The 72,089-nt window shown below is 34.6% G+C and overlaps 1 long non-coding RNA gene across 4 annotated transcripts; it reads left to right on the forward strand.

Annotated features, from left to right (window-relative positions):
* Positions 1-222: 222 nt before the first annotated feature.
* Positions 223-31,137, forward strand: LOC110743997. 4 transcript variants are annotated; one of them, XR_002523932.2, is made up of 6 exons: positions 223-1,271; positions 2,085-2,138; positions 16,741-16,854; positions 17,608-17,676; positions 27,036-27,093; positions 30,546-31,137. It is a non-coding gene; the product is annotated as an uncharacterized LOC110743997 (long non-coding RNA). The 4 variants fall into 4 exon arrangements; XR_002523933.2 differs by having other exon boundaries at positions 223-1,286; positions 16,741-17,676; XR_002523931.2 differs by having other exon boundaries at positions 16,741-17,676.
* Positions 31,138-72,089: the final 40,952 nt, after the last annotated feature.

Raw genomic sequence — 72,089 nt, forward strand, 5'->3', positions numbered from 1 at the left:
AACCAAAATTTAGAAGACTGACATTAAACAATTTAATACTCATTAAAAACATCTATATTAATTTTTATATCCACTCTTCAAAATCTCAGACATTTCTGAAGTCCTAAGAATACAAAGAAACAAAACATACATTGCCATGCTGGCTTTCTTTCTCTAAAAAAAAATTCTGTATATTAGTTTCATCACTGAACTTTTGTATTACTGTTACTTGATGTAGTTATTTTAAAAATTAAAAGTTACAATCTGTTTTTCCATTATATTTTAATTGGTATGTCAGTTTACTCTCCTATAATTATGCATTATGTGTACTTCTGAAGCAATTCCAAGTACATTTTACTGCATTGAAAGATTACTGTATCAAAAGATTCAAAATATTACCAAGAATAAGATATTTACTTACCTTATTTTACAAAAATTACAAAATTACATAATTTTACACCATGAAATTAATGATAAAACCATTTTGTTAACATTCTCAATCTTTTTGATGGAAGGACTTCTCAGCCTCTTATTTTTAACACAGATTTCATGTGTGCATAAAGCTGTGATTTTTTAAATTCTTTTTTTTTATTATTGTACTTTAAGTTCTAGGGTACATGTGCACAACATGCAGGTTTGCTACATATGTATACATGTGCCACATTGGTGTGTTGCACACATTAACTTGTCATTTACATTAGGTACATCTCCTAATGCTATCCCTCCCCACCCCTGTACCACAAGACAGGCTCCAGTGTGGGATGTTCCCCTTCCTGTGTCCAAGTGTCTCATTGTTCAATTCCCACCTATGAGTGAGAACATGTGGTGTTTGGTTTTTTGCCCTTGCGACTGGTAATGGGGTGGCTTTGTGCATCACAGAGTCCATGGCAGGGACCAACATACAACTTCATGGAACACAAGTTGGTCAGACATTTTCCCCACCACTACCCTATGTGTGAAAGAGTTAGTTGCTACTAGATACCCATGCCCTTGTGCACTCAATCCTTCGCCCCCAACCTCTGTATTGTGCCATTATGCAACAGTAGAAAGGTATAGAATACTTCCCCATCCTGTTGCCTTCAGACCTTGTTATTTGATTGAGACTGTCTTAAGCCAAGATATGATAAATAATTCTTAGCTTTTACTTCCCCTCTTGCACTCTTGGATTCACATGAGAAGGCAGCCGACATCTTCTGATTCAAGGAGAATGCAGAGACATGTGGAGTAGAATTAATTCACCCTTAGACCTGGAAAGTCCAGCCATTCTTCAACTTGAAGCAGACCTTTCCCCAGTAAGCTGCAGACCTGTGAGCAAGAAAAATAATTCATGATTGTAACTGAGATTCTGGGATGGTTTGTTACACAGCAAAAATTGACTAGTACAGACCACAATATCCTGTCTAAAAATGTCTCCTTCTCCCTTCATTTTACAAATCAAATGTGCATTTTCCTTCCACTGAAACTTTCTAACATTCCTACTGCATTCATACATTAGGCCCTCCTAGCAAGATTCCCCATTGTTATTTTAAAGTTATTCTCTGGAATATTCTTGCCTCTCTCATTACTTTATAAGTACTAACTTATGAAGTATTTGCAACATACACCTTCACTCTACTGGCTAGGTTAGTAGGCAAGTGCCTGAAGAGCATGAAGATGAAATGAATACAAGTATAGATTCTAGAAAGAAAGATGTGGTTATGCTGTTCCATTCGCCTCTAGCCTGTGAAACCATATCTGTGGACCTAACTCTGAACACTATCTCCAAAAGAGTTTCAATTAACCAGATAAAATACGCCATAACTTTAAGCAGAAACAAAATTCAAAGATTAAATCTACTAAATAAACAAGGTCTGTGCTGGGGTGTGTGTGTGTGTGTGTGTGTGTGTGTGTGTGTGTGAGAGAGAGAGAGAGACAGAGACAGAGACAGAGAGACAGAGAAACAGAGAGAGAGAGAGGAGAGTTTTCTTAAGAGAAGGAAACAGATACAACATTTTGTCTTTAAATATTTGAAGAATACTTCTGCGGATGGAAAATAAACTTGCTCTGTGGAATATAAGTAGTGAGAACAAGATCTAATACCCAGAAACTTCTTCTCTGATTTGCAGAGATGCTGCTGCCATTCGGAGTCACTGGATATGGAATGGGCCACCTCAAGAAATGTAAGTGTGCTTTCACTGGAGACTGTCTGCAAAGATTATACCCACCTTTCATAAACATAATGTAAGAGATTCGTGCCTCACATAAATGATAACAATATCAATGAATGTTAATGGAGTGTTTAATTGCCACCACAACCAACCTTCAAACCTTCCTTCCTTCCTTCCCTCCTTCCTTCCTTCCCTCCTTCCTTCCTTCCTTCTTTCTTTCCATCCTTCCCTCCTTCCTTCTCTCCTTTCTTCCTTCCCTCCTTCCTTCCCTCCTTCCTTCCCTCCTTCCTTCCTTCTCTTCTTCCTTCCTTCCTTCCTTCTCTCCTTCCTTCCTTCCTTCCTTCCTTCCTTCCTTCCTTCCTTCCTTCCTTCCTTCCTTCCTTCCTTCCTTCTCTCCTTTCTTCCTTCCCTCCTTCATTCCTCTCCTTCTTCCACCACCCTTCCTTCCTTCCTTCCTTCTTTCCTTCATATTTCCTCTCCCTCCCTCCTTCTAAGCTATTTCCTCCCTCCTCCTGCTTAAGCTACTGATCATCAAGCTGTAGCCTTATATTATTCCAACCACGGGGGTTGCAGTAGCCAGCAGTGTGTTTTCCTGCACCTGACCTCATGGAGCATTCCTTTGAGTGGTAGAGACTGATAATAAAAGTAAACTAATAATTAAGTATATATTGTAATAAATGCAAAATATGAATAGAGAGCACATAGAGGGCATAGTTGATATATTTGAAAATTTGCCAGGGTTTTCCTATCTCTATGCTATTGTATATTTTTTCACCAGTCTGGTCTTGAGGCCTGTCTCATGATAGTGGCCATAAGCTCTAGCCTTGCCTGAACAGAAATTCAGGGGATTTAGTCTTGGATGACTACAGTATGCCTTTTATCAGATATTTCTTTATTCTGGCAGACTACCTAATGCCTAAGTGTCCAACCTGTGACAATGTATCCCTCTAGAAACTTATTTATACTAAGACACCATTGTGACTTTTGTTTGACCTGTGTTCGGTTTATTCCTACCAAGATATCGACTCTGTAGGAGGTCCTAACTGGGAAAGAAGTTAAGTTTGGGTGGTTTATTCAGGTAAAAGACAGAGTAGGCAACTCAAAACAACATTAAATAGCAGAAACAATTTATTATTTACAGGTCCCAGAAAGAGAGGGCAGCATACCCTCGAGGACCAATGGGAAAAGGCTATTAGTCCAGGACATGCATGCCCAACCAGTGGGTGGGGAATGAATGAGAGTGAGCCAGAGATCTGTGTGCTAAAGTCTTTATTATAATCCATGGCATTACTTAGGTGGGTTTCCTGCAGCAAGTTCTGATGGTGGGTTTAGAGCAAGCGGGAATGAGTTCCATGGAGTCCACTGTGACTGAGAGGCAGTCACTGTGGTGTATATGAGCAGTGCATGAGGTGTGTGGAGTCAATAAGTTATATCAAGCTTTTCCATAGGAAGATGATCACCGGGAGTTGGTTGTATAAAGTAGATATCTGGATTGGACACATTAAGAAACTAGATGGAGGTGGAAAACTGTAAGCAAGGGTGACTATGCCCTGCTCCTGATATGAAAAAATTAAACACATTCAAAATGGATGCCAAGGCAACATAAAATTATAATTTTCTATAAATCCTAATTACAGATAAATACACTGAGCTTCAGACAGGTTAACATCCAACAGCTAATATGTGCCAGAGCTAGATTTCAAATTGAGGTCTATCCAATCTCAATGTTTGCATTTCCATTGCACTTCAGTGGGCGGTGAAAGTAAGTCCCTAATAAGGCACTTTCAAACCCCAAGATGCTGAGATTCATATGACATATGCTGTGTTCACAGATATCAGTGATTCAACAGTAAAGCTGCTTTCATAGCAACCATTTAATTATTTTTAGTAGCATTAGAAATATTTTTCTTTTTTTTTTTTTTTTTTTTTTGAGATGGAGTCTTGCTCTGTCGTCCAGGCTGGAGTGCCATGGCGCCATCTCCACTCACTGCAAGCTCCGCTTCCCGGGTTCACACCATTCTCCTGCCTCAGCCTCCCGTGTAGCTGGGACTACAGGCGCCCGCCACCACGCCCAGCTCATTTTTTAAAATGTATTTTTAGTAGAGACGGGTTTTCACCGTGTTAGCCAGGATGGTCTCGATCTCCTGACCTCGTGATCCGCCCGTCTCGGCCTCTCAAAGTGCTGGGATTACAGGCGTGAGCCACCGTGCCCGACCTAGAAATATTTTTCAAATTAAATACTGGTATGAAATTAAAATAAGAAGAAATATGGTAAAGTATAGGCTATAAAGAAGGATGGGACCATTAGTCTAAACATAGTAACCTGCATTTGTTTAAATACATAATGCTGTAAGATTTCCTGTGAACCCATTGAGAAGCTATGTTTTGTTTGTATTCAAAATCCTGCCTCAAAACTTGGTATTTTCCCATAAAAGTGAATAAACTGGTAAGGAGGAGTTATTTTCTGAGATACTTGCTGCAAAATCATGTAGACTGTAAATCTGTCTGAAGAATAGACCTGAATATTCTTTGTTATGTTCTTCCTAGGTATGGCATTCAGTTAAATAATTACCAGGGATTTAACTGCAAGGCACCAAAAAGAGACAGTTGTGTATATGAAACACATGCTGAGATTGCACTCAAATAACCTGAGTTCAAGTCCCAGCTCTAAGCCTCAATGTTCTTTGTTCTATCTGTAAAGTAGGCATAACATTGCTGATTTCACAGGGTTGAATGCTGAGGGTTGAAAAGAAGTGTTGTGCTATCCATAGAGAAACATGTCTTTATGGCTGAAGCTGGAAGCCATTATCCTCAGCACACTAACACAGGAACAGAAAACCAACACTGCATGTTCTTACTTATAAGCGGGAGTTGAACAATGAGAACACATGGACAAAGAGAGAGGAACAACACACACTGAGGCCTGTTGGGGGAGTGAGGGGAGTATGGAGAGCATCAGGAAAAATAGCTGATGCATGCTGGGCTTAATACCTAGGTGATAGGTTGATAGCAAACTACCATGGCACATGTTTACCGGTGTAACAAAACTGCACATCCTGCACATGTAACTGAACTGGAACTTCAAGTAAGGTAAAATTTTTAAAAAGATAACATAAAAAGGAAACATGCCCTGTTATAAAACCAAGCCCTAAGATATGCTGCATTTGTCTAGAATAATTTCAATAGTTTCTAAATGTTCAATTTTCTATATACAGTGAATTTAAGCTTGTATGTCTCCCATTACACATAATGTTGAATCTCCCTTACCTCAACAGTTAAGAATTGTCCATTTATGGCTTATGGAATTGTTTCTGTCCTAATCTCTCTTGGAAATTTTTCTTTTGCTACCCTACTAATCTTCTGTGCCCCACGCTGTTTCTATCTCATATCCGTTGAATTAAAATGGATGTATCTTTGTTCCAGGGTTGAAACTATGTTTAGGGAGCCCTCCTTTTTCTATCTGCATTTTCTTAAATGGCATCTCCCACATTCATGGATTTGTATTGCTCTGATTCTCACTGTTTCTAATTTGGTTCTGATTAAAATTTTCAATCTGCTGTAACGTTAAGAATGTGTGCTCTCTTTTAATATGTGCTGTGTGAAGTGCCTACCTGTAAAGCCAGAAGTAGCAGCCTTTTCTAGTAGGGAAGGGACACCTGGGTTGTTCTGGATGTTGGTTGTAAGTGAATAACATTCAGTTGGTCACAACCTGAGACAGCCCTCCCTGCTGTGTAGATGTCAATGACTTTAGGACGTGCGCTGTGCTGCGCTGCACACATTTCTCTAGTATGCTTCAGCCTCCGATGTGTTGTTTAATTGTTTCATGTCCAGTATGTGAAGGCTATGAAAGTGTTTTAAAATCTTTAAAATTCTCCTTATGGAAATTTTGTAATTTTGTGTTATTACTATCATTGGCATCACCGTTGTGAGCTCTTGTGCTTTTCCTATATCACAGAGCAGGCAACTGTCTATAGGAAAGGCTCTTCCCTCTCAAGTTGCTGCCTAATCTTGAAATTACCGGTACAAACATATTATATATTTATTATTTTGGATTAGATTCATTTAATAAATATTATCAAACACCTTTTATGTGCTAGGCACTCACTCATGTTCTGAAAGGTATAGTCATTGGTATTATACTATGTACATTTACAAAATACGTTTAAAGGGATCATAGGGTATTATCATTGCTCTTTAATGGATAAATATTAATGAGTGTTTAAATACCTTGTAGGTTACAGTTCTCAAAATTGTCCCTAGACCAGCATCATTAGTATCACCTAGGAACTTCCTGGAAATACCCTGCTAAATCAGCATCACTTGGGAAGTTCCTGGAAATATCCTTCTAAATCAGAAACTCTGGGGGTGGCTCCCAGCAATGTGTGTTTTAATAAACCCTCCAGGTGATTCTGATGATCCTTGAGTTTGGAACCCAGTGTTTTACAGGATGCCAGTTATAGAGATGGTGGCAACGGTGATGGGAGTGGGGAGGTAGGAGAGTTGAATTTGGATCATCTTAGGAGAAAATAAGTAAATGGTATGCACTTCCGCTATGTAAGGAAAGGCCTTGGCTGGAACAATTCAGTAAAGGGATGTGGAAAGACTGAATTTTACCACTTAAATAGAGGGTGTCCAGATGAACAGAGATATGAACAGCGAAAAGTATGAACTAAAAAGCTACTGAAAACTTACATCAGGTATGTCATTATTATACTCAGAGATGATTGACTCAGTAGTGAACATTGTTGACATTTGAGCCCCAGTCTGTCCTTGCAGGCAGTATTGCAGTGTCTGTGCTTATGGATCCTTACAGCAGCACACGTTCTATAAATGCTTTGGTGTCATACTGTCTTTTATTCTGCTGTAACTGGCGTATCTTTCCAGTTGGCTTTATTCCTGAAATTTCTTATGTTGATAACTTGTCCCACTGAAGGTGTCATCTGCAGTAATTCACATACCACAACTATAAGAAGGATGGGATAACATAACCACCAAGGAGAACTTTAGCTTTGTTGATATAATTACTCTTTGTAGGTCTTCTGAAAGACATTCTGGTTTACTCATGTATGTGTGTATATGTGTTTTAGTGTAATATACATAACTATGTGCATGTGAGTGTATGTTTCCAGAGACCTGCTTAGCGAGAAAAAGGCAATATAAATTTTATTTCATTACCTGCGATGAAAATGTTTGACTATAAAAGGTTTCTTTATTCAAGTTGCTAAGAATGTTCCTGCTTTTAGTCAGTTCACAGCACTTGCATTGTCAGCATACACTTTATAGAATTTCTCCTGTGAACTTCTCGTTAACTTATATTAGTGTCCAAGCCATTAAGTTTGGATTTAGACTATAAAGGGAAAATAAACCAGTCCTTCGCTTCATTATTGATTATATGTGTCATCCAAATCTCTCCTTCCCAGTGGCAAAGGCCCTCATGGTCATTAATATACTCATTCTTCTTTAATTAGTGATTGTAGGAGCTTCCAACTACACTTTCAGATTGCATTGTGTCATGTTGCTATTAAAAACAAATCATTCTTCATTTAGTTAATGAATACACCTTAGGGACTCTCAATAAATATTAATTAAATTGTATTTCATGTAGTTAGGATTCTATTTGAATAACACAATCTGTGTCCAGATAGAACAAATGGCTAGGAATATTGGCAGGTATGTTTTATTTGGAAGAGCGTAGAGTATGTGCTTGGCTATAGAAAAAACAGAGCAGTGTAGACACAGCAGTGGTCAAGGGAAGCATTATAAATCTCCAAATCCCAAATATGAGTTTGGTCAAAAGATGGCAAACTTTATAAATTTCCCTCAATTAGTTAGAGGCCATAGAACATAAACTGTAATTAAACTGAACATATTTTCTTCCTTCCCTCTACTCTTTCACTTTTCCTTCTTTCCTTGAACATTTACTTCATTCCTTGTATTAATTTATAATACACACACATCAATTGTGAAAATGCAGTGTAGTGAGGAGTACTCTATGAAACTAGAATGGTAAAAAGTGGAGCTCTGGTTTTACTTGCTGGCTTGTATTTTCAGACAAGTTACTTTATATCTAGGATTTTAAGTTTTCCCTTCAGTAAAATTTCTGTGAAATTTACTTGTAGAAAGGCAGTGTTTTATCTGTGCATTTCTCACTCAGTAACACTTATTGATTATCTACTATGTTGCAGAGACTGTGCTGTGTGCCCTAGTGGATGCCTGTGATTCCCTGACATGTGCAAGATACATTGCTAGACTCAAAGAGGAAAATATATTAGAAGAGAAACGGGGATAATATTTAAGATTTTAAATATCCAAGTGCTCTGTAGGCACTCATTTAATTCTCACTATGATGTTGTGATGTGAGAATAATTATAAACCAATGCTAAAAGAGTAAGGAACTGAGGCTGAGCTCAAAGATTATTTAGTGAATTTTCCTAGGTAATACAATTTTGAGATGGTAGAAATGGACTATAAACCCACAAAATCTTACCATAGAGCTTGAGATCTTAAAAATATTGCCTCTTGGCCGGGCACAGTGGCTCACGCCTATGATCCCAGCACTTTGGGAGGCTGAGGCTGGTGGATCATGAGGTCAGGCGTTCTAGACCAGCCTGGCCAGTATGGTGAAACCCCATCTCTACTAAAGATACAAAACTTAGCTGAGCATGGTGATGCATGCCTGTATTCCCTGCTACTCAGGAGGCTGAGATAGGAGAATCTCTTGAACCCAGAAGCAGAGGGTCCAGTGAGCCAGGAACGCACCACTGCACTCTAGCCCGGGTGACAGAGTGAGACTCCATCTCAAAAAAAAAAAAAAAAAAATGGCTTCTTTCACTCTAAATACATAATATAATATGCTATATATATATATGTTATATATAATCATATACAGAAAATTGTACATAGGATAGGTAGCTATATTTATATCCCATTTTGTTCTAAGATTTTTTTTAAAGACAATACAAACATAATATTTATATTCCACTTTGTTCTAAGGTTTTTAAAGGTGATCATATATAAATAAGTCAGCCCACGAGTATCTTCCGGTCCCCTAGGAAACACAAATAAAATATAATATTAGAGACATGTATGAAGTCCTATCAAAATGCTAAATAAGGTAAAATCAACTACCTAGATAACCTAAACAAGCTGTTTCAGAGGAATAAATATTTAACCTATGCATGGGAAAACAATAGACATTTACCAAGAACCGAAGGAGGTGAGGTGAGGGAAAAGTATTCCAGGCAGAGGGTAACATGAGCAAGGACATGACTTTGGAGTTGCAGTACCATAGGATAAAATATTTACTGAGATGTAAGAATCCCGTGGATTAAAGAAGGAACAACACTGAGCTGGAGAGAGGTCTTCTAAGGTCAATGTAAGTGCCCAAGCAAGAAACTGTGTTATCTCCAATTTACAGATGAAGAAATTGGCATAGAGAGACATTATAATTCAATGTCTTGTCATTCATGAAAATCAACAAAGAGGACTTCACTTACATCTAAATCTTTAGGCTTATAACTCTCTAAAATCATACTCAATTATGAAAAATCAAATTTATCAATGTGTGAGAACAGTAGAGGGCACATCAAAGAAAGCCAGAAATGACAGGAGAGTAGTGAAAAGCTTATCAACGAGAAAAGTCATAAGAAAACAATACTCTTCAACTGGGAAGTTGTTGTGAAAGCCTAAGAGGTAGAGAAGATTTTAGAATTGCTGACATTAATAACATTACAGTGAATCATTTAGAGATACTCAAACAATTCTGAGGATTAAGGAGAGATTAGATAGCATATGTTTTAGTAGAATAAAAAGGTAAGTGATTGTAGAGTAGCATAGAAATTATCATTGAATGGCTAATACTCATGTTCAGGTTGATCTGGAAGGTAAATGGAGTTAGGAGACCTAGGAGTTATATACCCAGTAACAGAAATATGATGTATATGAAATCTAGTGAGGCATTTGACGTTATGTTTCTTGTTTACTCTGCTCACAAAAGGAAATATTTTAGCTAGAAGATAGTGTGATTATATGAATAAGTGACTACATGCCTGATTATATTCAAGAAGTGCTGAATAATTGGTTGATTCATTCTTGGTGTTACTCTGATTCAGCCATACTGGCTTTTTTTGTTGTTCCTTGAATAGACCAAGAATAATTATACCCCAAAGCTTTGCTGTTTTTCCTCACCTAGATATTGTAATAGCTTTTTTTTTTCCACTTCATTTAAATCTTTGCTCAAATATCACCTTAGGAAGGTCTTCCCTGATCACTTGTTTAGAATACACATACTTATGCTCAATTTGCATTACCATAGATTTTTTATTTCTACATAGCACTAAACAGTATCTACCATTATGAACTTATTTGTCTCTACCACAAACGTCAGGATTTGTTTTTAATGTAGTAACTTTGACTCTACACCTACTGGCATACAGTAGGTGTTTGTTAAATATTTACTGAATCAAGGAATGTCTGATCATCATTGGGATGGGATTCCTTGCAGAACTGTGCAGAAATGTCCTGTTTTACTCAGTAATTATATAAAGACATAGATGGCTTTTCAAAATGATGGAAACTCCAGGGAAGATGGCAGAAGGAGTAGATATGTTAGAAAAAGCTCTATGCATTTTTAATACAATGCTTGGAATAGAGATGTTATGGTCAATCTCTGTTTACCATATGCTCTAAATAGGTTATTTGAATCAAACAGATGAATGACCCAAAGCTAGCAAAGAATCCCTAATGTGATGCACTATAGCATTGTGACTCAGAAAGATTTCAAATAAAATGATGAAATAGGCTACATCTAAGAAAGTGAAATGTAACAGGAAAACTGTGAAAACTACACTTGGATTTAACAAACAAAACTGCATTGAATTCAAGGGAGGTGATGGCACAATTAAAACTAATTCATAATGAAATAAATTCAACCTAGTCAAGACATGGAAATTGTAGTAAACCATAAATTGTATTATTATGTAACAAGGCTATTACAAAAATTGAGTCAATATGTGGCTTTGTAAGCTAAAGCAGTGTCTAAAGTACTAATAATTCCATTATAGTGTATGTTAAATATAGCACATCTGAAGTATACCCTTCAAATTATGCATTCATTCATTTGATTAGTAAATATATATGGAGTATCTACTATGTGTTAGGCATTGTTCTCAGTACGAGGATGGGGTAAGCATATCTCCACACCTGATGTCTTTGTGATAGTATGTTTTTTGTTTGTTTGTTTGTTTTTTGGTTTTTGTTTTGTTTTGTTTTGTTTTTTGAGACAGAGTCTTGCTCTGTCGCCCAGGCTGGAGTGCAGTGTGCAATTTCGGCTCACTGCAACCTCCGCCTCTGGGGTTCAAGCAATTCTCCTGCCTCAACCTCCTGAGTAGTTGGGATTACAGGCGCCCGCCACCACGCCCAGCTAATTTTTGTATTTTCAGTAGAGACGGGGTTTTACCATGTTGATCAGGCTTTTCTCGAACCCCTGACCTCGTGATCCACCCACCTCGGCCTCCCAAAGTGCTGGGATTGCAGGCGTGAGCCACTGCTCCCAGCCCGATAGTATGTATTTTTGAACCAGCGGAAGGCTACTTCCCTCTCTGCACCCCAAGTTTATGGACTTATTGACAAAGCATTGGCGTGCATTTAGCAATAATATATATGATGAGGAAAAAAGATGAAATCAGTAAAAACAAGAAGGTTTATCTGAAGTATTTGTATCTTAGGTATTTATGATTTTTTAGAGAGTAAAAAATGTATTGTGTATTGCTCTGAAGTTGAGAACTAACGCCTACAGATGAATTTAAACATTAAATAGGACTTACGTCTGCACAAGTCCAAATTAACTACCTCTTGACATCACTCTCCTCAAAGTACTAATCTCTCCATCTGTAAATTTCTTAAACACAGAAGAGAATTTCGCCTTCAAGAGTAGTTTAGGCATTCTTTATTAGAGTTCGGAACAGGTCATTTCCAATTCTAGATTTCTGTAAAAATGAATTACAATCTCTGAAGCAGATTCCAGAAGGACAACCGAAATGTGGTAAGTGGGTGGTGATCAGAGTGTGTTTAGAAAAAGAAATTTTACAGTTTGTGATCTCAGAGTTTAAAACATTCTGAATGATTTACAAGAGCTCTGGTAGGACTGTGCTTATTTTGTGAAGCTGAGGGGAAGTGAAGCACAGTCCCGAAGTCGAAGATAGTGGTAGGAAATTTGTGAGTAGACTAAAAAAGAGAGGAGGGATTAGAATAGGGAGGAAAATTGTGACTCAGTTACTAAAGCCATTAAACTTTGTCTGAAATGAAGGCAAGTAAAAAGGTGTTTGTATGACTAATGTGGAAATTTTAAAAAGCTGAAAGTTGTAGCAGAATATTCCAATCCCCTTTATAAACTTACTTTTCTTTGTGGAAGGTGGGAGATGGTACAGTGGAACTGGTGAAGGTTTGTGGAAAAGGATGATATCAGGACGAATACAGGTTTCTTGGAAGTAAAGAAATGGGAAGAACTTTTGTGAAGGTCAATGCCACAAGATGATTTTATTGAAATCAAGTAGAAATATCAAAGAAATATAAGATTAAAGATGGAAAAAACTTTTAGAATATTAACTTGAGCTATATAGCCAACAAATCATAGAAATTGCTAGAGGGAGAGATTTGCACCCAGGTGAGTAATTAGGGATAGTGGGACGATAGAAGCAGAGATCTAATGGGAAGACTGGGGGAACTATTAGGAAGGTATCTCTTAAAGGTTGATGTGGAAATGGCTGAGCAGGGTAATTTTTGCTATTGAAGATAATTCCTTCTCAAATTTTATTGGTTATGCCAATGTTGATTTGAGAAAATATGTTTTTGGGTAAGTGGAAAATACATTCCTTTCTTTGACTAATAAGAGGAGATAACAGATAGTGATTGGGGCAGAAGTAAAGATTAACTGGTAAAAGAGGTATAATGACTCCAAAAAATTAACTATAACTGTTAACTTAAGAAGACATATTAAGGCTGCCCGAGAAAGAGTAAAATTATGTCTTCAAAGTCAAGTTAATTGAGTAAAGGAACTTTATATATTGTAACTTGCCAATTGTGTGCACTGCTTTATTTCAAGATCCCTTGCACTGTGGCAGAACATAGACAGAAAAATATTGTGATGAAAGGCACAGAATGTGGAGTGGTAATTCCTGGGTTTGAATCCAAGATCTGTAACTTACTCACTACCATCTAACTTTGAGCAAGATATATAACATTCCTGTGACATAGTTGTTGTTGTTTTTTTTAATTTATAAAGTTGATATACTAAAATGCACTTCAGATAGTTATTGTGAGGATTAAAATTAGTTGATAAGTGGAAAAAGGAAAAATATAAATGTTTCTGATATATAATGAATGTACTGTATAGGATAGGATAGCTATTAAAATTCTGAATAAATGGCCAAGTGGACTGGTGCACCTTTTTATAAGATTATCCATTGTTGTTGAATCTTATTACTATAGGTCTTGTCAAGAGGCAAGGAAAACAAATGCAGAACCTCTTGATTAAGGATTTCTCTGGGGTCTTTGTTTATCACTGCTATTTTCTTTAAGGCACAAGTAAGTGGAAGAGTTATCTTTCATTTCTTTGCTCTGATAAGATTGGCAGAATGAATAATAATTTTAAAAAAGTGATTTATCTATATCCCTTTATGGAAATGTCTGTGTACCTTTTGTTATCAGAGATTTGGAGCTGCCTGTTTTCTTACATTATTAATGTTCTCCATGGCATCTAAAATGCCCTTTTACTCTAATTTGATCATTCTCAGTATCAGTCCCCAGTAACTTAGGAATCCATATTTCCATAAATGCAATCAAATCATCTTCTCCTTTAGAATTCACCGACCTTAGAGTCTAGTAATACACAATCAACTTCGGTTTTTTAACCACTCAATCTTGTTTAGCAATACTTGATTAGATTCTATCATCCTACTCATTAAAGATTCCATCTGTTTAAAACTTCTTTTCTGTTTATAACAAAATTTCTTTCTTGATCTCTGCGTTCTTTATGGCTTATTCACTTTTTGAATTTTGTAATCCAAAAGGAGTATTTGTGACATGTTTTTATTTTCTTTTTGCTTTAAAAAATATGACTTTTTAAAAGAAATTACATAATTTTAAATCAACAAATTAAGAATTCCAGAGAGGCTATCCCACTTGGCACAACAGAAGGATAGACTGAAATGAAATATAAGGAATGCACAGCATCAAGGGACAAGTTCAGCTAAAAAACACAAAAGAACACAAGGAAATTTTTGAAGATGATGGATATGTGTAATACCTTGATTGTGGTGAAGGTGTTTTAATTAAGGAAAAAAAAAAAAATCAGAAGAATGGGAGGATTTTGACAATAGGTACCAAAAAGTTAGTCAAGGGATACTTCAAAACTTAAGTGAAACATTTGTCTGTAGGAAAGATGTTTAGAGGATGTATTGCATAGAAGTCCTTAAAAGGATCCAAGATCAAGAACTGGGAAACAGCCCAAGCATGGTGGCTCACGCTTGTAATCCCAGCACTTTGGTAGGCTGAGGTCAGTGGATCATGAAGTCAGGAGTTTGAGACCAGCCTGACCAACATGGTGAAACCCCATCTCTACTAAAAATACAAAAATTAGCCTGGCGTGGTGGCACACACCTGTAATCCCAGCTACTTGGGAGGCTGGGGCAGGAGAATTGCTTGAACCCAGAAGCTGGAGGTTGAAGTGAGCTGAGATTGTGCTATTGCACTCCAGCCTGGGTGACAGAGCGAGACTCCATCTCAAAAAAACAAAAAAACAAAAAACAAAAAACAAACCCTGGGAAATACAGTCAAAGTAGGCTAGTATAGTGAGATGAGTATGGGCTCTGTAAAGAAAATTTCTTGGTTTCAAACACCAACTCTACCAGTTATCTCTTTGGTAAAATTACACAAAGTCTTTGAATGGCAAATTATCTTTCTATGCAATAGGAAGAACATAATTACTACTGAATGTTGGATTAGATGATATGAAATTCCTAATTCATTGGTATAGACTTTACTTTTTAGATGTTTTCACATTTTTCTGGCTCATATATATATATCTTTGAATGTGATCTACTGCAACATATTTTAGAGAATTAGATTTCAGCCACACTGCATTTTGTCCTGCATTTTGGAAACATTTTCCATTTTTTTTTTACCTGGAATGTTTCAACTGTCACATTGCTGACCTTGTCAGTAAATTCTAAGCTTACTCTCATTTACTCAGAGTCCTTCCCTGTACAGTGTATGGTGTCAACACATTTCTATTTTTCTCATAGTGTATACTATTTTGTGAAATTATTTTGCTCATTTATTGATACATTTACTGTTTGTCTCTCTCACTAGAATGAAAGTTCATTGAGAGTTTAGCTGTCTTACCTCTGTTCTGTAGACACTTAAATTCTATAGCAGTTTTTCTTTCACAAAGTAGGCAGCAAATAATTATTTTTTAAACAGATGATTAAATACTTACTAAATATGTGTAAGTACATAAGGCAGAACTTATTCAGGACTTAACTATTACTTGAGTAATAGAATAACCAGCTACCCAAGAAGAGTTGCAAGTAGCTTAAATAGTAGGAAAGAACTTATATTTCTTCTTTCAGGCTGTTTTACTTGGATAACCCAAATTTGCAGCAGAAATTCCTTCTCTGTGAAATAGTACACACTATATTTGAGAGGGATGTGTTTGGATAAATAAATCAGTAAATTTATATTGATTACCAATTATATACAAGGCATATAGATTATAAAGATGAACAAGAAATTGTAACTGTCTGTTAACCGTTTACAATCTGGGAGAGAAACAAACATTAGAAAATATCAAAAATTAAAGATTTAAGAACATATATTAAATAATAAAACAGGTCATTTATGCTTTTCCTTGATATTTTAATTATGAGAAAGTCCAATTGCTTAACATGCAACAGTGACAGAGAGATGGACAGTTATAGACTTCTTCAGGACTTATTGGCCACCCAAGAAAGTGGGCATTGAAAGAAATGTTGAATTCTGATACCCAACTGAAAAAATGAAGTCTGCTTTTGGGAGCAAATGGATTAGAGTATACCCCCTAGCTCACTAAAATCTCCTGACAAGTTCTAGAGTTTTCTGTCTCATTAAACTAATATTAAAGTATTTTACTACAACATCTAGTGCCAAGTCAGCTTTTAATAAACATGGATTAAATTAATTAATGAATAAAAATAAACAATAAAAAGCCTAACTTTCCATGATTATATTTTGGGATATGGATCTCAAAATCAGAATGTTAAAAATAGGATAGTGACTCATGGATATATGCCATTATTATCACATTTCATACTCAAAGCTGAGGCACAAGATGATGAAATGACTTGTCCAAGTTAGTTGCAGAGCTGAAAATCCAGATATTTTGCATCACCTTCTAACATTTTTTCTTTTTATGTAGCAGTACTAAAAAAAAAAAAAAAAAAAAAAAAAAAAGTCACTGATAAAGCAGCATATCATATCATGTAGGCTAGAAGTTTCTAATATAAAGAACATATGATAGCCCAGGTATTACAACTAAAGTGTGTGTGTGTGTGTGTGTGTGTGTGTGTTTTATCAACAGATACCATTGCATTCAACAGATCCTCAAGATGGCCTATGTTACGTAGGAAATATTACCAATGATTAGGCCTTGAAGAATTTGGAGAGGCAGAGGTAAAATGGGCATTCTAGTAAGGTAAGAACGTTTGTGGCTAGTTCAGGGAGTATTGAGTTGTTTCAAATCTGACTTGAACATAGGATTCATTTAAGGTATAAATTGGAGAAAGAACAGGTAAATTGAAAACAGACTTTGTAAAATTTTGAACCTAGATGTTATTGACTGAGCTATGAGTATCAATTAAAGGATATAAGCAACTGTGGAAGATACTAATTTATTCTTCTTTTATTCTATTTTTTTCGATGCAGTATGCATATGAGGCCTCGTAATGAAGTAACCATAAGAGAGGTGCATTCTATTTTAATCAGAAGAATAGACGTAAGGGTTACAATGTAATTTTGGAAAATAAACTAATTTTTCAAGACCACTGCAGCTACGTTTATGGACTATAAAAAAGAAATTATATAATTTTTATGTAAATGTTAAAAATTATTTATTTTAACTAATTAAAAATTCCTGTACTGTTTATTAAGAATTCCTTGTTCAATTAGTACATTCTTTTAATTTTAATAAAATTATGTTTAAATCATTGAATAATTTAATGTAAGTTTTGTAGAGCTAATATCCTTCAAAATTTATTTAAAAATTGAGATTGGACCCTCCGGACAGAACAGGTAAACTGTGATTTCTTTGATAATGTTGATGCTTTCCCATGGTAAATATAGCTTTCCCATTTTTTTATCTTATAAAGTTCAATGTATCTTGGGAAGAGGAATCCATGATATTATCAATAGTGTTACATTTTTCTCTACATTGCAACTCTTTTTACAGATGGATTTAAGACAGTATAAAAACACCTGTGAAATAAGGATGTTCCACATTGAAGTTGCATTTCAGAAGGTAATACAAGTGGTTCAACTTCTTGATTTTGCCTGGGACCAGCATTGCTATCAATGCACATTTAGGAAAAAGTTGAAGGTTATGCTTTTGCAGAAATGTTGATGAATTTTTACATCTTTCTGTACCTGGTCCCTTGGCCAATTGTGAGATAATTGGACCCAAATCTCTAGTCTAAAATCGTAAAGAACATTATTAAATAAACTGACTTCCAGAGGGAGAAGGAATACTATGATTATCAAGGGTTTGCATAAAACGTACACACACACACACACACACACACACACACATTATACATATATAATATATAATTTTTTCTTAAATAAAACCATTTAGTCATTGTGTAAAGCTTATTTTAAAGAATCTCAATTAGGAATCAGCCCAAATAGAAAGAAAAACAATATTTCCTCTTCTCTGAAATATGGTAAGCCAGATGATATGTGACAGAAAAAAAGTGTAATTATATTAAGTGGAGTAGACCAAATGGGGATGAGAACTGGAGCTTGACTTCAGGATCTAGAAGGATATGAGGCCAAACCCTGGTAAAGAACAGGTGATAGATTTTATTGAGATAGAACAAAATTAAGATTACGGTGGCAAGCAATAGGTGCTAAACCTGGAAATAATTTGCATAAGATAATTAAGCAATAACTAAAGATAAATCCGAGCGCAGAAGAAACAGAGCAAGAAAAGAAGCTCAATATTTGTAAATTAGAGTAGGCAAACTATTGCTATTAGAGTTAAATCATTCTGTGATTTACGTAAAACATTTCTCCTGGAGTTGGGATGGAAAATAGAGTCATAACCTATAGGTATCAAAGTACTGTGTTGGTTATTAAGGCTTAAATTTGAAGAAGGATGGTAGAACTTCATTGACAGCCTAAGGTACACAGAACACTTACCCTTAGGAAGTGCAGTAGTCCCACTGGAACCTGAGATCAAAGTGAAATGTACAAGTATCATTTGAAAGAAAAATAAATTCACCCTAAAATTAAATACTTATATACCTAAAGCTAAGGGTGTTTCCTTAGCTGGGTTGTTTTATTAGCTAGGGTGCTCCTTTAGCTAGAGCCACAGGAATACTGAATTCTGCAGATGAGAGTCAGATAATCTTAGTTGTGGGAAGAGAACAGCCAAGGGAGGCTGCCAGAAAGGGTGGGGATATGTAAGCCATTGCTCTGGGGTGTGTAAAGAAACAATAGACTCACTTTTTATTTGTATTTTACTTTTTGAAGTTCTTTATTTGAAATTTGTTTCAAAAATATACATGATGTATTAGTAGTACAAGCACGAAATCTATATATATTTATGCAAACACATATTTGTAGTGTAGGATCAAATATTTTCTTATTGATATAGGTGCTAGATCACAAATTTGGATACACAGAAGTAATGGGAAAGGCTGATAATATTTATGTTGGGAAGTCTTTAATTTACATTTTGTACCAGTTGAGAGAACTTGGAAATGTGTTATTTCTCTGTGAGTTAGTTTTCTTATCTGAAAAATAGGAATATCAAAACTTCCTCATAGTATAAATTAGCGTGCACTTGTCACACAATGGGCATTAAATTTATGACAATCATTAGTATTTTAAATAATTAATATTTCAATCATCTTTAAAAATCAAGTTATTTGTTTTCTTTTATTGAGTGGAGTTTTTTATGTGGTATTATGGTTATTAACCATTTATCAGATGTCCAGTTTGGAAATTTTTTTCCTATTCTGTAGGTTGTTTTTTCACTCTGTTGATTGTTTCACTCTGTTGATTGATTTTAGTTTGAGGTAACTCCGTTTGTCAATTTTTGCTTTTGTTGTCTGTGCTTTTGGGGTCTTATCCAAAATATCGTTGCCTAGACCCCTAGGCTTTTCCCCTATGTATTCTTCTAGCAGTTTCATAGTTTATGATCTAATACTTCAGTCTTTAATCAATTTTAGTTGATTTTTGTGTATGTTGTGAGAAAATGCCAAAAATTTCATTCTTCGTCATGTAGATATCCAGTTTTGCTAAATCAATTTCTCAAAGATACTGTCTTTCCCCATTTTGTTGAAGGAATAATTTCAAATGATTTATTGTACAGCATGGTGACTCTAGTTAATAAAATTATTATTATTATTATTATTATTATTATTATTTTTAAGATGGAGTCTCTGTCGCCCAGGCTGGAGTGCAGTGGTGCGGTCTCGGCTCACTGCAAGCTCCGCCTCCCAGGTTCACGCCATTCTCCTGCCTCAGTCTCCCAAGTAGCTGGGACTACAGGCGCCTGCCACAACACCCGGTTAATTTTTTGTATTTTTAGTAGAGACGGGGTTTCACCGTGTTAGCCAGGGTGGTCTCGATCTCCTGACCTCGCGATCCGCCCGCCTCGGCCTCCCAAAATGCTGGGATTACAGGCGTGAGCCACCGTGCCCGCAAAATTATTGTATTCTTAAAAAAATGCTAAGAGAGTAGATGTTAAGTTTTCTTATTACAGAAATGATAACCATGTTAGGTAAGGTTCATGTTAATTAGCTAGATGTAGTCAAACCACAATAGGTATATACTTCTAAATATCACCTTATATATGATAAATACATGCAATGCTACCTGTCAGGTTTTTAAAACGTAAAATAAAATAATAAGAATATTTAAAGCCTAGTTTAAAAACAGTATTATGAGAAAAATGATCAATATTCAGAATTGTATGCACTGTGAGGAAACATATCATAATCTAATAAGTTCTATAACAGAGATTTTTACAAAGTATTGTATACACAATTTTGTTAAAAATTATCTTTTCCCATAAAATTCTCCTAAGCTTTAGGCTATTGAATCTACCTAGAATTTATTTTATGCAACTAATTTAAAGAGGGAGAAAATATATGCACAGTAATGTTCATTGTTAGGTTAATTATTATAATGAAAATGTGAAGCAATTTAAGAAGTCATCACAAGAGGACAGTTCAAGTACTTCTGAAAATGAACACATAAGGCTGGCATGGTGACTCACGCCTGTAGTTCCAGCACTTTGGGAGGCCGAGGGGGACAGATCACTTGAGGTTAGGAGTTTGGGGCCAACCTGGCCAACATGATGAAAACCCATCTCTACTAAAAAGTTTTTAAAAAATTAGCTGGGCATGGTGGCGTGCACCTGTAACCCAGCCTCAGAAGGCAGGAGCAGAGTGCTTGAACCCAGGGTGGAGGTTGCAGTGAGATGGTGCCACTGCAATCCAGCCTGGGCAACAGAGTGAGACTCCGTCTCAAAAACCAAAAAAAGAAGAAAAGAAAAACTAACACATGAAAAAACTCTATGTCCTAGTGTTAAGAAAAAAGTATTGTTATTTGTATGCAGGATTAAGCCAGTAAAGTCTGCTATCTATCTATCTATCTATCTATCTATCTATCTATCTATCTATCTATCTATCTATCCATCATCTGTCTATATGTATCTAAAAAGAGAATAAATGAAAATGGCAACAGTTATATTAGGGTGGTGGACATATATTCAACTAATTTTCTTTATTGTTTCTCAAATATTTTACAATTTAATTATGTTATCTTTAAAGAAATATTTTGAAAGTAAGATATAGGAGACAATTGCCAATTTTCTTTTCTTGCCTAGTGATTCTTTCTTTGGAAAATAACCCTTATTCTACTCCATGTGATTCTGTGGACTTTTTAAATTATCAGATGATCTTTTTCTTTCACAGGTGTCTAACATAATCTGGGTTGGCCAATCAAAATACTCCACGTCCCTGGAAATAATGAATAACACTGGAGCAATCTTAGCTAAGAATAATCAGTATCCATTTAGGAATTTATGTGAGTTACGTTGCTAAGGTCACTCTTTTTGCAGCAGGTTGATCAGTTAATAGAATGAGTCTTGGGCCATCATTTTTACCATTAAGAGAGCAGCAATAAGAGACAGTGGGAAAGAAACAGACCCTTTATTATAAAACTTGAATTCATCCATATCTGAAGTTTTTAGCTCTAGAGTTTTTCCTTACTTGAGTTAGTAGATTTCCATGTTTCTTAAGTTTATGTTTGGTTTATCTTCAAGACACAAAATTTTGAGGAGATCAAAGAAAAAAAAAATCAACTAATGAATTAACAGTTCTCAACATCTGAAATTCCAAAGACTGGGTCTTTAGTACCTTGGTTTCACCTCAGAAATATGAATTATATGAACAATAAATAAAATGTTCTATTTCTTGCACTGCTTAAAAGCAATATTATTAATTAAACTTATGTATTATTCTGAACTCAGTTATTTGTGTTCATGGAGCACATTAGTTACAATCTCTCCTCAGCACAACTACTAGTTTATTTTCATTTTCCAAGAATTACAAAATTTCCTGTTTTCTACTTCAACTTCTCGAGACAGAATGCAAAGAGAACACCATAATCATTGAAGCCAGCTGCTGTTAATCTATTTTAGGTGACAGATTCTGGGACATTGTGACAAGAGTACGTAAATGACACCTTTAGATAATCCTAGAAGAACAAACTGCAAAACTATCACATAACTTTATTGAGCCAAGCGAAAAGAAAAGAAAAGAAAAAGATCAAACAGAACAAGAATGTTTGGAAAAATGTGAACAAAAGAAAGGGATTTGTGGAAGTTATTTTTACAATGTTTCTGTATGGATCCTGACACAGCAAAAAAAGACGCTGGAGTGCATACCACTTTTTTCAAGCTTTGTTGGCAGGCACTTCTCACTTGGGGGAGCTTTATTTTATTAAATGGCTGTCAGGAAAGAAAAGGGTCTGCATTATCACATTTTTCAGGAAGGGTAATCTAGTGCAACAGCTGTTTGCCTTTGTACATTATTTGTCATTCTTTCTCTTCAAAGGTATGTTTGGAGGCTTGATTTTGATTTGCAGCATGTTATTGTAAGTGTAAAATAGATAATGGGCAATGTGCACAAAGAAAGTCTAGATTTCATACAATAACCAAGTTATTTAGAAGACTACATGGAATTTGGAATTGTAACACTTTTCTATAGTTATGATTTTTGGATGTAAAGCTTATATTAGCGACTTTTCATAAACAATGCATGACTTTGAATTATGTGCTTCCTTTTTGATGAAATCTACAATGTAGATTGTATTATCTCTTTAAATGTCTCCCCTCTTCCCACCTGCCAAATACTAGATTGTAGGTTCCTTGGGTGCAAGGATTATGGTGTATTTCTCTTATTCATATTTGGAAACCAAGCATCTCACATCATGTCTGACATGTATTATTTCATAACTATTTTCTGAATGACTGACAGTAAATGGAGAAAAATTTATTCTTTCAATGGTTGTCACTTGTTACCTGTGACAGATATTTTGTCTGCAATTGCACATGATGTTATTTTAAATTCTGACTACTATATTTTCTGGTAGATAGTATTAAAACAAACAAATAAACTGGAATTGGATTTAGACAAGCCAGAACTTGATTATATCCATATGCCTTTATGGAAGAGTGGCTTAAAGAATGGCTCTATTTCATACCCATTTTCTGTAACTCATTCAGCATTTCGTAAGTTATATTCCACATAACTTTAAACCCAGGTTGTGGTAGACGACAAATGAACTCTATATCCAAGTACATTTGTAAATGCTACTTGAGTTCTATATCACCTTCCTGGAAATTCATATAGAAATCATAAAATCTCATCAAATGCCTTGAGAATATTTATTTTGTTTCACTGCATATAGTTTAACATGTCAAAACCATTGCTTGCCATTTTTTTGTACATAGAAATCTTTTTTTCCTCTAAAGTCTATTACCATCCCATGTTAATTATGAAGAAAACATATCAGGTTATGATATCCAATATATTTTAAGGTTATACCAGCGTTGTTTTTTTGTTGTTGTTTTTTTTTTTTTTGAGACGAAGTCTTGCTCTGTCTCCCAGGCTGGAGTGCAGTGGCACAATCTCAGCTCGCAGCAAGTTCCACCCCCCAGGTTCATGCCATTCCCCTGCCTCAGCCTCCTGAGTAGCTGGGACTACAGGCGCCCGCCACCACATCTGGCAAATTTTTTGTGTTTTTAGTAGAGATGAGGTTTCACCGTGTTAGCCAGGATGGTCTGGATCTCTTGACCTCATGATCCGCCCTACTCGGCCTCCTAAAGTGCTGGGATTACAGGCAGGAGCCACCGCGCCTGGCCTATACCAGCGTTTTTACGTTTGAATTTGCTCTAGGTTTTTGCTTGTTCCTATTGCCCCAACAATCCATTACGTAAATACCAAAGTCTCTTGTTTAGGCAAAAAGTAAAGAGCTTTTTCACTTTCCTATATTCTACTGTATAAGATATGCAGTATTCATGTTGATCTGACTGCTCCTTTTTACTTCTCCAGTAGAAAACTCACTGAGCGAAGAGTTCATATAAGGAAGCCAGTCTGTGCTTCAACATGGTCTAAATATCATCAAGAAAGCAAAAAGTTCTCTTTTTTGTTTGTTTTTTGTTTGTTTGTTTTGAGACAGAGTGCTGCTGTGTCGCCCAGGCTGGAGTGTAGTGGAAAGATCTCGGCTCACTGCAACCTTTGACTCCTGGGTTCAAGCAATTCTCCTGCCTCAGCCTCCTGGGTAGTTGGGGTTACAGGCACCCGCAACCATACCTGGCTATTTTTTGTATTTTTAGTAGAGACAGGTTTTTACCATGTTGGCTAAGCTGGTCTCGAACTTCTGACCTCAAATAATCCACCCACCTATGCCTCCCATTGTGCTGGGATTACAGGCATGAGCCACTGCGCCCAGCCCCATCTTTATATTTTCATCTTATACTCTCTGGCAAAATTACCTAAAAGATATTTGAAAAAAATCAAAATTTTAATTACATTAGGTAGTCTCCCATGAGTTCTAAATCTGTTAGAATGGTTCTGGCATGTATCCAGTAAAGGTGTTGATATTTGTTGATTATTTAATGTGGCATCCATTATCCTTAATCATTTTTCCTTGATTTCGTGGGTTCTCCTGTATTTTTGGAATTTGTTTGGATAAAAATGAACCCCAATTTTGGCACCACTGCAAGTCATTTCATTATGAATTTCATAATGCTTTTTCTTGACAGAAATGAGGAACAGAGGACCATTTAGAGCAGAGTAAGGTGCTTTAAGTGAGAAACTAATTGGCAGGTAGAATAGATATTTTATTTTGCCTTTGAGTGTACTGTCAGCAAAGAGTTGTTGAGATCACAATCTTTCCTAGACATATAGAGGCATATTTCAAAGAACACTGTGAGAACATTGAGTTTCTGTCTGGGAAGTGGTAACATTTCTCTGTCTCATAACCTATGCTCACTGTTAGTGTCATCTTCTGCAAAATATTCTACAATGAGATGAGCAAAATTTTAGGGACAAAGCTTTGAACAACTGTGTCAGCTAGTTAGAGAACTCTACTATTAAATTAGAAATCACAACTCACTGAGTTTAAAAAAAATAAGTCAGGGGTGAACATGCATGCTTTCATAACTTCTAAACTTTGGTATGGGGTATGAAAATAAAGCAAGATTAATTTTACCACAGAGTATCCTAGTACTTGAGTCCCTTTATTAATATAATTGATTTTGTACCAATTTTCTGAGTTAAATTATCTGATTTTTATTAGCCAATATATAGAACTTATTCTAAAATTATACAAAATTATTCTAAAATTATATATAATTGTAGTGATGTTATAACTCAACCCAGCAACTCACTGATCTGCAATTGAATATTACATGCAGTTAGCATTCAGGACCATTATTGTCTCACTAGCTCAGTTTGCACATTCACTTGTTGGAAAAGTATTGGAAATATAATTTTTATTATTATTTCCTTTATTGTATTTCATGAGATTTAATTAAGAATACCAAATGAAATTTCATGGTATTTTGCTAAATGTGCTCTTTGCATTCATAATGAAATCCAAGTAATACAAACTATGTATTTATAATAGTTTCACATGCAATTCCTATTTCTTTTTCCTACTAACTTATCAGGAGTGTTCAGGTCTCACAGAAGTAAATAAAGTGACATTTATTTGAGCTCTTTAAAGGTTTGCTCAAACAAAAAAGAAATAATCTCAACAACACTTGAAACTATTTTATTTATTTCCATTTTACTCTCTGGTCTTACTAAGTCTCATAATAGAAGGGCTTTTTATACTTTTCCTTTAAACAGAACTTTTATGGAAACATTTTTAATAATTGAAACAAGGTCTTGCTCTGTCACCCATCTTAGAGTGCAGTGGCACAATCATGTCTCACTGAAGCTTCTACTGCCTGTGCTCAAGCAATCCTCCCACCTCATCCTCCTGAATAGCTGGGGCTACCGGTGCAAGCCACCACACCTGCCTAATGTATTTTATTTTATTTTTTGTAGAGATGGGATGTCACTATGTTGCCTAGACTGGTCTCGAAATCCTGGACTCAGTGATCCTCTTTCCTTGGCCTCCCACAATGCCAGGATTACAGGGATGAGCCAACATGCCCAGCCTGGAAACATTCTTTTCTTTTCCTTTTCAATTTTCCATTCTGAAAATAGTCTTAAGTCTTTAAGAAAATTACAACTTTAGAATATATCCTGTAATTCTTTGGTAGTTTGTACTTTCATTTCTTTATTTTAGTTTTGGTTTTGAAACTCCTCAGACAATTCCACAAATGTCAATCTTATTTAGTGTCCATGCTTTATTAATTACACAGATAACCCAGGATCTTTATAAAGTTTGGCTTATTGATTACACTGAGTGAAATAGTGTCTGTGTTCCTGGGTGTTGATTTGGGTATGTATGCCACTGCTAAATAAGAGTAATATTTAGGATTACTTCAATCCTCCAAGGACCTTAATTATGACAGTTTATAAGACACCGGAGACTACTACAACTTGAAAGGGTACCGAGAACTGAATTGAGGGATCTCAAATCTATGTCTAGGCTCTAAGTAAAGAAATCAAAAGGTATGTGAAGACCACTACATTTTCACTGCCTCACATGCTTAATTTCTTAATGCACAGTGGCTTTTTATTTTTGTTTCTAAAAGGAACTTGAAACGTGTTTTGAAAGATGTAGGCAACAAAGGAGGTCTCATCTGATAACTTAAATGTCAGCTGCTATCTAGAAGTTATATCAAGAAAATAACAAAGCCAAATCACTTGTTACGGATGTATAAAACCTTAAGATAGTTGGAAGGATGCCAGCCTGATTCCAGCACATTAGTTAATGAGAAATAATGATGAGAAAATTTACTGGAAGCAATTGTTGAGTCAGTCACTCTGAGAAATAGATGCTGTGCTGGGGATACTGTATTGCCTGGATACATACTTTCCAGGGTAGGACAATGTCAAGCTTACTGCTGAAAATCTCTCTATCTCTCAAAGCTTCTCAAAATCTATTGAAAATATCCCCTTTTAGGTGCTCCCACATCATCATTATCGGAGCAGCACTGTCATATTGACTATCACACTGTCATGTAAGTTACCTCTTTATATAACGTATCAAACAGTACTCTATGGTAAGGCATGAATTGTATCTGTTCTCTTCCCAATGTTACTACAGTGCTGGATATATGAAGAAATCAGTAAATATTTTGTCTGTGAAGGAGTGAATAAATGCAAGCACGATCGGATATAATAGCTGAATAAGAGACATTGCCTTATTCATTTCTTTATCATTTCTTTAGCTATTCTTAAACATCATTCCAAAAAAGTCATTCAATGGAAAGTTTTCTGGGCTTCTGCACCAGGAATTCTGTTTCAATAATTATGAGATGAAGCCTAGAAAGTGTGACTTTAAAAATTTCCAGTTTATGACCTATTAAGTCAAATATTAATTGAATCAGCAGATAATAGATGAGGGTAACATCTTGAAATCTGCTCTTCCATCTCCCTCTATGCTTCTTGCAGCCATTCCTGCATTCCTGTCTGGGATCGTGGTCTCACTCCAGGCCCTCACTCTCTGACAAAGACAGGACTTACGTCTCATTTTATTGATACCTATGACTTTTGTTTCTCCCAAAGGGAAATATAAGTTTAGTTTGGCAGAAAATAATTACTTGTGTCCTTCAGGCTGTTTTACATTGTACTCCAGACCTTCCTTACTTTTTAACAGTGGAGTTACACCTGCTTCTTTCCTGCAGGTGTAGGGGTGTGTGTGTGTGTGTGTGTGTGTGTGTGTGTGTGTGTGTGTATGGGTATTTTGGAGAGCTAAGAGTAGAAAATACAGAAAGGAAAAATTAATGTCTCAAAATATTTGGACTGTGTGAACTGCGTACTTGATTAGGTTTATCTTTTTCAAGCTGGCTGCTAGAAAGCTTAAAATTATGATTCACCTGCAAATAATAATATTGATGAAATAATAAAGGATAATTGTAGTATTAATAATAAAAATGAATAGCATTCATTAAGCTCTTGTTTTGTTCACGTTACATTCAAAGTATTCTATGTACAATTCAATTGAGGCAATTGAGGCAATGAAAATTGCCTAAAACTGTCCCCAGGCCTGCAGCACAGCTTGACTTTCCCTCTTCCCTCTCCTACTTTCTCATTTGTCTTTATAATAGCACCAGGAGGTAAATACTACCATTATCCCCATTTTTATAAAATAGCATGTGCAGAACTTAAGCCATATAAATCCTGTATCCATTTAGTCACTCAAATATTAAAACCTGGCATTTCACATCCAATTATTGAGAAAAGAGAAAAATACAAATCAAGGGTAAAAAAGGAGACATAATTACAATATAAATAGAGATAAAACATTATAATATAATTAATGATTATATTATCTTCATTGGACAACTAAGATGAAATTAATATGTAAATTGCCAAAATTGGTCGTGTATGTATATGTAGACTCTAAAAGTGTGAAACACCTAAATGTAAAGGTAATAAAATAAAACAAGAAAATAAAGCAACATTTTTATGACTTTGAGGTAGAAAAAGCTGTAAAATTACAATTCGCATAGTCAGATGTTGATGAACTAGTCTATACTAAAATTAAATATTTCTAAAGATCATAAACCAACTGAAGAAATAAGTGACAAGTTGAGAAAAAATATTTGCAACATCTGAAAATGACAAGAGATTAATTTCTAAAAAGAAAAAGAAAGAAGACATAAAACTGAATAGAAAAGCAGCTAATGGAGGTGAACGGGCAACTCACAGAGGGGAACCTCCAAAGGCTGACAGCTGCATAGATATTAAATTCACTAGTGATAAAAGTAATAAAAATTGCCCTTTGCCCAATGGAAGAACTATAATCAGAAAGGTAGGTTATTACCTAACCTCACTTAAAGGTTGATGTGGTGAGGAGTTGGAACTCTCCCAGATGCCTCTACAAATATAAATATTTGAGACCGTCTGAAAGAAATCTAATAGTATTTACCAAAATTAAAGCATATGCCCAGCAATTGTACTCTTGAGTAATATAGAATTGAAAGTAACTTTCATAACTATAAATGTGGTAAACACAGTGATTTGCCTAATAGATGATCTTTCAATGAAATATGTATTGTACTAGGTACGGGGGATGCTGTCAGTGGACAGCCTTTAGTCTGAGCCCCTTCAGGGCACTCCAAAAGAAGTTTCAGCTGAAAAGAAGCTACCTAGCCCAAGCCCTTCTATGGATATCCCACATCCAATGGCTGATACAGATATATGAAGCTCTGGTGATCTGTGTCTAGTTCAGAAAATCTCTGGAGGCCATTCTAGCTCTGGTGTTTCCCATGGAGTTGCTAAAATGTGATTAGGTCTGCATCGCAGCTTGACTTTCCCTCTGCTGCCTCCTGCTTCCTTCCTCATTCTATAATAAACCACTAGCATGCTAAACTCCATGTTAGAGCGTACTTCTAGGGAAGCCCAAGCTGTCTAAGAAAGCTAGTGCTAAAGAGGAAGCTCTAAAGCTGGATCACTTACTACCAAGCTGACAATGAGGATTTCATCATTGGTGTTAGGTGGAGCTGTTAATCTTAGCACCAGGTAGCAAATTGGAATGTTATACTGGTGGAATTAGATGTATTAGCTTGTATGATATAGCTATCATATTTGAGAAATCGTGAGTAATTAGAAACATAAAGAAAAGGGCAAATAAATGATCATTGCTAAGCTCTACTCATGTTATGAAAAAAAAAAAAAGATAACAAAAGGTTGACTCACTTGCATAAGTTTTACTTCCAATCCTTTCACTCATGGGCACTGCTAGTTTAGAAAACTTCATTTCTAAAATAGGGGATCCTTCTGTCAGGGGCATAAGAAACCCATTGCATTATAAGTTGCAACTACTGCTTAAAAACTACAGGCTCTTTGTACTAAGGCACCAGAAGGAAAAAGGAGGAGTCAATATCCAGTTGGGATAACTGATTTTTTTTTTTTTTTTTTTTTTTTTTTTTTGAGACGGAGTCTCACTCTGTCACCCAGGCTGGAGTGCAGTGGCGCAATCTTGGCTCACTGCAACCTCCACATCCTGGGTTCAAGTGATTCTCCTGCCTCAGCCTCCCGAGTAGCAGGGATTACAGGCATCCACCACCACACCCTGCTAATTTTTGTATTTTTAGTAGAGAAGAAGTTTCACCATGTTTTCCAGGCTAATTTGGAACTCCTAACCTCAGGTGATCTACCTGTCTCGGTCTCCCAAAGTGCTGGGCTTACAGCTGTGCCCAGCTAGGATAACTGATCTTAAGTAGAAAGAGATAAGGCTCCAGTTAAACAAAATGGAGGAATATGTTCATCAGCCAAATAATTTGTTCTCTTTTGAGAATTAATTAGATTAGATTAAAGGACTATAATCCTCAAACATGAGAGCCTCTGTCATAACATTTATATGTAAGCTAGCAAGATAGTAGATATGCTAGATGAGTTGATGAAGACAATGAGATCCACTATAGCTGTACAGACACTACCTCTTTTTTTTCTATATTCCTCATAGGAAAAAAAATACAAGAACTCTGGAGGAGCTACTTCTAGAAATGTCTTCGAAGAAGCAAGTCCACATAACTAAAAGGATGAACTGTACTGGACACTGTGATATGACACTCAATCTTTCTCAAGGAAGGACTTGAATCCACTGTTGGGAGTGCTCTCTGCCAGCAGTCATCAGCTGTCAGCCTCTTCAGGGATTGTCCAGTTCACACCCCTTCCTGTGACGGCCCACCTTTAATGAATTATAGATATGAAAGTATCAAACTCTGATCATGCTGTGTCAAGGAAAGATGGTTTACTTCAATATAGGAGAGACCTGAACATGTTTAAATATTTGTAAAAGGAAGCCAGTAGATGTGGAAATTTCTTCAAGAAAAAAAGAAAAAAGCAAGAGAAAGCAAGGGGCTGTGAATTCAGAACATAGGTGATATTATGAAAAAGGGTCATGTCTGACTAATACTATATAAGAAGACTCAAATATACTATTTTCTTAAATAGTATTACCAGGGCCAGGAGCAGTGGCTCACACCTGTAATCCCAGCACTTTGGGAGGCCAAGACGGGAGCAGTGCTTGAGGCCAGGAGTTGGAGGCAGCAGTTGGAGACTGCACTTCAGCCTAGGCAACAGAGTGAGACTCTCTCTAAAGAAAAAAAAAAAAAAAAGAAAAAGAAAAAAAGAAGCATTACCATCATCTTTATTAAATTTCTAAAATCAGATCTGCAATCCACAATATGTTATAATGATTACATTTGAATCCTTTAATGTTGTCTTTATTTGAATTTTCTACACATCATAGCAATTTGATATTGTCATTACATTGTCAGTATGATAAGTATTATCCTGAAATTCAAGTATTTGCAACATAATACATAACTGAAACTGTGCTTGTGTTTTTCTTTTAAAAAATTTTTCCCTGTGAATTTTGACTGAATTGGGCCATGCTTGCTGGCAAAAACTTTGCATTGGCACTGGGCTTCATACCAAATACTGTGTCTTTATGTAGAAATAAAACAAAACTTTTTATATCTGGATCACTGGGGAATGAGGCTGATTTGGATATATGGGAATCCTGAATGCCTGGCTCTCTTCTCAGCCATGTGGCCACTTGTTCTCCTCCCTTCTGGTTAGCCTCGTCTCTGCTTTGGGAACTGATCCCACCACTGTTTCATGCCAGTTCCTCCTTGGATCCAGCTGGCCGTAACTCTGCTACTGGCTCTGGCTGTTCAATGCTTTCATGCCAGACCAAGTATTCTCTTTCCAACATGCCTGGCCCCATCTTTGTTTCTGATTTCACGCCAGATGCAAATTCAGGCAGATAGACTGGAAATTTGGGTGTGGATTAATGGGGTGGGCATAGACACTTGGGAGTTGACCTATAATCTGTCAACTTTTGTAACACATTGATCATAAAACAGGGAATATTCTATGACACAGAAATTCTTTCCTGTCATTCTTCTCTCTTCACTATACTTCCATTTCCCACTGCCTGGAAAATCTGAGTGGGAGTAGTCGTGGGCATTTTTTGAGCTAGTCTGGTGCCATAGAACATCCCCACTACTCTAACATATTTTGTTGAAATTTAAATGTATCACAATGTGTCAGTCACTAGCCATTTTTGAGAGTAGCTACAGTACACTGAGAGTTCTCTGAATCCTAAGGCATTCCCAAGCCAAGTAAGAATGTTGATAAGCAATGCAGAAGGAGTCTCTGTATCATCTGTTCTTTGGGGAGTCTTAGTCTCTAACATCCAGCAGATAATTAGGCAACTTGTTTGAAATATAAAGCAAAGTAGCAACTGCAATAACTCCCAAATGCACCTCTTTTTATTCTGCCAGTGTTGAAAGTATTTAATAAAAATAAGTTTAGGGATAACTAGAGTAGGACTTTAATAGAATATAATGACCATGCTAATATAGTTGTTATTTTAGTTTAGTATTTACATATATAAATATGTTCTTCCTCTTTATTACATAGATCTAACTTAAGAAACATAATGTGTATGTAAATTAAATCAAATGATTCTATTTAAAGATAACATAATGATTTATAAAAGCAGTTGTTTCAGATCCTATGGAGACTAAAATAGGTTAAATGGAGCTGAATATAACAATTTGTGAAATGAGAGTATTTTTCGCCTTCCTTAAAGCCAGGTTAAAAAAAAAAAAAGGACAGAATTTTTACCATCTGTTTCTAAATTGCACAGATGGTTGCAAATTTAAGTCTGTTGTAAAAGTGCATTGCTTACTGGCTGTTCACAGCGTTCTTTGATAAGTGTCAAATAAATCAATTGACAGTTAATAGTAGCAGTAACTTCAGCTACCTAGAAGTCGTATTGGAGCCCACTGGCCCATGAAATATTTTTGTTTTTTTTCTGAGATAGCTCCCTAACATTTCTTTCTCAACTAGTGTTCTTTTTTTTTTTTTTTTTTTTTTTTCCTAGATTAATTCGGAAATTTTTCTAGATTTTCTAGAAAATTTGGAGTCAAATTTCCATGTCACATACTCAAATTAAGTGTGTGCAATATGAAAATGGTGATAGCATATGATTTAATGGTGTGACATGGAATTTAAATATATATGAGTAACTACAATTGTTTGCTGTGAAAAATAATACTTTTTATAATTGTTATGAAATTAAAAATATGAATTAGTCTATCCCAATTTGGCAATACACAGCTGTTTTGGTGAGTCTGTTGGTTTGGTTTTGTTTGGCAGTGGTAGTTGGAGGAGAAAATTACCTGTCCTGCAACTAGGTTGTAAAGAAAAATGTCAGAAACCAAATTCTTGCTGTCTCCCTTCTCTCTCTGTGTTTCTCTTGTCCTTGGAAACCTTGGAAAACATTTTGTTTCAAAGTTTTACCTGAGGAAAATTTAACAGCATTTCAGTTTGGGGGCTTAGTTTAACTTCTGTCTGAGTCAGGAGACCTTGGATTTTTAAAAATCGGCAGAGGACATGTAATCATTTATGGTTTAAGTATAGATCACTGTCCCTAAATATAGAGGCTATTGGGCTTAACAGACTCATATTCATTTGTGCAAAGAGTAGTCTTCTGATAGTTTATCCCGACCACATTTCTTGACTATTACTCATTATTTCACCAATAACACAATTTGAATATATGAATGAACAGACATTAATTTTAGCCATACAAATCTATTTCTAGCATTCATTCTGATTATAGCAGAGCCTCTGGCAGAAGTAGCCAGTTGGAGAGTTTCCTTTCTCTTTCTAATGCTACTTCACTACCCCTGGAGTGTAATTCTGATTAAAGTAACTCACTGCAGCAGGAGTGTAGCAGAAACCACACATGTATACACCCCAGGTTCTGGTGAGCTCCAGGCATAGCTAGAGGAATTTATTTCTGTTTGGGTTTGAGGGTGGGAATACCCTCAAATAATCCTTTACTGGAATCTTAATTTTCCTCAATTTCTCTTTTATTTCTCCTTGCTTGTATAAAATATGATGGAAAAAATGAATTATTTATTTGTTCATTCATTTATTTTTCATTGTCATTTTTTAAAATTTTTTTCGGGTACATAGTAGATATATATATATATATACACACACACACACACACACACGAGATGTTTTGATACAGGCCAGGCATGCAATGCGTAATAATAATAATGACATCATAGAAAATGGAGTATCTATTCCCTCAAGCCTTTATCCTTTGTGTTACACACAATCCAATTATACTCTTGTAGTTATTTTAGAATGTACACTTAAAATATTATTGACTGTAGTCACCCTGTTGTGCTATCAAAAACCAGGTCTTATTCATTCTTACTAACTTTTTTGCAACCATGAACCATCTCCATCTCTCCCCCAACCTCCTCACTACCCACCTTCCTTCCACTCTGTAGCTCCCTAAGTTCATTTTGTTTTATTTTTACATTTCACAAATGAAGGAGAGCTTCTAATGTTTGTCTTTCTGTGCTTGCCTCATTTCACTTAACATAATGACCTATAGTTCCGTCCAAGTTGTTGCAAATGACAGGATTGAATTCTTTTTTATGGCTGAATAGTGCTCTATTGTGTGTAAATATCGCTCATTTCCTTTACCCAATAACTTTTATTTTGAGTTCAGTGGTACATGTGCAGGTTTGTTGCACAGGTAAACTTGTGTCATGGTGGTTTGTTGTACAGATTTCGTCAATCAGGTATTAATCCTAGTACCCATTAGTTATTTTTCCTGATCTTCTCCCTCCTCCTGCTGTCCACACTACACTAAAGAGCTCCTACACATCAAAAGAAACTATCAATAAACAGAAAACCTACAGAGTGGGAGAAAGTTTTTGCAAACTATGTGTCCTACAAAGATCTAATATCCAGCTTCTATAAGGAGCTTAAACAAATTTACAAGAGATAAAAGAATCCCATTAAAAAGTGGGCAAAGGACATGAGCAAGACACTTTACAAAAGAAGCCATACATGCAGCCAATAATCATGTTTTAAAAAGTTCAACATCACTGATCATTAGAGAAATGCAAATCAAAACCACAATGAGATACCATCTCATACCAATCAGAATGGCGATTATTAAAAAGTCTGGAAAAAAAAATATGCTGGCAAGTTTGTGGAGAAAAAATAACGCTTATACACTGTTGCTGGGAGTGTAAACTAATTCAACCATTGTGGAAGACAGTGTGGAGATTCCTCAAAGACCTAAAGACAGAAATACTATTCAACTTGGCAATCCTATTACTGGGTATATACCCAAAAGAATATAAATCGTTCTAACACATGCATGTGTATGTTCATTGCAAATAGCAAAGATATGGATCAACCTAAATGCCCATCAATGATAGGTTGGATAAAGAAAATATGGTACATATATACCATCGAATACTTTGCAGTCATAAAAAATAATGAGATCATGTCTTTTGCAGAGGCATAGATGGAACTGGAGGTCATTAACCTTATCAAATTAACACAGGAACAGAAAACCAAATACCCCATGTTCTCACTTATAAGTGGGGCTAAATGATGAGAACACATGGGCACATAGAATAATTGGAAATTTTCAACTGACCCTTGCAAAATTTTAGCCCCAAAATTGGTCCATTCCTTTTCCTAATTGCAAATCAATTAATAACTGTATAAGTGTTGGTATCCCACAACATGCCTTTTGAATAACACATTCTCTGTTTCCCCATGCCTTCTGAGAATTTGAACAGGGAACAGTTCTTGAAATAAAAGTGAACTTTAATCTTCCTCTATCTCTGCCATAAAATCCTGAATCATCTTGCTCTTTATTAGAACACACATCTTTATTTCCTCTTTGTGAAATTATTAATAAATGATTGCGATAATAGTTTATTTATTTTCCTATTGCTGAACATTTTCTGGATTTTTAGTGACCACTGGACAAATTACTATATTTAAGTGTAAAGAAACAGATATGCTGCTTTTGAATACATGATAATTCATTCATTAATGAAGACTTACCTAGTACTTACTATATGTTGATGACTGTTCTAAGATTCTTACAATTAGTAACTAATGTAATTTTGATAATCATCCTATGAGATAGATATTATTTTTATTTCCAATATGAGTAAACTGAAGCAGAGATAAACTAGGGATTTCGGTCAAGACTACACAGCTAGTAAGCAGCAGAGCTGCAGTTCAAAGCAGAATAATATGATTTCAGTGAATGCACTCTTCATGAATATATTATATTACTTCCACCATATCCAGTTGGGCATAAACAGCAAGATTGGAGTGCTGTTGAAAATAAACTTATTTTTTAAAAATTACCAGTCAGTTACAGGTTACATTTTTAAAGGCTTTTTGTTGTGAAAATGAAGGTTAAATAGAAATGGATCTTACAGGCCATTTTACAGAATCTAATTAAATCTTATTTTTCAAGGATCAAAGACAAATTAATTTCCTCTCTAAGTGATCACTAAAAAATGCATGCACATTGCAATTTGTACTGAAGTACTGGGAAAGCTAAGATAATCAAAGTTCACTTAAGAATAAATGAAGTGACTTCTGTAGAGAACAAAGTTGTGGAGTTTTAAATGAACCTAAACAAAGGCATTTTTAAAAAATCTTCTGAACTAAATAGACCTGAGTATTTTTTCATGATTTGAGGCCAAAGAGTGATTGGTAATAAGGGCTGATATTTGGATAATTCCTAAATCAGGCCAGTGAAGGCTTGGGACATAGAATTCTACTACATTTGATTACAAAATCAAAAAACATTTCTATAATATGTTTATGTATTTTTATATGTGTGTATGAAAATTTTAAAACAAATAAATGTGGCCATAATATGCATATTATTTTATAACCTGATATTTACCAGATCATCTCTTTCATTAATACTTCTTCAAAAACATAATTTTGATGCCTTGGTGGTGATCATTTCTGAGACAGCGTTGTTCATCAACAAAACCTCTTGTTAGGTATTAAGTATTTCATAACTTTCCATTATTCATAATGTGGCAATGACTATCATAAAAGCTAAAGATTTTTTAATAAGTATTTTTATCTTTAAGATAATTTGTCAAATCTATTTTTAAGAAATTCTGTTGCTGATTGGTAGGGATGACTAATCTTTAAAAAAATTATTTATTTATTTATTTATTTATTTATTTATTTATTTATTTATTTTTGAGATGAGTCTGGCTCTGTCACCCAGGCTGGAGTGCAGTGGTGCGATCTCTGCTTATCATGACTTCCACCTCCTGGGTTCAAGTGATTCTCCTGCCTCAGCAAGTTACAGTATACCAACACTCATACTCCTATTAATTGATTTGGGATTAGGAAGATGAATAGACCAATTTGGGGAATAAAATTTTGCAAGAGTCAGTTGAAAATTTTCAATTCTTCTATATATCCTTGTGTTCTCATCATTTAGCTCCCACTTCTAAGTGAGGACATGTGGTATTTAGTTTTCTCTTCCTATGTTTGTTTGAGAAGGATAATGACTTCCAGCCATTACTCCTGAATAGCTGGGATTCCAGGTGCCCGCCACCATGCCCAGCTAATTTTTGTATTTTTTTAGTACAACTGGGGTTTCACCATGTTGGCCAGGCTGATCTTGAACTCCTGGCCTCAAGTGATCCACCCGCCTTGACCTCCCAAAGTGTTGGGATTACAGGCATGAGCCACCATGCCCGGCCTTAAAAAATTTTTATTGATTTACATTATTTCCAGCTGAGTATGTGAATGTCCATCTCTTCAAATTCTTGAAATTTCAATAAACCTGTGCCAATTCTGAGTATTAGTGTTCCTTTTATATCTTTGATAATTGTACAAAGGAAAAATGATATCTCAGCAATAATTTATTTTTTGTATCTATTTACCAGTGACATTTTGCATTGTTGTTTATTCTTATGAGCCAATTGTTTTTCCTCTTTGGTGGTTTATCTGCTTTTTTAACCCAATGCAACATTTTTTTTCTGTTAGTATAGTGAATACATTTTTTTCTCTGACTGCAAAGAACTCATTTTATATTAAGGGTATAAAATCTTTGGAATGTTTTGCAATTTTTTTGAATGCCTCTAGTTATTTTTTGGTGCTTTTCTGATTTAATAAGAGGTATAAACTAAAACCCTTGGGATCAGATGTACAGTCGAGTTCAGAATTTTTCTGACTTTAAAAGACAGTACTATGTGTATACCATATATTTTTTAACCCATTGCTGAAGTCTGGGGAAACATCCTATAATCTAACATTGAGGTTTCTGCTGAAAAAAAAAAAAATAACTGAAATTCACAGTATGTGGGAGAATAACCTCATATTAGTTCAGGACATTTGTTGCCTCAGTTTAAGGGAATTCAGGTTTTGCTGCCAGATGAATTGTGAAAAAAAAACTCCTCATTTTTAGAAATTTTTGAATTCTAGAATTCTGTCCTAGGGGTTAACTTTAAAAAGTCTTCTGTACTCTATTCATGTGAACAGACTCCTATGTTTTTATTTTATTGCCTTATGGTTTCATTTTGTCCATTTTTATTGCTTATCATGGTCTCAAGTTGTACAATGGTTTATTACTCATAATTTATTGTAGTCAGTTGTCTGAAACAGAGCTGTAGTTTTTTTTTGTCACAACTTCATTTATTTTGCTGTATTTTAACTGATTTGAAATGGTTCTTTTATTATGTTGAATCATATATAATTATATCATATATTTTCAAAATCATAGATAATTATATTTTATGTCAAATATTTTGTTATATATTGTATATGCAATGATACAATACATATATATCTACATAGCTACCTATGCATTTCCATTTTTTTCCATTGCTTTGTCAATCTGTTTCTGACACAGTAGCAGAATATGTTAATTACTTGTTTTCTTTCTTTTTTTCTTCTTCCTTTCCTCTTGTTTTCTGTCTTTTTCCTTTTTTCTTCAAAAGAGCATAGTTTTTCTTTTTCTTGAAAGAAATAACTTTGGAGGCAGAGAAAGTTGAATTTAAAAACAGCACTAATTATAACTGGATAATATCAGAAAATAACAAAAACTTAAACTGTCGTAGTCTTAATTGCATCATCTGTAAAATACCTGCCTCATAGGGTTGTCTTGACTAAGAAGTATTGCTATATAATTCCTGTTTTGTCCAGAATAATTATAAAACTTTTAAAAACCCACAGGTATTTACACAAAGTATGTACAATAATTTAAGAGAAGCTAATATTTTACAACTGTTTTTTCACCAAGCAACACATTATATCTCTTCATTTATTTAAAAAGTACATATATAGCTCAAGGAAAAGTTTATCAACTTTTTGTATTGGTTTTGCACATTTCTAATTCAATCGGCACATTGGCACCTTATTCTTGCTATTATAAATAAGTTGACTGTATAGTTTGATGTAAAACTCTTCAATTAGATATAGAATTATAGACTTTAGATATTTTAAACAGTTTAAAATGTGTTTCTGGGATGAAGTTACACTCTTTCAGGAACATACTTTCAAACTCATGGATGCCATGTAGAGCTCTGAGCAAATGTTATGTAGATCCTCTAAAATGGTGGATATCACTCATTTTCCTCAATAGCCATTTTCATTGGCTCAAGAATTCTCAAGAAGTTGTCTCACTATTCCATCAACTTTTATATTCTCAGGAGAGATTTAGCATACAAACACATATTAATTTCCTTTAGTTAAAGTATCTATTCTGTGACACCAAGGAGCAGGAATGTTCAACAGAAAAAAAAAAAAAAAAAGACATTTGAAGATAATGACAATTTCTATTTTTAATGAATATTAACATTTTATTTTGATAGACTTGTTTATAAGGTCTCCAAATATAACAAAAACTCTCATTACAAATGTACATATTACAATAATGATACACTAAATTGACTGTAAAGCTGTTATTTCGACTTTCTTTTATTATATGCAGATAAAATTATGGAATAAACATACCTGGCTAGGCAGGGTGACTCACCCCTGTAAACTCCCGGCACTTTGGGAGGCCGAGGCGGGCGGAACACGAGATCAGGAGTTAGAAACCAGCCTGGCCAATGTAGTGAAACCCTGCCTCTACTACAAATACAAAAAAATTGCCAGGTGTGGTGGCGGACGCCTGTATTCTCAACTACTCAGGAGGCTGAAGCAGGAGAATCACTTGAACCCCGGAGGCGGAGGTTGCAGTGAGCCGAGATTGCACCATTGCACTCCAGCCTGGGTGACACTGCGAGACTCCGTCACCAAAACAAAAAAAAACAAAAAAAAAAAACAAAACAAAAAACCTTAAAATGAAATAAGTTAAAAATTAAAATAAGTCACAGCGATGCAAAAGAACAACCGTCTTGCTACCCCTAATATTTTTCTGTAAGCATTTATTAGACATTAGCCTAAAACATGTTTTCCTCCTGTGTGCCCTGAGATTGGTTGATTTATTATTACAAAGCATGTCTGATAGGGTTGCCAAAGTGTATGCAGAGCTGTATGTCATAAAGAATTTATATCATGATGTTAAAAGTGATTTGAGAATCCCATTAAAAGAAATAACTTCAATCATCCACAATAACATTGTATTAATTATTGATAAATCTAATCAGTAGTCTGAAATTGCTCACATTTAATATTAATCAGAAAAGCAGATGAGTTCCTAGCATGGTGACAAATTCTTTGTTCCTCCAAGTATCTGTATAGTGTTATTACTCACATGCTCCTGAGTTTGGGAAAATTTTATCTGTGCTAAAGCAGGGAAGATTAGATCCTTCAAAGAAATAGCTTCATTGGCTTAGGTTCTACTCTTAAAATTGGTGTATCTAATAGTAAATCAACTTATTTAAAATGATGTAACTTCAGTGTTTTTGTTTGTTTTAATGTAGTTATCTTATATAAAATTTTGTTTATGTTTTAATATTCACCCACAACTATAATCAGGAGTAGTCATATACTACAAAAAATATCTTAATATATCGATACATTTTATATGAATTGTGAAGTAATTTCAAAAAGCAGAAAGAGAAATAATAGAAAAAAAAGCAGAAAGGAAAATAATATTTCAAAAAAACTTTTTCTAATTCTCCTGGATTATATTCTCCACCCTTCCAATCATAGTTAATCATCATTTTAAATTTGAATTAGCATTTACAAATTTCATTTATTCCCATGTACTTTATTATATAAGTATACAAATTAATGCAATGTATAGTATTATTTTTCATATTTTAATATATACTGAAATATACAATTATGATTATTCATGGAGCTTTATATAATTTATTTTCATAGCTGTAGAGTGCCCTAATATGCATATACTAACATTTATCATCTATTTTGACAAATGTTATTTTGACGTTTAAGTTATTTTGAAACTTGAGGTTTCAACTGCATTGAGCATTCTTGTACATGTCTCTAAGAGAAAATATTCAAGCGTTTCTCTAAGGCATAAACCTATAGTGGAATCACTTAGTTGAAACACGTGCAGCTTTTCAACTTTATTAGGATTTCACCAACTTAGTTATCAAATGCCATTGTGCTAAACTGCACTCTCACCATCAGTGGTTAAAATTTTAGTTTTTTTCACATTCGCTTAAATACTTGTTTGCCAGTCTGATACATGTGAAATTGAATATCACTGTGACTTTCTTTATATTTCCATGATTACCCATGAGGTTGAACATTTGTATATACTTATTGACAACCTCATTCCTGACTAACAGATATTTATATTATGTGTGGCTACTAAGTTATGTTGATAATATAAACATTGCTATTTGACTGTCCCCATTTGTGACATGTTCTTTATGGCTTATGTTGCTCTTAGACACTCATAAAAATTTAAATACAGCTAAAACTTTCAATATTTTAAATTATATATACTTTATGTTTTAGAAAAAAAATCCCCTTTTGGAAATTAAAAAAATATTTTATTTTTTTTCTAAAGCTTTAAAATTCTCATTTTTCTCAGTAATGTACTTTTGTGCATGGTGTGAGATAGGAATCTATATAGTTTACTATATCATTCCAACTGTAGTTTTTAAATCAGTCTGACCTTTTTGCAATGATATTCAATTACATTTCTCATTACCAATGACATTTCCCTGTAGACATATGTTTGTTTTGTGGTTATTTTTCTCTTCTGTCTGTTCATTTATCACTACATCAATACTGTACTTACAGTCCTATTATAAATTTATCATAACATTTAACATCTAATAGGGCAAGTCGACACCTTCCAATTGTTTTAATTACAAAATATTTTAACTATATTTGGTCTTTTACTCTTTCATACAAGTTTTTGAATAAGTTTCCCCTGATGCCCCCAAAAACTTAAACATTTTTACTGGAATTATTTTGTTTTGTACACACACGTACATAGAATTGAGAACATTTATTTATTTTAAAGCACATTTTTCTAAATACTTATTACTAAGTTTTATGCATTATTTTTATATGACACATATTGATTTCTATAATCTTATATTCGATATCCTTATGTAATTATTTTTAAGAAAAAAATGTAACTTCTGTTCCAGTTTCTTACCAATAATTATATTGTAAATGACTAAGAATATTTTTTATTTCATTGTTATACCTTTATTTGTTTTTCTTGAGTTGCTGCACTGACCGAATTATTTAGTATGATATTTAATATCCTTTATGATATAAGGATTTTGTTTTATTCAAACTCTTAAAGCTAATATTTGTAACATTTTTATATTCATTTTTGTTGTAGGGTTTTTGATAGATGCACCTTATTCAATTTAAAAAATTTGCTCTATTCCTAGATTGCAGAGAACTTGTTTATATTTTTAATTTTAATATTGAATTTATAAACTTTAGGGAAATATTTGTTTCTGCATCTAGTGAGATGATAATTTTCTCTTCCTTTTAATCTGGTAATACGGTAAAGTACTATCCTAAAGTTAAACCATCTTTATATTCCTTGGATAACTGAATTTGGTTATGAATTTCTAAAATATATTTTAGAAGATTCTCTTTGGTTGCATTTCATTTGTTCCTTTGGATTTACATATAAAAGTAAAATTAGCTGATACCTTTATTGTGTCATGATATCCTTGTCTGGAGTTGGTGTTGTAGGATAAAGATTAGTATAGTGTTATACAGAGATACAATCACCATAGCACAAAGAAGAGAAAAGATTATTTCTCAGTTCATATGGAGACAGATGTTTCAGATATTAAGACGTCTAGAGACCAAGTTGCTTCTAAACTGTCCCTACACAAAATCTCACTGTATCATCCTCATTCTGCTAAATGGATACTAGTCATTTGCATTTAATCAACTTTTATTACTTTAGAGGGGAAGAGAAAATGAGAGGCAACTAGCTTCTATTTTTAAGGATGTTATTCCAAAGTTTTTGTAAATGATTTCTGATTGTTTCTTACTGGCTAAAATATAGATTCATAGCCTATCTAGCTTTAAGGAAAACTGACACAAGACAATGAAGCTGTCTCTTACCACTTCTATTAAGCATAGTATTGGAAGTCCTAGTCAAAGCAATCAGGCAAGAGAAAGAAAGGGCATCCAAATAGGAAGGGAAGAAGTCAAACTATCTCTGTTTGCAGATGGCATGATTTGACATCTAGAAAACCCTCATCCCAAAAGCTTCTCCAGCTGATAAACAACTTAAGCAAAGTTGCAGGATACAAAATCAGTGTACAAAAATCACAAGCATTCCTATACAACAACAATAGCCAAACCAAGACCAAGAGTCAAATCAGAAAGTCAGTCCCATTCACAGTTGCCACAAAAAGCATAAAATAAGTAGGAATACAGTTAATGAGAGAGCTGAAAGATCTCTATGATGAGAATTACAAAACACTGCTCAAAGAAATCAGAGAAGACACAAACAAATGGAAAAATATCCTAAGCTTATGAATAGTGTGAATCAACATCATTAAAATGGTTATACTTCCCAAAGCAATTTATAGATTCAATGCTACTCCTATCAAACTACCAACCATATTCTTCACAGAATTAGGGGGAAAAAAGAACTAATTAAAACTTACATGGAACTAAAAAGAGCCTGAATAGCTGAAGCAATCCTAAGTAAAAAGAACAAAGCTGGAGGCAGTAAGTTACCTGGCTTCAAACCATACTACAAGGCTACAGTAACCAAAACAGCATGGTACTAGTACAAAACCAGGCCCGTAGACTAATGGAGCAGAATAGAGAGCCCAGAAATAAGGCCGCACAACTGATCTTCAACAAAGCTGACAAAAACAAGCAATGGGGAAATGACTCCCTATTCAATAAATAGTGCTGGGGTAACTAGCAACCATATGCAGAAGACTGAATCTGAATCCCTTCCTCACATCATACACAGAAATCAACTCAAGATGAATTAAAGACTTAAGTGTAAAACTATAAAATCTATAAAATCCCTGGAAGACAACCTAGGCAATACCATCCTGGACATAGGAACAGGCAAAGATTTTTATGACAAAGACACCAAAATCAATTATAGCAAAAGCAAAAATTGAAGTGGAATTTAATTAAACATAAGAGCTTTTGCACAGCAAAACAAACTATCGATAGAGTAAACACACAACCTACAGAATAGGAGAAAATATTTGCAAACTATGCATCTGACAAAGGTCTAATATTCAGCATCTGTAAGGAACTTAAATAAATTTACAAGAGAAAGATACAATCCCATTAAAATGTGGGAAAAGGACATGAACAGTCACTTCTCAAAAGAAGACATAACAGGCAGCCAATAATCATATATTTTTAAAAAAACTCAACATCACTGGTCATTAGAAAAATGTAAACCAAAACCACAATGAGATACCATCTCACACCAGTCAGAATGTCTATTAATAAAAAGTCAAAAAACAGATGCTGGCAAGGTTGCAGAGAAAAGGGGACACTTATACTCTGTTGATAGGAGTGTAAATTAGTTCAACCATTGTGGAAAGCAGTATAGTTTTTCCTCAAAGTGCTAAAAGCAGAACAACCATTAGACCCAACAATACCATTACTGGGTATACACCCAGAGGAATGTAAATCATTCTGCCACAAAGACGCATGCAGGCAAGTGTTTCAGTAACAACAACAACAACAAAAAAACAAATACTGCATGTTCTCACTTACAAGTGGGAGTTAAATGTTAAGAACTTATGAACACAAAGAAGGAAACAACAGACACTGGGATCTATATGAGGAGATATGGTGGCAGATGGGGAAGGAGCAGAAAAGATAACTATTGGGTACTGGACTTAATACTTGAGTGATAAAATAATATGTATAACAAACCCCTGTGACACGTGTTTACTTACGTAATAAACCTTCACATGCACCCCCAAACCTAAAATAACAGTTAAAAAAAGGCATAATAAGAAATGTAGTATCTAACTGGTGACCTATGAGTGCAGCCAAAATGTTATGGATTATATTACCATGTTTACCAATCTTTATCACAATAATTTATACTGATTCATGCATTGATAGGACAGACTGCTGTATTTCAAGTTCTTCGAACAATTCATATATGATTAATCATTTATTTTTCCATCTGTGTGTGATGTTTTATTTTTCTTCCTTCCTTTCCTCCCTCCCTTCCTTCCTCCTTTTTTCCCTTCTTCCTTTACCTTTGTCTCTCTTTCTTCTCTTCCTCTCTCTCTGGATTAGATATTTAAGCATGATTTATCTTATTAATATGTAGACCTTATTAATGGTTTTTATTTCTTATTGGGTTAATTTTTGTAAATTGTATTTTTCTAGTGCATTCTCTAGAATGTGAGATGTTTTCAAGTTGAAGTAGTCATAGTGTATATATTTTTATATATCTTTTGAAAAACACTGCTGTTATTTACCCTTCCGTACTGTTAATATTGCCTATTTGAAACTTTTCTTTAACTGAAATGTTCATAGGTTTATCTACTTTGTTAATTTTTCTTTAAATAACCAATATTCAGTTTTAAGAATCTTATGTATTACATTTTGCCTCCAATTTCATTAAATTTTAATTGTATATTTACTGTATACTTTTCTATGTACTTTTGATTTTTTGAAATAATTAACCTATTAATTTTCAGGTTTTTTCCTCTTATAAGCACTCAAAGGAAAAATTATAGATAGCATTTTCATTATATTTAAATATTTTCAGATATCCATTATGATTTAAGCTCAGAATTGTGCTTTTTAATTTTTCATTTATTTTACTATCTTTGCTTATGTGTTGATATCTAACTAATGATAATTATGTCTGAGTGTTTTGTTTTCTTTTTTAAAAAATTGAGTACTTCTGCTTTCAATCTAATAAAAATATTACTTTCTTTTCCACAAATACTTGAAAAGAATATGTATTCTCTGTTGACTACAGGGTTATCTGTGTCTATTAAGTAATTTGTAATCACTTTGTTTAAATCTTCTTTATTATTAATTTTTTAAATTGATCCATCAATTATGAGAGATGTATTAAACTATATTTATTGATTATGGATTTGCCCATTTTTATGGTTATGTTGATATTTCCTTGATGGATTTTTAGGTTGCGATTAGTCACATTCTTCTGTTAGTCTACATGCAAAGTTTCTGTGTCCTATGCCTTGAACAGGCAGATTTAAAATTGCAAATAGCTGGATTTTATTTTATCCAACAAAATCATCTCTTTTCATATTTAACTCTTGAGTTCAATCAATAAGTATTTATTATGATTGATAGTTTTGTACATATATGCTAATTTTATGCTTTCTATACATATGACTTACAATATATAAACCTGATATACCTAGATAATATGCTTTCTTTGTATATTTAAATTAACTTTTATTTGAATGCCCCCAAAAATCTTGACAGTAAATCAAAATACATACATTTCATTTTTATTTTAGATACTCTTAAAATGTTTATACAGATACTTCATTTAGAAATGATGAATGCTAATTATTATTTTTTCTTCTCTTTCCCTCCATCCCCATAATATGAAGTTATTTATAACAGTTTAAACCTGTCACTCCACTTTTGTTTCATATCTGAATTAGTTGTAGTTTGGGTTCTGCTGTTTGCTTTTTTTGCAAACTCTGCCTTATATTGATTAACTTCCTGTTGTATATTTAAGTTTGGTCCTGTGAGCTCATGCTCACTAGAGCATTATCTGAGAGAATTTTATGAGGACTTGGGATGAGAATGTAAACTTCCAAAGGGTATTTTAGCTGGTATATTGACAGGAATATTAAAGCCTGGGATGGCTTTTTCTGCTTTTCTGCTTTTTCTGCTTTCTCTGCTTTGGAGTTTGTGGGCAACAATACAAAGAGTGCTAATTCAATATCAAATACACAGCAGGATAGAATTCTGGCTACAGATTTCTTGGAGGTGACTATTTTTGTTACTTAGGTCAGAAAGCAGATAAGCTTTCTTTCCTTTTTTCTCTTTTCCTAGTCTACCCTTTCACTAGAAATGTAGACTCACAGTTTTAGTTCTCCATATACCCTGATTCTCCTGTATCCATAAGATTCTTAAAAGCTCAGATCTAGATTTTTAAGACTAGGAGATGATCCCGAATGACCAAAACTTCAGGACTGTTTACACAAATGTTTCATATTTTCCTCTCTGGTTTTCGGGCCTGCATATCCAGTGCAAAATTTAAGAACTGGTGTTCTATTAGGAAGATAAAATCTGAGGTTTTATAAATAGAAGACATTTAGAAATGACTGATCCAATAAAAGATACTTTGACTTGACCCACATACAGATGTCTGCTCTACTTGATTAAGAAGAAATAAGGCCAGGCACAGTGGCTCACATCTATAATCCCAGCACTTTGCGGGAGGGGGAGCAAAGAGGGAGGATGGTTTGAGCCCAGGAGTTTGAGAAAGCCTAGGCAACACAGGGAGACCACTATCTCTACAAAAATATAAAAAATTAGCCGGGCGTGGTCGTGTCTGCCTATAATCTCTGCTACCTCTCACCTCTGCTGAGGTGAGAGGATCCCAAGAGTGCAGGAGTTCAAAGCTACCGTTGAGCTGTGATCCTGCCACTACACTCCAACCTGGGCCACAGAGTGAGAAAAAAATAAAAGGAAGAAATAAGGAGGTTATTTGTCATATTAATCAAACAACGTGTAGTTTCTGGCATGTAATGAATATTAAATAGTATCCACTGGGTGCACTAGCTTACGCCTGTAATCTCAGCATTGTGGGAGGCCGACGAGGGCAGATCATCTGAGGTCAGGAGTTCAAGACCAGCCTGGCCAACATGGTGAAACCCCATCTCTACTATAAGTACAAAAAAATTAACTGGGCATGGTAATCTGTGCCTGTAATCCCAGCTACTCAGGAGGCTGAGACAGGGGACTCGCTTGAACCGGGAAGGTGTAGGTCACATTGAGCAGAGACAGTACCACTGCACTCCAGCTTGGGTGACACAGTGGCACTCTGTCTCAAAACAAACAAACAAAAAAACAAAACAGTATCTTTTCCTGTCTATTGTCATTTCTGCTTTCACTCAAAGATTTTTATTTTTGTAAGCAATAGCAGTAAAATGAGGATTAGAATTCAGAAACTCCAGTCTAGTTCTCTTTGTAAGACGCATAGCACAGAATGGGTTTTCTTCCTTTTTTCCCTAGTGTATTTTTATTAATAGCTCCCAAATAAATAAAAGACTTGGTGTGATAATTCATTAACATGGAAATTGTTCCAGATCCTCTTAGGCAGTTAGACTAATTGGAATAATAACCAATCAAGTTTTGTGTTGCTTGAGAAAGGCTATAATTAAAAAACATATATATCTAAATATAACTTTGATTTACTTTAATCTTAAAGTATTTGACACAGTAAACTTACAGTGATCACATTGTTTAGCTAAAACTTTAATATAATATTAAAAGTGTGTAAATGTCATTCTATGCTATACACACATGCATAGTTGAATAAAAATGGTATAGAAAGGGCATTATGCAAGCTCTTTTTTTTTTTCCTTATTTAAAAGTCTCAGCTGTCTTAGCTGAACAAGCTGAAACTTTAAGATACAGTTGAACTGTGTGATTGGATTTCTTTTTAATTGCTCTATGACAGACTTCACAGAACCATGTCAAATTTGAGAAGAGAAATTACAAAAGAGAGGTTCACCTGAGTTGTATCTGTCAGAAAGAGAACTGTTGAAACATGGATAATGGGCGTATACCCTGGGTTTCTTTGATTTATTTGCCTAAGGTCTCCTCTGTAGTAATATGTCTGGCTAAGGTTTTCAAAGAGTGAAAGTTGCTAGACTGTAGAGCTATTTAATAAAAACCTTTCTGACTGGCTTTCAAGATAGTCAACCTCCCCAAAGACAGGAAAGCCTAGTTTGAGGGGGGGAAAAAAAAATAGGTTAATTGATCTTCATGTGAAACTTTCTGGATAACTAGATAGATATTAACCTTCCCAAAAAATCAGAACTAAATCCTCTCTGCTTGAAATATGGTGCTTTTATAAAGCTAAACTTCCACTAAATGAACTAAACACTTTGGAGTACAAACACAGAGATGAACATTTTATCCTCAGCTTGATTAACACAATTTATGAAAGTTCTGGGCGTGTTACAGGGAGCACTGGATGAGTTACTATAGGGAATTATAAGGGAAAAAACAGTCTGCCCAACTAGGTTTATAGTCCTAAAAAAGACTACATGGAAAGACCTAAGAAGGGTACTTTGAAGGGAAATAACCACCCCCCACCCTTTTCACTGTAATTGGTCCCTTTGAGCCTAGCTCTGCCTGAAGCAGATATAATTTCAAAAGGAAGCAGACAACCTAGTTGGGCTCTTGTTTAAATGATCTGAGAGGAAGCATGGGGTAAATCTGGGGGCATATTCCTTGGAGATATTTCTGTCATTGAGGTAGGATCTCTGTTTAGCTCAAGGGATATCTTAGACCCTTCTTAAATCTTTTATTTTTACATTTTTCGACTATCCTGAGTTTCCTACTGTATAAATATCTTGGTAGTAACTTTCAAGCCTCATGCTTTATTGTTAATGCTGGTAAACAAGTAGTATTTTCAAATATACACAAAAACAATATATGTAAATATCTATATAGCTATATACGTCATGTCAATCTATATATAGCATGTCAATCTATCATCTATGAAATTTTTAAAAGGAGTAATTAACATTGTTGGTGCAATAATGGAACTGTATGCATGCATCACTTAATGACAAAGATACATTCTGAGAAATGAGTCCTTAAGGCACTTTGTTGTTCATACCTAGGCTATATGGTATAGCCTGTTGCTTCTAGGCTACAAACCTGTACAGCATGTTACTGTACCAAATACTATTGGGAATTTTAACACAATTATAAGAATTTGTGTATCTAAACATGGGAAAGGTACAATACAATATGGTGTCAAAGACAAAAGGTGGAATACGTGTATAGGGCAGTTCCTATGAAGGGAGCTTACAGGACTGGAAGTTGTCGTGGGTGAGTCAGTGAGTAACTGGTGAGTAAATGTGAAGGCCTAGGATATTACTGTACTCTACTATAGATAGTATAAACACTGTACCTTTAGGCTACATGAAATTTATAGAAAAATTCTTCAATAGTAAGTTAACCTTAGCGTCCTGTGACTTTTTCACTTAAACTTTTTTTAAACTTCTTGACTCATGACAGCTGGAAATAAACACATTGCACAGTTATACAAAAACATTTTTTTCTTCCTATTCTTATTATATAAGCTTTTTTTCTGTGTTTAAAATCTTTATGTATTCATTTTTAAATTATTTTTTGTTAAAAACTAAGACATAAACACATACATTAGCCGAAGCCTATACAAGATCAGGATCATCAATATCACTGTCCTCTGGTTCCATATCTTGTTTCACTGGAAGGTCTTCAGGGTCGATAACATTGAAGGAATTATCATCTCCTATGATAACGATGCCTTCTGGAATATCTCCTGAAGAACATACCTGAGGCTTTTTATAAGTAGGAGTACTCTCTAAAGCAATAATAAAAAGTATAGTATAGTAAATACATAAGCCAGTAACACAGTCACTTCTTATAAGAATAAATATATACAATGCATAATTGTAGCTATACTTTTATATGATTAGCAGTATAGCATCACCACAAACACAGGATTAATTGGTTGTGCTAAGATTTTACAATGGCTACAATATCACTAGGTGATAGGAATTTTCAGCTGTATTATACTTTTATGGGACCACCATCACATATGTTGTATGGTCCATCATTGACCAAAACTTCACTATGTCATGCATGACTGACTGTGTATCTAAAAAAAAAAAAACCTCATTCTTCCCAGAAAATTGTAAAAATGAAACAAATATTTATTTAAAATATATCTAATACTGAGAAATTGCTGGATATTATAAAGGATAAAAATTATAAAAGAATTATGTATTCTACAAAAGCCATTGTTGCAAAGTACCTACAATCTAGTGATAGATGCAAAATAATTAGAATCATGGCAGATATTGATGAGTGCTTTGAGAAATAGACAAGAAAAGTATTGTATTAATTTAGAACAGTGTTTCTTAAAATTTGGTATCAGAATCTCTGAGACCTTGTTGATTATGCAGCTTTGGATCCTTTGTCTTCTAGAATTTTCAAAAGTCCAAGTAATTGTAATGAAGTAGGCTGAGGATAAACTGAGAAACATATCAATAGAGGAAAATATTATTTCTGGCTAAAGATGATGAGAAAAAAATAAAATCTTCATGAAGATTCTAGGGTTTTTAATGGCTCTTAAAAACAGAATTTAGACTTAGTGGAGATAGTGTGTATGATCCTGATAAAATGCACTGAGAATTATGCCCATAGAGATTGCCTCTGAGACAGACAGCTATTGGCAGTAGAACTGGGGGAGAAAAGAGTTTTATGGATGCTGTAAGTTGAATGTTTCATCAAAAACTCGTGTTGAAATTTAATTTCCACTATGACAGTATTAAAATGTGGGACCATTAAGGGGTGATTAAGACATGACAGCTCTGCTTTCATAAATGGATTGAAGTTGTGATTGTGGGAGTGGGTTTGTTATCATGAGATTGAGCCTGTTGTACAAGCAAGTTTGTCCTCTTTTTGCTCTCTCGCATACTCTCTTGCCCTTATACCTTTCACCATGGGATGACACAGAAAGAGGGACTTACCATCCCCTGGGCCCCTTGACCTTGGACTTCCCACCCTATGCAACTGTAAGAAATAAATCTTGGTTTATATCAGTTACCCAGTCTGTGGTATTCTGTTTAGCAACACAAAATGAACTAAGACAAGCGATTTGGGGAGTTAGCCAATAATTAGGATTCTGAAGTATTCGATGGAATGTAACAAATACGACTTCTATTAAATCTAAGTTTACTTCTGTAAAAATAGAGGGGGGTTGGGGAAGTTACGGGAAAATAGGATAGCAATAGTAATTTAAGGAATTCTTTGTTATCCAAGTGAATATTGTTAAGGAATATTTCACATCTCATGTCTTTGATGCCATGTTTCTAAAATGGGGTTGGTGACATTCTACCTGAGATGATCTTTTTTATTAGGGAGAATACAATTTTCTTTGTCAGGTTGCCTGTCAGGTAAGAGTCTTCACTTGTCTGTCTTGCCTTCTATGGTCAAGAACTTCACTGTAATGGATTTGTTGCTCTCCCCAGAAGAAGCATAGCACTTATGTCTAGTGTTAAACGGATTAGATAAGTCAACATTTGCAAATCAATTGTAACAGTACTTATTAAATGGTGCCAACTAAATGTGAAATAAACAAAGTGGAACAAAACAAAGCAAAGCAAAACAAAACAAATTTTCTTGGCTTCCTACTATATCTTTTAGAGTTATGTAAACTGTTATCGAACTATGCTCAGTTCTTGCTGCCATCTAGGGATGATCAATCCATTCCTGGATCCGTATGGCTAAAGCTTAGAAGTGAAGAAAAGAAGAGTCATTTTTCACTAAGCTCTGTGCAGTACCAGAATCCTTCTCAACAACGGCATTCCAAATAGCCACTCCCAATCCATCAGAATTAGTACTTAAGAGGGTTGATATTAATGAACTCACACAGGGCATCCATGATGTGACTGACTTTACAAGTAAGAGGGAAGAGTATATTTACCTTCAAATGTAATCTATTTTCAATTCCCACTGTTTCCTTTCCTACCCTGTCTTTTTATGACTCTGATGCTTTGAGAACTCTCTCACTCTGGTATTTCTAATAGTAGGTCATGCTAATTTATAAAGAATGGGAGTCTTGTTTTAGTTTTATACCTACAACATTTTATGATTCCAATTTGTTAGCTCAGATATAAGGTTGTTACTGATTCTTTCCCTATTGGCCCATAGCATCTGTGCTGGATATTTTTCATTTACCCCTCCAGATCTACTTTTCACTCTTCTAATAACCTCTTTGTGTCATCATAGCATCTGTCCTGTATAGATTGCATCATCTAGGCTTCCTTGTCCCTGATTTGGACAATGGAATGCCCTCGCAAGGGATTAGAGTGCATGATATTGAATGTCCTCAGAAGAAGAGAGCTTATATAGGTAAAAGTAAAATATGCATTTCTAGAAGGAAAAAAATAACACATCATCAAATGTCTTTGCTTTTTATTGTGTACCTTTGAGCAGCTCTTTTTCCTCAGTTTTCTTTCCATTTCTTCTGAATTTCATTTTGTTGTTATAACACAAGGAACCTGAGCCTGTCCTAATATGAAAGGGTTATCCAAGTTTAGAAGGTGCAGAACCTAAAGTGGTTCCTTTAGAAAAAAAAAAAAAAAAAAAGCATTGCAGAAGCACCTTGAGCCAACTGTTTTTGTTATTCTAGATCCATCTTTTTATGACTGAGGGTCATGAAAGGTCAACATATGTAGTAGCTTATTTTAAAAAAAATCTAAATTAACAGTTTAAAATTCTATATATTTCTGATGTACACATGATGGCTTGATATGTGTATACATTGTAAAATGGCTAAATCAAACTACATAGTACATGCATTATTTCACATGGTTTCCATTTCTTGTGATAAAAACATGAAGTCTATTAGTTATTGACAGCATATTTCAAAATAGCTAGAAAAGATTTGAAATGTACTCAACACAGAAAATGACAAATGTTTGAGGTCATAGGTATCCTAAATACCCTGATGTGATTTTTACTCATTATATACATATATCAAAGTATCACATGTGCCCATAAATATGTGCTGTTATTAGGTATCAATATAAATAAAGTACACATTTTAAAAAATAATCTATTCTCTCAGCAATTCTCAAGTATACAATATGTTGTTAATAACCATCATGGTATTAATAGATTTCTTGAACCTATGTCTTCTAACTGACATTTTTTATCATTTTAGCAACATCACTCCAATCCACCCACTATTAATCTAAAGGAGGAAGATTTTGTTTTACCTGCACCAGCACTCTATGTGGTAATCCCCTGTCAGACACTACTAATCAATATGGCACTCTTTTTCACTAAGCTCTGTGCAGCATGCAAATTCTTCTTAACATAGCATTCCAAATAGCCATTCCCAATCCATCAGAATTATTACTTAAGAGGATTCGTATTTCTCATCCCTTCTAAGAATAGAAGGAAAATGAGCTCACACAGGGCATCCATGGCATAATTTGGTTCACAAGAAGAAGGAAGAGTGTATATGGGTTTGGAGTCACCACCCTAAGACATAATGGAGATTCCTTTTCTACAGTTAGGGAGAAATATTGGGTTACATTAAACAGCCGAAAGACTAATTTTTAAAACTTTGTATATGCTAATATATAGTGCTAATCTTTATCTGATGAGAAAAGTCTACAGCTTGAATTAACCTGGTTCATGTTTGCTGTAAGTGAGAGAACTCGATCTGGAATGAGTTTAAGGAGGGCAAAACCCCACAATTTATGTACACCAAACTATAGAAATATGTGGCAAAAGTGAGCAGTAGTTCAAACCAGGAATTGAATTAAAGGGAGGGATACTGTAAGGGTTAGCTGTATATCTTATTTCTGCTTCTATTTATCAGTTTCATTCTTTACAGACTGTCTTTTTCTCAATGACATGGTACATTACACTAGCATTTCCAAACTAGTACCTCATGGCTTTGCTTACAAAGAGAGAATGCCCCATTTCCAGTTAAAAGAATACAAGCTAAAAAGCATATAATGGGTTTGGTTTGGAACACACTTTGGGGGTGGAATACTATGATTGGTTCATCCCTAGATCCATATGCCTAAAGCTTAGAAGTGAAGAGCTCAAAAAAGAAAAACAAAGTGCTTTTGAAAAGAGCATATGTTATTGGGCCGACAAAATAATGATCACTACAAAGTATTTTCCACTTTATTTGATCATTGAATCCTTTCATTGTACAGAATATCTCAAAAAGATCTCTGATCTGTTAAAAATCCTTTAGGAAGTCCTGGTTCATTTTAAAGAGAGTTCTCAGAATATTGAAGTGAGGGCATATGGCTTGTAGAGAAACCAGTTTCTCAGAGTTCTGGCCATAGTCAATGCAGCTACCATCAGCCAAACAAAGTTGTAGTTTCTCATTCCTTTTTCCATAAAATTTCTACTCTTTCCAGTCATTTTGCTTCTTTATGATCTTTTCTATTAATAATCACTTTCTTTCTATTCCATTCACCCATATTCTACATAAACTTTCAGCAACTGCTCAAGCTCCTCTGTTTCTGGGAAACTTGCTGCCAAGTGATGTCTTATGTCTCTAAGCTTTTATATAATTTGTTGTTTTACAATTATGTGGCAAAATTACAAGCTACCTTAAATTGTTAACTGTGTATGTATACAAATGAAGTAGATGCGCATTTCTATGGGTTACACATATCTGTGTTTGTGTGTGTGCATGTGGGTGGGCTACATACATAAACCAAGGCATATAATTAAACCAGCAAGTTCTGTCATAGGTCATAGAGGAATAGGAGTCGTCACAGTGAAGGGCCTGAGACTCAAACACACGCCAGAAATTGTCTTACCTGTGCAATAGCTGTATCATAAGCTGTTGTTCCTGGTGAGACTGTGTTGTCTTGGTAACCGTAACTGTGTTCTGTGGTGGATTTGTCCTGGCACACAAAAAGAGTATTTTTTGCTCATTAGTTATTTCTGCTTATCTTTTCAGAAAATGTGAATATTGATTCCCTCAACAGTGGTTTCCTTGAATAATGTTTTCGTTTGATAGTTTCAAAGTGAGAATAAAACCAAAGTTATGCAAATAAATATTTACATCTAATCCTTAAAGAGTATATACATTAGGATTAACGATGGACTGAATGAAAAAAAAAAACCACACAAAAAAACTGACTCCAAAATATTTGGCACTTAAATACATTAGAGCTTAAATTGCTGTTATTTGAATTAAGTCCAGAAGCAAGCAGTCCTGGCCAGATATAAATATTCTCTACTCAGAAGGGTCCCTTCTCCTTTCACTCCAAGATTGCTTACATGAGTTCTATTTTCATTGTACAAATTAGCTTTCAGACAGCAACATTGTGGAAAGGTTCAAAATGGAGAAGCGACAAATGTTATACATCCTTTGTCTTTTAAAATGTGTTATTAAGAGCTGTTACCATTGTTTCCACTTTAGTCTTTTTGGTCAAAACTTAATCGCAGAGCTTGGTGGTTCTCTGCTACAGGAGATTAGGAGAGCAGATATTGGGATCAGCAACTATTACTCTCTGACATAAAGCACCTGCAAAATGGCAGCTTAATAGTCGCATATTAGAAAAATAATTAAACATAACTAAAATGTATTAGCTGTGAGAAACATGTCTGACCAAGTAAATACATGCAAATCTTATTGCCATCATATGATGATTTTGTAATACCTATCTTAAAATATGTGAAAAAGTTAAATATTTAAATATGCAAAATAATGAGTAGTTGAAAGACTAATAAACCAAAAGCATGTGACCTAGGTGATTAAATACAGGGCAAAATATCTAATTCTGACACTACAAGCAATTTCACTCAGTGGGTGATTTTCTGATGTCATATTGTGATTTCTGAGACAGTTCTGATTCTGTGCAATTCCAAGTCAAATATCAATTTATTAATTATTCTGATAAACCCATGATGTCAACATTTAGATTAGAGCTAAAGTTTCCAAAGATTTCAGCTGCTAATGAATTTTAAAAATGTATTCTGTGAAATGTGGGTGCAATGAAAATATCCTTTCATTCTGTCCTACCATGTACAACTAATCCCCTAAATCAGAACTTAGGACTTCTTGGTCTTTTCTTTTAAGAATTATTTTTATTATTATACTTTAAGTTCTAGGGTACATGTGCATAACATGGGTTTGTTACATATGTAATAGCGTGCCGTATTTGTATTGCTGCACCCATCAACTTCGTCCAGCACCCATCAACTCGTCATTTACATCAGGTATAACTCCAATGCAATCCCTCCCCTCCCCCCTCCCCATGATAGGCCCTGGTGTGTGATGTTCCCCTTCGAGTCAAATTGATCTCATTGTTCAGTTCTACACTATGAGTGAGAACATGCGTGGTTTGGTTTCTGTTCTTGTGATAGTTTGCTAAGAATGATGGTTTCCAGCTGCATCCATGTCCCTACAAAGGGACACAAACTCATCCTTTGCTTTTTTATGGCTGCATAGTATTCCATGGTGTATATGTGCCACATTTTCTTAATCCAGTCTGTCCCTGATGAACATTTGGGTTGATTCCAAGTCTTTGCTATTGTGAATAGTGCTTGGTCTTTCTAAAAGAAATCTTCCAGCATCAGGATATTGTGAATACAGTCAGCCCTCCTATCTGTGGATTCTGCAACTGTGGATTCAACTAACCAAGGATAGAAAATATTAGCATAAAAGAAATTTTGTCAGTTCTGAACTTTTTTCCATGCCATTATTCCCTCAACAATACAGTTCAAAGACGATTTATATACCATTTACATTGTATTAGGCATTGCAAGTAATCTAGTGATTATTTAAGTATATGAAAATAGGTACAAATAGTACACCATTATATTAGGGACTTGAGCATCCTTAAATTTGGGTATCTACAGGAAGTCCTGGAACCAGTCTCCCACAGATACCAACAGAGAGCTGTATAACATTAAAATGTTTTTTCTCTTATCTTTCATATCAAATGACATTCAAGTCAAGACCAGCAAAGTTTTTATCCTATTATCAGAAGAATTATTTATCTTGAGCTGTTAGAGGTATATCGTACAAATTTGTCTTGTTTTCATATATATTTTAAAAAATAACTCCCCCTTTTCTTTTTTTAAATATCTGTATGACATTTAATTTACATTTAAAGGAATTAAAATTAGTTGAGTTTTGGAAATCAGAGGATTTAGAATATGGTTTGAATAACTGAGGACAACCTAGGTAGTAATTTCTAACTTGAATTATTGTTCCAAGGATTGAAAACTGGTAGTTGATATAAATTCAGCATGTGAGGAAAGGAGAGGAGAAATGCACAAGAAATACAAAATCAATTTCAGCAGTGAGAAAAACATTGTGTATATAAAAGAGGTTGAGACATTTTTTCTTGTCATAAATTTTAGAAATCCACAAATCATAAATTAGGAAAGTATAAATTTTTAAACATCTCTGTCTATAGCTTACAGTAAAATATAATCCCAAACTTTGAGGTTGTTAGTTAGCAATTTAGAAGGTATTATATCTTATTCTTATGTGTATGGGGGCAGGAAAATATAGCTGTGTATAATGAGACATCCTCCCATGAAGCAGATATGAAATTTTTCCTGATAAAAGGTCTGTGATTTTCTAAAATTGAGCATTACTCTTCTTCACTATTGAGAACTGACCTAAGCCCTTTGACCATTCAGCAAATGTCAGGGATCTGTTGATAAATATTCATAGTCTCTGGGGTTGAGAGGGAGGTGGGAACTATAATTCCTTTCTTTCAGATCCTTAGTACCAGGTGGTGGTATCAAAAAAGCAAATACTGCCTAACGTACAAATATTTAACAGCAAGTATTCATGAAATGGTCATATAACCAATCTGGTGACTTGGGAAAGTACTTCTCTTTACCTTAGACATTTTCCCAACACTTTGCATGAAGACTTGACTCCAAGGTGGACTTGTGGATTATTTAGAGAAAAAACTTACCAACCTTATAATGAAGGCAAATTTAACTTCCCTGTGAATTTGGACGTAGAAATGTACCAGTGTACAATGACTACAGTAGTCCTTCATAATAGACACAAATTCTCAATGACATTAAAGAAAACTTAAAATATATATGTTTAGTTCATGTCTCTTAATGTTGGCAGGTTAGGGCGGAGTGTCTGGCTGATCTATGTTAGGCTTGGCTGGGTGACTCTGCTTTAAGTTGTAGCTCCAGCGGGGCTTGGCTCCTAGCTGAGATGGGATTTCCTCTGGGTCTGAGGCAATTGGAGAAGCACCCCCTGGGGGAAGCTCATCTTATGGGAATAGTAGAGGTAAAAGAAGGTACACTCAATTGGACAGGTACTTGGCAAGCTTTTGGTTATATCACTTACACTAATATTCCTTGGATAAAGCAAGCCATGAGGCCAAGTCAGTAATGAAGAAGCAGAGTAACATACTTCACCTCTTAAGTCAGAAACAGCAAAAGTTGAATGGCAAAGAATGTGCATATTGGGAAAGGTAAAAATCTAGGCCCATTAAAATAACCTACCACAAGGATCAACAAGGTTATATAAGTCAAAAGCTATAGGTCCTGCTTTCCAAATTCTTGTACCTAATCTTAGAAAACTGACGCCTATGCAAATTTTTCAAATCACTCTTCTTGAACATCTCTATTTTACCAGTAAAAGAATTTCCTCTAAAATCCCCTTGCTAATGAGCAAACTGTCTGGTGTAGATTTCCATAATGATATCTGAAATTCCGAACAGTATTTTGGGAATATTGATTCCTGATTAAGGTAATCCAACTGCTGTCAGAATAATTCTGTTGATGTGGACACATACATCTCTTATCACTAAGACTGAAATACTTTTAAAGTAAGTTACCATACAGGCAATTCAAGAACCATAGGACTTTCAATGAAACATTACCTACTGATTTTTGTAGGGCAGTCTCCACTCTGTTACAGCAATACTATCAATCAAATTTTATATTATATATGCTGGGTTAAAGAGAATTTCAGGTTTGTCAAATAACTTGAATTTAGTAGAATCTTAGCCACAGCAAGCTAGTACTTGAAATTCTTCCTGATAATTCACTTTCTATTACCTCTCTTGGTCTTGGGTACCTAGTGTCACCCATTCCTGAAATGTGACCACCCTGATTTATTATGAATTAATTAACAACTTGCCTGGAAACCACTAGAAAGTTTTAAAATCATTGGGAATGTCAGAGCTACATAGAATTTCTTTCAATAAGGAGTTTACCCTGGAGGAAAACAGAATTATGGTTCTGTCTAGTCAGCCTGAAATGGAAAAGGTGAGGAGCGCAATATCTCAGAAATGAGTGGCAATTCTTGACTGCAATCATCAGAAAGGAGAAATCTAAACTAAAAAAAAAAAAAAAAAAAAATATTCAAAGGAAACTGTTCTCCTGATGTTTCCTAATGCTGCTATGTGAGGTCAAGCAGGAGGGCGATGCAACGAAAGTTAATTGCCTATGAGGCTTGCAACAAAAGAATAAGCCAGAGGGAAATCATTGGATTGAAATCTAAATATAATTGTTCTGACAGGAAATTACCAAATGATAATAAAGTCAAATGCAGGGCAAAAAAAAAAAAAAAAAAAAAAAAAAAAAAAAACCACCGTGAAATACTATTAAAATGAAAGCAGACACTTGAAATGTTTCTAAATGTAATAAAACTGTGTCTTTAAGCTATAAATATATTTGTGTACTAACAAAACTTCCAGCAGTTAAAATGAAGCCACTGTTATTGAGCAATAAGGATTGTAGGTAAAGGTGCTTTTAGAATTCATGGGGTGAAAGTAGCAATCACAAAGCATCAGAATTGCTGTGAAGTGAGAAGTCTGTAAATTATTACTCGAACCATTACAAAAGAAAAACTACATACAATAATTCTGAGTAGTGGGAAAATAATCACAAAATATTTCTAAAGAAAAGTATGCTGGAATTTTTAATATGATTTCTAAGATGAGGTCCTTGAAGTTCATAGGTATTAGAAAATCTCTAAATATTACAAATTAAATATTTGGTCTACTTATTGCTGAATATGTCTTATTTTGTCTATGAAAATTATTTTTATTCTTTCTATAAAAAGAAAAACTTTATTTTTTTGTAAGCTAACAATTTTTCTACCTGTAAAAATACATTTTGAGATGTCAAAAACTGCTATTTTTCCAATATTTCAAAGGGCAACATGTTTAACAAAATGTAAAAAGAATGTGTATATATGGGGGCAAGAGGTATAGGAGAAGTCTCTGTATCTTTCATTTAATTTTTTGTGAATCTAAAACTGCTCCCCAGAATAATGCATATATATAAAGATATAGATATAATGCATATATAATATATATACAGTGTGTGTGTGTGCATGTGTGTGTGTATAGCTGCTAAGCTAGATGAGCTCCAGGTACCTAATTGTAAAATATGTATTTTACAGTTATGTAATATACAATATATATATTAAAATAATGTATTATGTAATATGTATATTTTAAGATTAGGAACTTGGAGGTCACATAGCTTAACCCCCTCCCATACATAAGCACTTTGTACAAGGTCAGAATTTCTAGTTAGATATTAGATTTTTGGACTGTAACAACTGACCCTGAACTCCAAAAATCTCAATAATGCCAAGACCACTCAGTCGTGGAGACCCTAACCCAGCGGTGCTAGAGGAATTAAAGACACACATGCAGAAATACAGAGTGTGGAGTGGGAAATCAGGGGTCTCACAGTCTTCAGAGCTGAGAGCCTCGAACAGAGATTTACCCAGATATTTATTGACAGCAAGCCAGTGAAAAGCATTGTTTCTATAGATTATAGATTAACTAGAAGTATTCCTTCTGGGAAATAAAGGGATGGGTCAAAATAAAGGGATGGGCTCTGGCTAGTTATCTGCAGCAGGAACATGCCCTTGAGGCACAGATCACTCATGCTATTGTTTGTGGTTTAAGAATGCCTTAAGCGGGTTTCCACCCAGGGTGGGCCAGGTGTTCCCTGCCCTCATTCCAGTAAACCCACAACCTTCCAGCATGGGCTCAAGGCCATCAGGAGCATGTCACAGTGCTGCAGAGATTTTGCTTATGGCCAGTTTTGGGGCCAGTAAATGGCCAGATTTGGAGGCCTGTTCCCAACACAATAACATTTCAATCAGATAAAAAATGATTCATATAGATAATAAATGAAAAAATACTCCAAATATAATTCACTTCAGGAAAGCAAGCGCAGTTCAATATAAGGAGATCCATTCATTCAATCTTTCTAGCTTTACTTAGCATCTGACATTATTTTAAAGATTTTATCTAATATATTGACATTAGCATTCTTTCATTCTTCCAGTATTATGTAATTGTGGATTTCAAAAAGGCAAGATTGAAGTGACACTCTATCAGAATCATTAAGAGAATTTAACATGACAACTGAATGCAAGCCAAATACGCAAACAATAAATTGTTTTATTCTAGCGATAACTTGCTGGAAGAGAAAAGTTATTTAAAACGATCCTCAGTAAAGTAATAATGGACATTAAAAATATCTAGTAACACAAGTAACATATATTTAAGATTTATGTGAGAAAATGACATTATTTTATTGTAAGACATAGTCAAGAAATATGCAAATAAAAATCAATATATGTTTAGTGGAAATCTAATTTGAATCTTATGATGTTTTTTATAAAAATCAGATAAAATAACTTTAAAATTCATGTGGAAGAAAAAAACATTTAGTAATACCCAAGCTAAAATATTATACAAAATAAGATTATTGGGGAAAGGGAGAGTAGTGTTAATAGATACTAAATTTTACCTCAAAAAGGCAAAATCAATAGAGTATGGTTTTGGAATTGGATGAACAAGTATACCAGTGGAATGGATATTATGGTCACCAGGATGCTACTCTTTGGATAGACAATTTGAATCAGTGGAAGTTGTATATCAAGAGCCTTAACTATATTCATGTAGTTTCATACCTCTCAAATAAAAAAATAAAAATTTTGAAACATACAAGCAAATAAATTTTAGACTAAGTAGATATTATTGAAAAGCTGAGAGACTTTAATTTCTTAAAATACATATTGGATAATCAAACAATAAAAGCATTATAAAATATTAAAATATTAAATATTATTCAACAATATGGGATAACATATCTATTGCTCAGAAAATGCTTAGATAAAAGAAGTTTACAAATAATATACAGATAATTAACATGATCCCAACTATATGGATAAAAAATAAAGCTTCTTCATAGACAAGACTAGAAGAAAATATTTTTTAAAGTTAATATTAGCTTTCTTTGGAAATAGAATAACTATGAGTGCTTATATTACTTCTATATTTATTTGGAAAAGGTGTACTAATTCCATCTTTATTAAATTGCTTCTCAAACTTGCATTTTAATATTAATACATACAACATTATGGCAGGCTATTCTCTTGGACCACAATTAAACATACAAATATAATTTGTCTGATGTTAGGAAGAAATAAGTCATTTTATCTCTTTTAAGTGTGATGTTAGATATAAGTTTTACTTGGGAGTTTTTTTTATATCCAGTTGAGAAATTCCCTTATGTTACCAGTTTGTTGAGATTTTTAATCATGGATTAATGCTGAATGTTCTTGATGGCTTTTTTTCTGTCTTTTGAGGTGATCAGTTATTTTTTTATCCTTTAATCTAGAAATATAAAATATAACATTAATTGAGTTTTAGATGGTAAATCAACCTTTAATTTCTGGTAAAAATTCTACAAGATCCTGATGTATAATTGTTTTGATGTGTTGGTAAGCTTGATTCTCTAATACTTTGTAAGGACGTTGGCATCTGCGTTCATTAAATATGTTGATCCTTGTTTTATTTTCCTTCAGTGTCTTTTTGTTTGAGACCAGTGCTTCATAGAATGAGTTGGGAAAGATTATTTCCTGAAATTCTAAAAGTGTTTTTGAAATTTTACATTACTTCTTTTTGAAAAACTTGACAGAATTCACCAATAAGGCCCTAGGATTTTCTTTGTAGAAAGGTTTTCAATTGCTAATGAAACATATTTACCATTCAATTTTTAAAATTTTATTCATAATTTAGTTCTGGTAATTTTGTCATTTTAGAAAATTTTTATGTCATCTAAATTGTCTAATTTGATAGCATTTTTGTTCAAAATATTCCCTTATATTAGTCTTACTATCTGAAGCATCATACATAGTAATGTTTTCTCTTTTATTGCTGATTTTGGTAATTTGTGTCTTTTCTTATTTGATTAACTGTCAATTTTGTTGATATTTAAAAACTAATCAACTTTGGTTTCATTTACTTTTTCTTTTTTTTTTTTTTTTTATAATACTTTAAGTTCTAGGGTACATGTGCACAACGTGCAGGTTTGTTACATATGTATACATGTGCCATGTTGGTGTGCTGCACCCATTAACTCATCATTCCCATTAGGTATATCTCCTAACGCTATCCCTCCCCCTTCCCCCACCCCACAAGAGGCCCCGGTGTGTGATGTTCCCCTTCCTGTGTCCAAGTGATCTCATTGTTCAATTCCTACCTATGAGTGAGAACATGCAGTGTTTGGTTTTCTGTTCTTGCAATAGTTTGCTGAGAATGATGGTTTCCAGCTGCATCCATGTCCCTACAAAGGACACGAACTCATCCTTTTTTATGGCTGCATGGTATTCCATGGTGTATATGTGCCACATTTTCTTAATCCAATCTGTCCCTGATGAACATTTGGGTTGATTCCAAGTCTTTGCTATTGTGAATAGTGCCGCAATAAACATGTGTGTGCATGTGTTTTTATAGCAACATGATTTATAATCCTTTGGATATATCCCCAGTAACGGGATGGCTGGGTCATATGGTATTTCTAGTTCTAGATTCTTGAGGAATCGCCACACTGTTTTCCACAATGGTTGAACTAGTTTACAGTCCCACCAACAGTGTAAAAGTGTTCCTATTTCTCCACATCCTCTCTAGCACCTGTTGTTTCCTGACTTTTTAATGATCGCCATTCTAACTGGTGTGAGATGGTATCTCATTGTGGTTTTGATTTGCATTTCTCTGATGGCCAGTGATGATGAGCATTTTTTCATGTGTCTATTGGCTGTATAAATGTCTTCTTTTGAGAAGTGCCTGTTCAGATCCTTTGCCCACTTTTTGATGGGTTTGTTTGTTTTTTTTCTTGTAAATTTGTTTGAGTTCTTTGTAGGTTCTGGATTAGCCCTTTGCCAGATGAGTAGATTGCAAAAATTTTCTGCCATTCTGTAGGTTGCCTGTTCACTCTGATGGTAGTTTCTTTTGCTGTGCAGAAGCTCTTTAGTTTAATTAGATCCCTTTTGTCAATTTTGGCTCTTGTTGCCATTGCTTTTGGTGTTTTAGACATGAAGTCCTTGCCCATGCCTGTGTCCTGAATGGTATTACATAGGTTTTCTTCTAGGGTTTTTATGGTTTTAGGTCTAACATTTAAGTCTCTAATCCATCTTGAATTAATTTTCATATAAGGAGTAAGGAAAGGATCCAGTTTCAGTTTTCTACTTATGGCTAGCCAATTTTCCCTGCAGCATTTATTAAATAGGGAATCCTTTCACCATTTCTTGTTTTTGTCAGGTTTGTCAAAGATCAGATGACTGTTACTATTGATTTTGTTTTGTTTTCTATTTCATTTTTCTTCCCTGTAGTCTTTAAGATTTCTTTCTTTCTGCTTGCTTTGGGTTTAGTTGGATTTTGGAAAGAGGCTATGTTGATCTATTCACCCCATTATGCCAGAAATGAGTATCTTTAAAAGTGGAGATGTATTATTCCAGACCTCATTAATCAGAATCTCTGGAAGTGCTTTCTTTGAGTGTTTACTTTATAAAATCTCCTTAGATGAATCTGAAGTTCATGAAGATTGACATCCAATTATCATATTTTACAGGCATATGAACATAATTAAGCCTGCATTCAGAAGTGATTATGTTCAGATTCCTGACATGTGATAATAAAGCTTAATTGATAGCATGTTTAAAATCAATAAAAAAGTAATTTGTGTGGTGTGTGTATGCACACCCATGCACACATACATGTGATAAGTAATACAATTGCCTTGTATTATTATTGAACTGTCATATCAGTTGCTTATCACCTTTCTGAAGGCAAATTTAAATATGAAGATAAATTGTAAATAAAGGATTGTTCAGCATGAGTAATTAATTAGGACAAAGAAGGCTAGGTAATTGATTAATGGCTAATTTGATTAGTTTATGGTAACCTAGTATCTCCACCTAATGATTACACTCAACATAGTAAATTCAAATATCCGAGGCAATCAGTCACTCCTCAATGGACAGTACTAGAAACATATTGACAGTTCTTTCTCTTTGCTTGCACCTATTTTATATTCACTTCAGATCTTTAATTAGCAGGAATCACTTAAGTGCAGGATTGGTTTTAGTTATGTGATTCAGTTTGCATATTAACAAAGTCTTTGCACGACCACATATTTACTCATCTCAGTGTGGGCTATTTCTTTATAGGCCTTCCTTATGAAGGTTGTGGCATACTATCAAATGATATTAAGATCAGAATAAAGAATGTTTTCACTGATGTCTTAGCAGCATTCTAGGTAAAAGTTAAGAGGTGAATTAGTTTTTCTAACATCGTCTGGATAAGGATTAAAATAATTTTGATGTTGGAAGGCCGAGGCAGGCGGATCACGAGGTCAGGAGATCGAGACCATCCTGGCTAACACGGTGAAACCCCGTCTCTACTAAAAAATACAAAAAACTAGCTGGGCGATGTGGTGGGCGCCTGTAGTCTCAGCTACTTGGGAGGCTGAGGCAGGAGAATGACGTGAACCCGGGAGGCGGAGCTTGCAGTGAGCCGAGATCACGCCACTGCACTCCAGCCTGGGTGACAGAGCCAGACTCTGTCTCAAAAATAATAATAATAATAATAATAATAATAATAATAATAATTTTGATGTTATAGTTTTATATCTAACAGAAACCTTAAGTCAGTATAAATTTGGGTGACAAATTTTTGTGCATTATCTTCCATTCATAGCATATATATTTTATTTAATTTAGTAACATATTAATAGAATAAATGATAAAAAATTATTCTGTTTATATAGTAGAATAAGATACATTTCAATCAATATTCCAAATGGATAAAAACATACAGTAAAAGTTATGAGAAAATAATTTGTTTCCTTCACTAAATATTTAAGTGAGTCCCAAACACCTGCTTTTTTACCTGTTTTCATAGTTTCATGTATAGCAAAAATCTACAAGTACAAATTCCTTGCCTTAAGGACATCATTTACATTTCCATATTTTTGTTTTGGCTATATAAATTAGAGGTTATAATTTGGTAGCTCTGGGATGAAATGGTCACAGATATCTGGTTTTTTCTTTTTTTCTTTTTTTTGTTTTTGGCCTTCACAGGATTTTTAAAAATTTGTGTGTGTGTATAAAACCTACATTTAAAAATGGAGAGATTTCACATCGTCTTGCTATTCACAAAAAGAAAGAAAGAAAGAAAGAAAGAAAGAAAGAAAGAAAGAAAGAGAAAGAAAAGAAAGAAAGAAAGAGAGAGAAAGAAAAGAAAAAAAGAACAGTAACACTCTAATGTCACATTGGCTGCCACTGAAGTTGAGAAATTGCTGACTGGTTAACTATAATCCCTTTTCTCCCTACTAAAACTGAAGTTTGAATCAGTAACAATAAATGTTCATTTTATTTTTAGAACGATAGATAAATATTTTATATGCCTATATCTCTGTAATACATGGAAAATTCAAAGCAGGAAGAGGGAGAGAAGGAGAGAGAGATTCATGTAAGCATTTGACTTTAATCTTTCCTCAGATCAGTTTCTTCTTTTTTTTTTTTTTTTTTTTTTTTTTTGAGACGGAGTCTCGCTGTGTCGCCCAGGCTGGAGTGCCATGGCGCGATCTCGGCTCACTGCAAGCTCCGCCTCCTGGGTTCACGCCATTCTCCCGCCTCAGCCTCCGAGTAGCTGGGACTACAGGCGCCCGCCACCTCGCCCGGCTAGTTTTTTGTATTTTTAGTAGAGACGGGGTTTCACCGTGTTAGCCAGGATGGTCTCGATCTCCTGACCTCGTGATCCGCCCGTCTCGGCCTCCCAAAGTGCTGGGATTACAGGCTTGAGCCACCGCGCCCGGCCTCCTCAGATCAGTTTCTTATCTGACCTATCGGCTGCCAAAAGTAGCAATTGAGTTGATTAGGTGGCAAATTGTCATGAAAGTAGTACACACAACCACGTGATTCTCTGGACCATTTTAACACAACTGAATTCTTTACACTTGTCTTGATTTCTTGTGTTTTTATTAGAAGAAATCGGAGTCTGAATTTTTTTTTTTTTTTTTTTTTTGATAACTGGCTCCATCTTTCACTTGAATTTGCATTAGTTGACGTAGAAATGTTCCCCAGCCATGTACAATGCCCAGAGAGTTACACCTGCTTATTCTGCTGAGCCTCAAGGAAAAGAAACAATCATTGCATTTATACCATAAAGGGCAATTAACACTGATTTATATTTTAAACAAGACATTTTTGGGAACAGTGAAATTCAATGTGTTCTTGAAAAATAATCTTCATATTCATTGTAGTAAAAAGTCAACAGTAAGTAATTCTGTCTTCATATGGCACTACATTTATTTAGACAGGGTTTCCCATTAGCAAGGCAAGTTTGCCTCAACTAAATTACATAGAGATAATGCTTAAAAGACTCCAGAGAAAGCAATCCCGACTGAATAATTCTCAAGCCAGTTTTCCCACAGTGACCCATAGTCAATAGCCTAGCAGTATTTTACTCAGCTTGATTGTTGCTAAGCAACAAATAGGGGGCTAAGGGTTAAGCTTCTAGAATCACTTACACATTAATTATAAGCCAGTAACATTAGAATAATGTAAGTTTTAGTATGAATAGTGTTATATATGTTGTCACAGTATGCCTTTTTTCCTACCCAAGAAGAAAAAGATCTGTGTGCCACTTGTCATGGGGAAATGACATTTCATTAACATTTGAAGGTACCAAGGGAGTGGGTTTTAAGAGAAACAATTAGGTGCTTTATTACTATCTTTCCCTTTTTCAGAGGTTTTCTTTCCTAATTGCTATTGACTTTGCATTCTTTGAACTACTGGAGCTAACAATAGTGTAAGTAGGTGTTAAGTTTCCTAGTTAAGAAGTTGCTGAAGTGTTTTGATGATTGCATGGTTGCCAAAGACTTTTAGATGCAAGAGAATTAAAGACCATTAAATGCAAAGAAATCAAAGACCAATTTTAGTTCCCTATACTTAGAGATCTTTATCAGAATTTAATTTTCCCAGGAGGAAAAAGCAATGTTCTGAAATCATAGAACATCTCTATCCACATCTCTCAAAGCAGTTACACTGCTATCTACAGTTACTCTCCTTTGTGAAGTCATGTTGCTATATGATTTTTCTTTCTAAATGGAACACGTGTTAGTTTAAGCAAATACTCCTTTCACTGTCTTTTGGTAACATGCCAATGTTTGACCAGTAAAACGGACTGTGGAATACCTGAAGTGCTGTTGGCAGTGAGCTGCTGAAAGTCTTGTTTATTTAGACTCGAAAAGACTAGACTATTGATCACACTGTGGGCCTCTCAATCAGCAAAACCTGTATATGAATGGCTTTAGCTGCACTACAGACTATCAACTAAAGTCATTTAAGAGACCTACTACATTAAAGTTGCATTCAGCATTTACATGTTTACAAATTCTTTGGGGAAGTTGCATAGTATAGTTGAAAGAATGTGGCCTATATTCAGATAAATATGAGTCTGATTCCAAGCTCTAGCACTTGATATTTTCATGACCATGGATCAGTACTTTACTTATTTCTTAGTCTTAATTCACTCATATATAATGTAGAAGGGGTGAGAAGGTGGAGGACAACAAAAACTTACCTGAAAGAATCATTTTATGACAATAGAAATATATTTCTCGACCAGCTACACCTATCACTCTGTACCACTTATTTTATTTTTCCTGATAGCATTTATTATTAACTGCTATATGTATGTACGTATGCATTTTCTATGTTTATATCTATCTGGAGGGAAGGAAATGCAGTAGTGTAGGAATGCAAAAATGACTATGAAAGCTGAAAGCATACAAAATGATCTCAATAATCAATGGGATAAATTACAATTGTTTCTGAACTTCAGACATTTTTGTCAACACATTAAAAATTATCTTACTGTAGGTATTAGTATATGTAGATATTAAAATTAGTAAAATGAATATTTGGTGCACTGTAAATTTTTTTCTTTTTCTTTTTTTTCTTTCTTTTTTTTTGTTTTTGTTTTTGTTTTTTGAGATAGAGTCTTTCTCTGTTGCACAGGGTGAAGTGCAATGGTGCAATCTTGGGTTACTACAACCTCTGCCTCCTGGGTTCAAGTAATTCTCCTGCCTCAGCCTCCCAAGTAGTTGGAATTACAGATATCCCCACCATGTCTGACTAATTTTTGCATTTTAGTTGAGACAAGATTTTACCATGTTGGCCAGGCTGGTCTCAAACTCCTGACCTCAGGTGATCCACCCACCTTGGCCTCCCAAAGTGCTGGGATTACAGGTGTGAGCCACCATGCCCGGCCAGTACACTGTTATTTAAAATAGAAACATTGGGAAATAAGTTGCTTTATTTCTTATAAAAAAATCTTATCCAACATAGTTGGAGCATTGCTTTTCTTCTGCATTTGTCTTACAAATTACAATAGAGCATTCTCCTTTTTAAGTTTGATCAACTTTCAACATTTTATTCTTTGTGCTTTCAATCTTATGAAATAACTCTAAATGGTTCTTTAATGTAAAATGTGTTTTGTTGTTGTTGTTTTTGTTGCCATTTTCACTTTCTCTGGGACACAGAACCTCACAACCCCTTTCCTCATTTACCTAAATAATTTTGCCTTCACTAAGTTCATCAGGCAACATATCTAGAGTCTTAAATGGTAGCAGTGTCAGCATACTCACACACAGATTTCTTCTACAACTCCTTGTACCTTTGATTCAAATTTCACTTTCAAAATTTTAACTTTTCTTTTCTTTGCTATACTTTCATCTTTGACCGCCAAGTCCCTCTTTTATTATCCCCTTTTGAAAATGTCATGTAGATTTATCAGTGGGAGACAAGAAGGCAACACCTTTCTTATTAGATACCAATAAATAATAACATTTAACTATTGGTATATAAAGTGATTATCACACATGCAGTGACCAATCACTGAAAGACAAAGAAGTAATGTGATTGGTCACATATCTGTGTATATGTTATTTATGTAGATTATGTACTGAAGCAAAATTCTACATTCTAGAAAGAAGCACATTTTGACACGATAGAGCCTACAGGATGAACAGATGAATGACCTTTCAAGTAAGACATATCAGAGCCAAAGGTGGGATTCAGGCTTTAAGTTGTATGTGAACAGGCAATAATTATTATAGGCTTGGATAGATATGCTAGTGAGATAATTGTTGAAGAGGTGGGATTTGAACTGAATCTTTGAAAAAGAACTTGGAGAAGCAAAGGAAAGGCATGTAAGGACTTCTTATCAGGGGAAATGACAAAAGTCAAGAATGACAAATGTCTCTGATACTTCTCCTGTCCTCACTCCAGAGCCCATGACATGCATCACTTATGAGCTGTGGCTTTCTTTCTCCTCTTCCTGAGTTTAGGGGCAGTTTTCCAATGCCCATAAATAGCTATTTGAATTTCTACTCTCAAAGACTTACTTAGTTATATCTATTACATATTTGTTTTCATGGCATGTACATGATTTTACTGTTAATACTTAAGTATATATTTGTATGTTAATAATTTTAGCATAACCATTGTAAATTATTTTCCATTTGTCGTTTACATTTATAATTACAGGGTTTTGTTTTGGGGTTGTTTTCCTTTATGATTAAATTACAAGAATGTGAAAGTGTTTGTATTAAAAATATCACTAATTTCTTTATTATTTCTGCCTCTGATTGTCTTTTAAAATAATTTTTAAGACCAAGATATTACAAAGAT

This window comes from Papio anubis, chromosome 8, assembly GCF_008728515.1.
Source record: "Papio anubis isolate 15944 chromosome 8, Panubis1.0, whole genome shotgun sequence".
Taxonomy (NCBI): Eukaryota; Metazoa; Chordata; class Mammalia; order Primates; family Cercopithecidae; genus Papio; species Papio anubis.